Source organism: Trematomus bernacchii, unplaced genomic scaffold (assembly GCF_902827165.1).
Source record: "Trematomus bernacchii unplaced genomic scaffold, fTreBer1.1, whole genome shotgun sequence".
In the NCBI taxonomy this organism is placed as follows: Eukaryota; Metazoa; Chordata; class Actinopteri; order Perciformes; family Nototheniidae; genus Trematomus; species Trematomus bernacchii.
In genome coordinates, this window is record NW_022987613.1 from 408,292 (window position 1) to 480,380 (window position 72,089).

At 40.5% G+C, this 72,089-nt stretch overlaps 2 long non-coding RNA genes and 1 pseudogene across 2 annotated transcripts in view; all 3 read left to right on the forward strand.

Moving 5' to 3' along the window:
- Positions 1-2,278: 2,278 nt before the first annotated feature.
- LOC117483719 lies at positions 2,279-5,371 on the forward strand. Its single transcript, XR_004556009.1, has 4 exons — positions 2,279-2,366; positions 3,582-3,742; positions 4,875-5,032; positions 5,277-5,371. It is a non-coding gene; the product is annotated as an uncharacterized LOC117483719 (long non-coding RNA).
- Positions 5,372-26,054: 20,683 nt separating this feature from the next.
- Positions 26,055-47,379, forward strand: LOC117483701 (annotated as a pseudogene).
- Positions 47,380-70,583: 23,204 nt separating this feature from the next.
- The window catches only part of LOC117483723, a 6,984-nt gene continuing 5,478 nt past the window's right edge, over positions 70,584-72,089 (forward strand). Inside the window, exons 1-2 of the long non-coding RNA XR_004556012.1 lie at positions 70,584-70,673; positions 71,109-71,152. This is a non-coding gene — a long non-coding RNA (uncharacterized LOC117483723). The remainder of the gene's footprint in view (positions 70,674-71,108; positions 71,153-72,089) is intronic.

A 72,089-nucleotide genomic window follows, 5' to 3' on the forward strand; every position in this document is an offset into this window, starting at 1 on the left:
AACACGTTACTTTACCAGCCGAGAGAAAATGGATTATTAAATGATTAATGTGACTAATAAAGAGCAGTTTGATTATTAAGTATTATTCTGTTGATCGATGTCATTACATTTGTTGAAAAGCACATAATGACTTGTTTAAGACTCGTTTTGTCAAAGTTTAGGACTTGGACTTGACTTGAAATTTCCCATCCTGACTTGAGACTTGACTTGAGACTTGACTCGGACTTGAGCGCAAAGACTTGAGACTTGACTCGGACTTGAGCGCAAAGACTTGAGACTTGACTCTGACTTGCAAAACAATGACTTGGTCCCACCTCTGCCACACAGTAACTCAGACATGGCAATATGAGTGTATTATACAGAGCATAATGAGTTGTAGTCCAGAATGTGTCTTGCTTTCCCCAATATTGAGATAGTCTTAGCCAGTTTTGCTTTTACATGATTGATATGAGGTTTCCAGCTGATCTTGTGGTCTCAAACCACACCAAGGAACTTCATTTCATATACTCTTTCTATGTTTATGTTATCTAGTATTAATTGCACCTGAGGATTTGTTTTATGTTTTCCAAATAGCATAATATTTGTTTTGCTTAAATTTAATGTTAATTTGTTCTTAAATATTTTTTTTTTCTTTTGTATTTCATAAACAGGATATTTGATTTTTTTATAATAAATATTATTTTCTCAGCTCTGTGATAAAAAAACACATTTTTAAAATAAATATCCCACTTCTTGTACTTATATCCTGATTGATGAGTCAGCAGTAAAGCAGCCAGGCATTAACGGTCAGCTGGCATGTGTATCTGTTCATTGGCTCATATGTGTAGCATGTTTAATGGCAGTGTGTTGAAAATGGCTGACAGGTGAATATGTCAGATCTCTGTGTGTTACTCAGAGAACCGTGTGCAGTGTTTTAGAAAGTGCAGAGTTGAATTGCAGATTGTGTGCAGAGCTGAAAATGTGTTTAGAGTTCTGTTTGATTTGATCCAGCCAGTTCTGCCACAGCAAAGCATAAGGGCTCAGAGCTTGGACCTATTGTGTTCACATTATATACGCTTCCTTTAGGCAATAAGGAATCACTCGGGACATTTTCATTGTTATGAGGATGATACTCAATTATACACAATATAGACAAAAGTATTGGACCACCTACACATTAGAGAGATACCGCAGGTCCTTCCTTCCTGCAGCGGTCAGACTATATAACCACCACGACCCCTAGTAGACCCCCCTCACAACAACACAGACTATAACACCTATTATCATTTCTTTTTTTAATCTTTAATACTTTGTTGTATGCATGCTTTAGGTAACATGAAGCTGTCTCTGGCTCTTTCTGCTGTAACAATGTACATGTATCCTCTGTGGGACTAATAAAGGGATTCTGATTCTGATTAAATAAACTCAACATGTACACGTATACTGGTTGTTTTTTCAGTTTAGTTTTTATAGCGCATGGTGGAAAGGAGCAGGGAGAAGTACATCTTATTTTACCTGCCCCTTCTTAAAAAAGAAAAAAATTAAATAACCATAAAAAAGTAAAATAAAAGCATTATTATGTCACAGTTACAAATACTGAAACATAAACCATCACAAGTCCACTTCATACTGTCTAGTTACGCTTTCTTTATACATTTTCTTAATGTCATGCTGGATTTTCTTGTTCTCCCGTGCAGGTGAGGGCGGCCTGCAAAGCCTTCTGGGTAATATGAGCCACAACCAGCTGATGCAGCTCATCGGACCGACTGGACCTGGGCGGGATCGGTACGGAGGAGAAACTCACAGAGTGTATCTGTCGTGGCTTCCTTCCTTGTTTATCTATCAAGCCACTAGACGCTTTAAAACAGACATTTTATAACTTACATTACTTACAGTTGAAGAGACGAGAGATGTGGTTTGCTCAAAATAAAATAACAAACTTTTACACATGCAAGAAAGAAAAGAGGGCTTTACAATAGTCAAACAAAGAGGCAAATAAAATAACAAACAACTTAGGTATTCTTTCTGTCTTGATGAGGCTTATATAACTTCATAACTTAAAAGTTGAACGGTTAGAAACTGTTCCTCGACGCCGTCCTTCTGACAGGTTTCCCATCTCTGTCACTTTAAAGGAGGCGACGTGGGAATTGTAGTCTTTTATACTCTGGTTGACTACAGACGTCACGATTAGGTGGCCTTTCTTATAAAAACGAAATACTGGCTCTAACAATATGTCATGAATGTTATTTATGGTTAGTTTCTCTCAGATGATAACGTGATGTTTCGCCCTCAGGGGGCCTCGGGGCCCTCGCTGGCCCAGGATTGGCTAACCTGCTGGGCAGCAGCAGCTCCAGCAGTGTCCCTGCAGCCAGCAACTCCTCCACCAGGTCACTTTAATATTACATATTTTTATAACACTACATTTACTCCAAACAGCTGCTGACGGTGTGTGTGGACTACTTGGTGGCATATTTTTTTATTTTTTTTAACGTACACGGTTTTGATTTAATTATGAAAGTGTGACCTCAGCTCCTATCAAAAGTCCATAATAAGCGTTTAGCCGAATAAAATATGTTCCATTCGAGACCCATTTTTATAAAATCCATCCCTGTATAATAGACTTGCTTTATATCTTGTTATTGTTCATTTGTAAATTCAACATGTATTTTTTCTACTTTCTTGTATTTTAATTTGTATTGTACAATGCCATGTCTTTTTATGCCGCTGCAACACAAACATGTCCCAAATTGGGATCTATAAAGTACTTCAGGGCCCTGGCTTTAAAAATAAACTTGCGACTATTCTCCACCAGAGGGAGACATTTTCCCATATTACCTTATGGGGGAAAATACATGCTATGGTTTCCTGCACAAAATAATTAAATGCCAAATAAAATTAAGAAAAGTGTTCAGAAAATACAGAACATTTTTATAATTTGAGTTATTTTATTTAGTTGAAGTGTGTGGAAGTTAAAAATCCTAACAGATGTTTGTTAAACATTTTATTCAGTGGATATTATAGTGATAGTGATCGTGGTGGTCTAATGGATAGTGAGGTGGGCTGAAGATCGGAAGGTTGTGAGTTCAAATCCCACCAGGAACACCACCACTAGTGTGTCCTTGAGTAAGGCACTTAGCCCTTAGTTACTCCAGGGAGAATGTCCCTGTAATTGGTCATTGTAAGTTGCTTTGGATAAAAGCGTCAGCTAAATGAAGTGTAATGTAAAATATTATATATTTATTTATAATGTCATGGCAGTATTTGATGCAGATAATACACAGGAGAATAATAAAAGTAAATACATTTAAAACATATAAAAAATGTACCAGTGATGTTCAAGTAAAAACAGTTGCAAGAATCCTGACAAACATCAGATGAAGCCATACAAATTACAATAATAGAAATAATAATGATGGAACAAAATTATAATAATTAGTACAAATACAAAAATAATACATTGGTGAATAAAGAAAAAAAATACATTTAAAAAAATAATAATATGTAATAAATATAATAGAAATACAAGATTACATAGGTAAATAAATAAATAATATATATATATATATAAAATGACCCACTTTTGTTCCTCTCTCTCCTCTCAGCCCGTCCACAGCCGTCACCCCCACCTCCTCCTCAGCCTCCAGCCGCCTCGGCTCCGCCCAGGTTCCCACCACCCCCATCACTCCCGTCACCCCCACCAACACCTCCGTCACCTTTACTAAAGCACAGATCTGAGTACTTGTACCTTTGCTAAAGCACAGATGTGAGTACTTGTACCTTTACTAAAGCACAGATGTGAGTACTTGTACCTTTACTAAAGCACAGATCTGAGTACTTGTACCTTTGCTAAAGCACAGATCTGAGTACTTGTACCTTTGCTAAAGCACAGATGTGAGTACTTGTACCTTTACTAAAGCACATATCTGAGTACTTGTACCTTACTAAAGCACAGATCTGAGTACTTGTACCTTTACTAAAGCACAGATCTGAGTACTTGTACCTTTGCTAAAGCACAGATGTGAGTACTTGTACCTTTGCTAAAGCACAGATGTGAGTACTTGTACCTTTGCTAAAGCACAGATGTGAGTACTTGTACCTTTGCTAAAGCACAGATCTGAGTACTTGTACCTTTGCTAAAGCACAGATCTGAGTACTTGTACCTTTACTAAAGCACAGATCTGAGTACTTGTACCTTTACTAAAGCACAGATCTGAGTACTTGTACCTTTACTAAAGCACAGATCTGAGTACTTGTACCTTTACTAAAGCACAGATCTGAGTACTTGTACCTTTACTAAAGCACATATCTGAGTACTTGTACCTTTACTAAAGCACAGATCTGAGTACTTGTACCTTTACTAAAGCACAGATCTGAGTACTTGTACCTTTACTAAAGCACAGATCTGAGTACTTGTGCCTTTACTAAAGCACAGATGTGAGTGCTTGTACCTTTACTAAAGCACAGATGTGAGTACTTGTACCTTTACTAAAGCACAGATCTGAGTACTTGTACCTTTGCTAAAGCACAGATCTGAGTACTTGTACCTTTGCTAAAGCACAGATCTGAGTACTTGTACCTTTACTAAAGCACAGATCTGAGTACTTGTACCTTTGCTAAAGCACAGATTTGAGTACTTGTACCTTTGCTAAAGCACAGATCTGAGTACTTGTACCTTTGCTAAAGCACAGATGTGAGTACTTGTACCTTTACTAAAGCACAGATGTGAGTACTTGTACCTTTACTAAAGCACAGATGTGAGTTCTTGTACCTTTGCTAAAGCACCGATCTGAGTACTTGTACCTTTGCTAAAGCACAGATCTGAGTACTTGTACCTTTACTAAAGCACAGATCTGAGTACTTGTACCTTTGCTAAAGCACAGATGTGGTTTCTGCAGTGGATCTGTCCAGCGTGCTCACCCCGGAGGTCATGGCTCCCATCCTGTCTCACCCCGAGGTGCAGCAGCGTCTCTCTCCCTTCCTCCCCTCCGGAGAGTCTCTCCCTCAGAGCAGCGAGGAGCTGAACAACACTCTCAGCTCGCCTCAGTTCCAGCAGGTATCAATATCATCCTCAATACGTCTGATTGAGTTCAGTGCCAACATGTTGCTTCCTTATGTTCATTTAACACCGACATGTTTACGAGAGATACGGACGTTTGTATATAAAATACTTCTACCTTTTTACTGTGTGTGTGTGTGTGTGTGTGTGTGTGTGTGTGTGTGTGTGTGTGTGTGTGTGTGTGTGTGTGTGTGTGTGTGTGTGTGTGTGTGTGTGTGGGTGTGTGTGTGTGTGTGTGCAGGCGATGAGTATGTTCAGCAGTGTGCTGACCTTAGGTCTATGAGGTGTGATTTGTGCCAAAGAGCGAACTCACTGAGCAGACAATCGTGTCGGTCGTCGCCTACCATGCCGTGAACTATGCCGCGAGAGAAGTAACGTGACACTCTCGTCGCCACCCCTCTCGTCTGAGAAGCTACGTGACGTCTGCGTCTGAAGTTACTTTACTTTGGTAGTTATCACCAAATAACCCAGTAATGTTACAGCTACGTTGCTGTTCAAGCTAGACTCTATTTCAATATAGTTTTGGTATTAAAATAATGTTACACCTCTTGTATGCCCTGAATGCAAAAAACAACCACAGACAAAAATATATATTTTTAATTATCAAATGATAACAAAGGCTGAAAAAACAGGAGAAGCCTGTCTTCCCTTGGTCTCCAGGAGAAAACTGTATATCACCAAGTTTTCATAAAGTTTTCTGTGTGAAATAGATCGCTGCAGTGAACACGACTTTATGTATTTGTTTATGGTTTATTTGATTTGGAGGGATGCAGTATACATAGAAGTTCAGAGAAGAAGCAACCCCTATATATTGTTTATTTTATTTCATTTTGGCACCATGGCAGAGGCAAATATAGAGTTAATGTGCGGAGATTATAATGTCCCGTTTACTAAAATATGTATTGTTTTATGATGTTGAGTTGACAAAATAGTCACTGTGCTACATTTTGCTGCACTCAAGCATACGTCTGAAGACAAGAGTTGTGTCCCCCTTTGGCCACAAGGGGGAGTATATATATATTGTATATATATATATTTTGTATAGATGTTGCAACTATACAGAGCTTTGGCAATACTATATGTAACTGAGGTCATGCTAATAAAGCTATTGAATTGAATTGAGTATACCTTTAAGTGAGCTGTCAGGAGGAAACAAAGGTTCGCCAACACATTGCACTCTACTGCTGAGAAAGGCTGTACAAAGACGTGAAACGATGTGCTGCAATGTCTGTATATTTTTGAAGAATGCCAAGTAAAGGAAGAAAGTAATAACTCGCACTGAGTCTTAATACATTAGTTTATTTCTATTATATAACACTATCCAATGATTTATTATGTTTGTGTTACACACACCATTAACCTATACAACAATAGGGAGCCCTGGCTCAAGGACGGACAAAACAAGGACACCACACATGATTATTTTCCAATTACAGTATATTTATTTAAAGAGAGTAACTCAATTGTGATATCAGTTAATCAGTAATGTGTGTAGTGTACGGGTGTGTGATGTGTCAGCAGGGCCGGACTGGGACCATAGCAGGCCGGGAATCATACACCCAGCCAGGCCACTACCAGTTTTGTTTGGGGGCGTTTTGCTGGATGTATCGTCAATATTTACAACGTTGCTGCCCGTAGTGATAGCCCTACAGTTTGAACCTACTACTTAAATAGAAACATATGGACATAGGATATTGTTAAAAAAAAGGTGTGCATATGTATTTGGGAACCTTTCCATGTGAACATGTTTTATTTGGGGGTGGACCTCAAATGGATTAAACTCTGATCAATAACTATAGTAACTTATTGAGAGAACATGAACATAGCTTGCTTATACTGTTGTCATTACATTTCCTTTGGTTTGTTCAGTGTTTTCATAGACATAGCCTATTGAAACAGTTTCCTCTGTACCTGCCAGTTCTGTCCACTGAGCTCTGCATCTCTCCCTCAGGGTCATCACCATCAGCATCATCTGATAGTGGAACTGAATAAGGAGAACATGTAATCATTACATTAACAACTATTTATGAAATAACATTATTCAAGAACATACATTATGCAACACTTATTTTATCACTTAGTTGACCCTGTATTTGCATGGCGTAATACCATAATGAGTGTCTCCCCTTTAGACAACATAACCATCTCAAGTTATTCACTCACAGAGTGAGGGGTTTGTAGCCCCACAGTTAGCTGCAGTCTAACGGTTATATTACATATATTTGCCTTGAGTAACATTAAGGACATGTTTGGGTTTTGTGTAGCCTTATAGTCTCCAGTCACACAGGGCCTGCCACTAACTTAGCATTGGACTGAGAAACTGTTTTGTTGACAGTCGATGTGCACATCAGGCTACAATATAGAAAGAAATGTGGCTCATAATGTTCGCTCACTTACTTTCTGCTTCGTCATTCTATACCATAGGGGGTTCTGAATAAATCAGTGATTTTAGCACATTTCGCTGCCTTTTTTTGCAGGATGGGGGTCCATCCTTCCACAATAATTAACCTTGCCGTCAGTTTCAGTCGGTCCAGTCCACACTAATGTAAACAGCAGCGCGCTGGTCTCGTGAGAAACGGAGAGTGGAACAACCAATCACATCTTCATTATTCTCCTGAAATTTAAATGTGCCCATTCGCCAGTCTGACACATAGACTGTATATATAAAGGTCTGGTCTGACAGGTGCGTGGTTCTCACTGCGCTTCATACCGGTGCAACTTTGAACACCTTCAATATATGCCGCATTAATGGATTTGGCCTGCAGTCACCGCATCTGGGCTGAATTAAACACGTATTATTTTAGTCCTGTGTGTTTATTATGGCGCAGTTCCACTACAGCGCGGAGCTCGCTTTAAGCGTGCCGTGTCGTGCCGTGCCCGTTTTTGGTTGCGCTTCCACTAGGCCTAGTTCCGGCCCGGCCCGGCCCGGGGCCACTTTTTCACGTCTTTTCTGGCCCGAGAAAATTGTGGTTCTATCGGGGCCAACAAACAGGGCTGAGTCGGGCTGAGTATGCTAAACTAGAGAGAGGAGCGCTGGCAAGGCGGCTACAACTACAACAAGATGGACATATTTGACCGTGATTTAATTGTAATACACGTTTTCAAAATGATGCCGAAGTAACAACATACTGATACCGGTTAGTAAAAACCATGAATTAATGCTTTGTCAAGTCTGCAGACAGACGGCAGGAGAAACACCTTTTAAAATGCGTATTTTTCTAGATGGAGATTGGCTAAGCTAACGCAGTATATGCTCCGACCGTCCACACTCACAACAACGGCCTATACAGACATGAATAAACCAGCGACTGTATTCACCATGACACAGGCAGTCTGTGGTTTGTACTTGTTTAACTTTTGTCTAGTTTCTGAACAGATATGAGGAGCTGTGAGCTCTGAGTGCTAACAGCTAACGGCTGTGTTGTGTTTCTGGAGTTCTCATTGAAGATGACGTCACGGCTCCGCCTACACTGCATTACTATAGTAACTACCCCAGTTCCTAAACTGTAATGGAAGCGCAGCATGAAGTGAGTCGGCCCTGTTAAGGCCAAGCCGTACCGAGCCGTACCGAGTGTGGCCGAGGCCGACCGTGTAGTGGAAATGTGCCATTAGAGGCCATGTCAGCAGGCCACATCACATCATGCCAGCGTTGCGTTCACAAGACATACAAGCCACAAACTGGCAATCGAAACATGCTACAACCTGAGGGACAGTGAATGAGACACACAGACACACACCCTTGAGGGAGGGAGGGACAGCTAATCGCCGTGCAGCGATCAGCTGTTCCCGAGCAGAGAGAGAGAGAGCTGCTAGACACAACTCTTATTAATCCCCGTACCGGACAATTGTTTTTTGTTCCAAATCGGAACCGGATTTCGGTTCCCGATCCTCATCACATCCCCAGCCACAGCCGTGGTCTTAACCGGTCTTGACATAAAATCTCGAGTCCTATAGGTCCGATACAGAGACAATACGAAACCAAATGCAGTCGATTCCGAGACCAATACCGTTAAAAAGTGGTCTGGAGACCGGTCTTGAGTACAACACCAGCAAATATTCTCATACTAATGATTATTAATGATTATTCCCCTCTCTTCTGATACCAATACTGTGCCGATGAGAAAGTGTACCTGTAACACTCTCCAAACTACTGTAGGAGCGGAATCATTCGAAAAATATAATATAGGATAATGCTATACAATGCTAATGGAGGCGAGACGTACGTTATTCACGCGCTTATCCACACGTACGTTATCAACACGCATATCTAAGATAGCACTTTCTAAGCTACGCCGCCGCCACGTGAGCGCGTACTTTGAGCGCGTACTTTGAGCGCGTACTTTGAGCGCGTACTTTGAGCGCACCTATGATACGTCGCCGTGACGTCTGACGTCTGACAACGTCGTGACGTCGCCTGAATTGTACGTCAACCCATTCAAAATTGATGGAGGCGTTGGCGCACATTGACACGTCAGTTCTCCGCTCAGTGAGCTTAGTTATCTGTTCTTTGGCACAAATCACACCTCATATTGTTTGGGATTGGGCCATACACACGCACTTTTTTGGCCCCCCCACTTCTAAAATGAATCCGGCACGCCTGACTGCAATCCAAGACTTAATTAAATTCACCAAAAACCTGACATGACGACAACAAGTGTTTTTCAAAAACATAAATAGATGTGTGTCTCTGAGCCGCAGCGACACGGACTGATTCAGAGCGGGTCATTCTCCTTTTGGTTCTGGACTGGTGTTCTTGTGTTGGTGGATGAAGCAGACTGCTCCGTGTTTGGAGTCGCTGTGCCGCTGTCACTTCTGTTCCCTGATCTCTGCGTCACCGACCGATTTGATATTCGTGTGACAGAAAAAGAAAAAAAACGTTATTGTCCAGCCGCGGCCGGAAGATCAGGAAGCAACGTTACTATGCTATTAATGTTCTGTCCCTGCATCGATGCAGAATCGTTCACGTCCGCATAACGATGCATCATAGAAACGATTAATTTCAACACCCCTACTCTCTCTATCGGAGCCATGGATAGCCAGAAGCTTATATATACTGTATATAAACATCTACGGTTTTTCGTGCCCCACCACTATTGTACATATAGAAACGCCACGGGACATGTGTGTAGTAACGCGTGTTCTTTGCATTTGATTGTTCTCTTTTATCCTTTCACCTCTATCTACTTGTCTTTCATCCTTTCTTTATAACTAATGATGTTGATGTGTTGTGATTTGAAAAAGGTGTCCATTATCATCTGGCCGGGGACAACAGCTGGAAATTAGTAATGTTGGCTAAAGCTGCCCCATTTACTGTTTTTTGTGACAGTTGATCAATGGGGACTGTCCACGACACTATGAACAAATAAACTAAACTAAACATTAATCAAAATGTCTGTAAAGGTGCCAGAGTTAGCTATTTTTCATCTGTCAAGTCAACTTCATACGATAATACTTTAATGGTCAGATCAGGTCTGAAATGTGACTTGCATCACAGCAGCTCCATCTGTAACATCAACAGACAAATATCAAGACACAATACGTGAACAACAAACATGTAACATAACAGCAGGATCAGTGAGAGCTGCTCAAAGAGCCTTCAGCGTGCATCTGATCTGGAGCTCTGTGTTTACTGAGAGGACCGACTGGAGCACAAAGGATGCTTCAGGCTGACTTTATTGAATCTCCATCAGATGGTAGCAGTTCAGATTCTCTGCTCAGAGCATGCTGTGGGTCCCAGGTGATGCTGTTGGAGCCTCTCAGGTTATTATGGGATGCTGAGTCAGAAAGCCTCTGGCAGGGTGGACCAACAATCTTTGAGCAGATAAAATAAGACGGACCTTTATTAATCCCTGTGGGGAAATTCAGTATTACAGGACCGCACAGATTCACATAGATTAGAGATTAATAAACTTAAAGATAAAATCAAAGATACAAATACAATTATATACAGTTAAGTAACTTTAAAGATCTCCTATCATGCTATTTTTAGGCATATATTATGGGTCTCAGATATGCTCAAACTCTTTCTCTCTCTCTCTCAGGTTTACCACAAGGTGAGTTGTGCTAATGTCAACAAAGACCATATTACGTCCAAAACACGTTACTCCTTTTGTGCTGTCTTAAACCTCATTTTATGAATTGTAAGGTGTCCTTGAGTGCTTTGAAAGGCGCCTCTAAATAGAATGAATTAATATTATTATTATTATTATTATTATTACACATACGAGGAGTTTGCTTTGGTTTAAATGGTGGAGAAGTTTTTTTTATTTTCATTAAAACAGCAAGAAATAGTGCTTTTATATGTATTTATAACTTATTTAAACTATTTTAAGGATATGTTAAATAACATATTATGGTCTGTGAGACTGGACACAACTTCTCCATCACATCACAGTTTCAGTGATTACAGTTATTAAAGCACTGAGAGGACAGTTTTATCTTTCTGTTTTCTAAGTCTGATCCAAAGGGTTTTCTCTCCTGTGTTTATGAGATAAGAAGAGGTGAAAAGAAAGGGAATATGTGTCTTAGTTCTGTTTAAAAAAACTAAATCTGTACAAACATCACAGGGGAAAAGTTTACAGGTGAATGGAATAAATATAAATACATATTTCAGTTCCTAAATGAAAAATAATCCGTTAAAAACACATTTTATTATTTATTCAGCTCCCTATTTTATTTGTAATCTGTAAAAACATTGGCAGGGAAACAAAGATGCACGGTGACATTTTTAATTTATTATTTTCTAACCATTACTTCTAAGTTTGAGTGGTTTTCTGTGTGTTGTAGTTTTCATTTTGGCCACAAGAGGCTGACTTTAATTTCCCCAAGCATTGTTTCCCCTCTTGTGGCGAAAATGAGTATTACATCAACAAAAGCGATGAAGTAATACATACCATCGGTACTATTTGATACTTATCCTGGCTACATCTTTTTATATCACTATTTTAAAACCAGATGTATTCTCACCTACCTCAGGAACATTATAAACACAGTACACAGAATTTAAATAATGTTGGTTTTAGGCGTTATTGAGTCTTGTTTTCTTTGTCATTGTTTTTGACAACGGGAATCAGCTTTACGGATCAAATGATGACTTGAAAACACGTGTGAAAAATGAAGGAACTTTTACATTGTGTGACTGCATTGTACAAATGTTTAAGATTGTATAAATGTTTACTGTAAAAAAGCTTGTTTACCACAAACATGTTTACATTAGTATTGACTACATTCAAATACGCACTAAAATAAATATCTTCTCTAATTTTTTAAGGGTAAACTATTTCATGGACGCTGAAGATTTGGACAAACGTTGTTTAAATATGAGTCAATATGTTTTAGGGGTTATTTTCTGCTGCAGATCTTTGGTGCTTTTAAAGTTGGAAGATATTCATCATTATACTTTAAGTTCTCCAAAATGTTCATATCTATCAGAACAACATATCAAAAGTTCTGGTATTTTTTTTTTTTGTGTTTACTTTATATACAGTATTTATTCAACTGAGCACTGTTTTAGTTTGGTTATGGTGATTGTAAACTGTCACATTTGTGATATTAAAATATGAATTATTACCAGTGGTGTAAAGTAACTAAGTACATTTACTCAAGTACTGTGACTTAAGTACAATTTTTAGAACATAAACACTACTTTACTTGAGTATTTCCATTGTATACTACTTAGTACTTCTACCCCTCTACAGTTCTGAGGTAAATGGTGTACTTTTAGTCCACTACATGTATTTATAATGTTCTACTTTAGCTTGAGGAACATTTTGAATACAGGACTTTTACTGTAACTGAGTACTCCTACACTCTGGTACTTCTACTTTTACTCAAGTACAAGTTCTGAGTACTTCTACTTTTACCCAAGTACAATACAACGTCTGAGTACTCTCTGGTAATAATATTGTTTTATATTTTTGATTCATGTGTTTTCGTATCTGAAGTTAAAACTCAAATTCAAGCTCCTCAGTTATATAAGTGCAACTTTGTATCACTGTGTTTTTCCCTACAGAGCTCAGAGGCTGACAGAGACACACACACACACACACACACACACACACACACACACACACACACACACACACACACACACACACACACACACCCTTGGTGCTCAGAGGCTGACAGAGATTCACAGCGCACTTAATTTTCTCCGGAGAAACTTGTTATTACACGTTTAAAAATCTCACGAAAATTCCACCTCAGCAGCAGCAGCCAATCCCAACAGAGCTTCACACACACACACACACACACACACACACACACACACACACACACACACACACACACACACACACACACACACACACACACACAAAAGATACACAAGTACAAGATCTGAGTACTTGAGTAACATTTTGAATGCAGGACTTTTACTTGTGTGAGTTCTGCAAAACAGATTTCAGGCAAACATGAACCCAATTGATCAGATGCCATACTCCTGGAGTTTCTTTAAGGATCTGTTTGTGATCAAAGACAGAAATATAAAAAGCCTGTGCATAAAGTAATATATAATGAAAAAGCTAAATATTGCATTCATTTCTTCAAACACCTTTAGCAGTTTTTTCAAAAAGTCATACCTTCTTAAAACAGTTTGTGCTAATTCATGAAGTGGAAACATATCATTAAGGCATTCAGACCCCAAGTCAGTACAACTCAAATAAACATGAGACATTTATAAATAAAAAAACAAGTCTCTACTTTTGAAGAAGAGTAGTATTATTTCATGGAGCCTTTTCACATTGATTAGTTTGTGCAAGACTCATAAAACATGTCATCTGAATCTGTAAAGAAAGCAGATTTGTATTGTTGGGTTTCAGGTAAGATTTGCACACCTGGGTTTGGGGATGTTCTGATTCTACAGACCCTCTCTCCTTGCACTATTTTAACTATTTGAAGAGTTTATCGCCGGCCACTAGAGGGCAGCGTCTCACTGCTGTCGCACCGGATATGCTGCGCTCTGACCCGGTAGTACTGAGCGGCCATTTTAGTTCAAACATTGTTCATTCACTCCGCCTCGTGTCGAGACGTTCATCCACTCACACATGTAAGACTGTTCCCACTATTGTTGGTGTATATATATACGTGGTGTCGTAGCCAGGGGTTAAGTTGGGATTTGATATGTGGGGGGGCTCTGTATGGAGGTGCGAGAGGGGGGCGGAGGTCGAGGATCTCATTATTTGACCTTAAGGGATATACACTGTGGCCCTAAAGCAACTGCTCCATTATCTGTATCAAATACACACATTGATGCCACCAAATGTCACAATAAAAATAGAAAGTACTACAAATAAACTGGAATTAATTTACATCTTAAATTATTAATATATATACACAAAAAAAAGGTTTACAAATATCCAACCTTCAAATTCCTTTTTTAACTCAACACTGCTCTGCACACTTGCTAAAGAACATTTGTGTGGAAATCTCAATTCATTTGTAGGGCTGCGTGAGTATGGCCAAAAGTATGGGAGTAAATCTCACTGTAAACTATTTAATCATCACCAAATTCTGTGTTATTATGACCGATCATAACTCAGCTTTATGCAGACATACATTTAGCATGGTGTACAGGGCCGTTTTTTGGCATAGGCGACATAGGCGGTCGCCTAGGGCGCCAGATCTGGGGGGGAAAAAAAACCTTTTTGACTGTTTGCGCTCATCCTAATTTTCAGCCTTGATGTAACAACATTCATAATTAAGTAAAGGTAACACCCTTTTCACCCCGGTTACACTTTTCATTTGCCCTGTACGATGGGCGCTGTAAGTGATGAAGTGGGGGGTGTTGGCTTAGCAGGCGTCCGCAGCTCACAGCTAAAGTGGGCGTGGGAGCGAGCGAGAGAGATAAATGCAATTTATGTAAACAAATATTTCCAAGGCACTCCTTTATAATTATTTGGATAAACAGGTTTGAAATCATTTCAATGTATACTATAGGACAGTAAACCAAAAATATCGTTTAAAACTTGAGAGATATAAAAATATGCATAAATAAATGTTAACTAGGTAAAATAAGATATGAATGAACAACAAAAATAAAAGTTACATTTATTTGTTATTGGCTATGGGTTATTGGTTATGTTCACATATTTGGTTATTAAAATGTAAACCGATCTTTTTAATATGGGTGTTTAGAGTTGTACCCCCTAGATCTAGTCTCTAGTAATGTGTGCTTAAAGTGCACCAGATTGAAGCATTTTACTTTACATTTTCAAACATTTCTTCCCGGGGGAGCATACCCCCGGACCCCCCTACTGGATGTGACGTCCACACCCCAATTAAAACATGTTCATACAATACTGAATACATTTGAAGCCTTTTTGATGTATATTACCTATATGTCAATAAGTTTCAGTTTTTGTAGTGTATTGGTCTTTTGAAGAGATTTTTCATTTATTCTTTATATATTCTATTGTGTATTGCTGGGATACTTTTATCTTTTCTACTGAACGATTGAAGTAAATGTGGGAAGCGTTTAACAACAGCCATTTACTTCAAAGATTTTTCTCAATGTTATTCTTATTTGTGTTAATGCTGGAAGAATGCCAGAAAAAAAGACATTCTCTTCAAGAATAAAAAAAAACATGACATTAGTAATTGTGATAACAAATTAAACAAGTTCTGGGGGGGGGGGGCTGCGCTGGTAGCTCCGGGAGGGAAAAAAACCTTTTTGACTGTTTGCGCTCATCCTAATTTTCAGCCTTGATGTAACAACATTCATAATTAAGTAAAGGTAACACCCTTTTCACCCCGGTTACACTTTTCATTTGCCCTGTACGATGGGCGCTGTAAGTGATGAAGTGGGGGGTGTTGGCTTATCAGGCGCCCGCAGCTCACAGCTAAAGTGGGCGTGGGAGCGAGCGAGAGAGATAAATGCAATTTATGTAAACAAATATTTCCAAGGCACTCCTTTATAATTATTGGGATAAACAGGTTTGAAATCATTTCAATGTATACTATAGGACAGTAAACCAAAAATATCATTTAAAACTTGAGAGATATAAAAATATGCATAAATAAATGTTAACTGGTAAAATAAGATGTGAATGAACAACAAAAATAAAAGTTCCATGTATTTGTTATTGGCTATGGGTTATTGGTTATGTTCACATATTTGGTTATTAAAATGTAAACCGATCTTTTTAATATGGGTGTTTAGAGTTGTACCCCCTAGATCTAGTCTCTAGTAATGTGTGCTTAAAGTGCACCAGATTGAAGCATTTTACTTTACATTTTCAAACATTTGTTCACACACACACACACACACACACACACACACACACACACACACACACACACACACACACACACACTAGTGATGGGAATTCCGGCTCTTCTTGGTGAGCCGGATCATTTGGCTCGGCTCACCAAGAAGAGCCGGCTCTTTCGGCTCCCAAACGGCTCTTCAGTTTACCACATATTATACCTTTTATAATTCAATCAAATGTAGCCCTGTTTTGACTAATGATTTATATGTGTACACATATCACTTAAATTATTCAATACATCCTTTGTACTGAAGTATTCAAAAGTAAAAATTACATGTTTAATATCAATTATTTGCTGTGGCCAATTGTTTTCATTGCATTTACAGACCCTTGTGACTCTCTGATACCACCCAATGAATGCACAGACTTGCTTGTAGAACCACGCTACACAAAGCAGATAGCAACACCTATAAAAACTTAAGCATAGACATTTAAAAAAAGGGGCTACTGTATCGACATTTTAAAATTATATTTAAAGAAAAGGCCCTGACAAAACAGCAGGGCTCTATTTCAGTATTAACTATAGAAAAAAAGACAGCAACAGCTGACATCAAATCTTTGCTGAGCCCAAGGATAATCATAAATAAATAACATAGTGAAAATAAATATATTGCAATGCTCAGTAACATCCAACCGTCTCTAATCATAAAAAAACATAATAAAAATAAATGAATTGCAATGCTCAAAACAGCAGCATCCAACAGTCTCTAATCCTTGGATATGACATGCCACTGTATGCATGCACGGAGCAGCTGTAGCGCGGAGATCATCATATCATTCTGTCTTGTATTACTTAACAAAAAAAAACAAAAACAAAAAAACGGCTCGTTCGCGGGCGCGAGCCGGCTCCCGTCGTTCACTTAAAAGAGCTCGTTCGCGACCGACACATCACTAACACACACACACACACACACACCGCACAAGCTTCAGTTCGCGGAGAGGTGCGTCGACTTCGCCGGCTTCAGGGTGTCGGAATCTACCATCGAACCGCTCCCGAAATACTTGGACGCCATCCGGGACTTCCCCACCCCAGGCTCCACGATGGACATCAGGAGTTGGCCTCGTCAACCAGGTGGCTAACTACGCCCAGCTGCGTGACACGATGGCCCCATTTAAGCCGTTCCTCAGCCCGCGCTGTGTGTTCCTATGGTCCCCCGTTCTGGAGGAGGCCTTCCAGACGTCCAAGCAAGCCATAATGGAGGCCATCCGCGAGGGCGTGGAGATCTACGACATGCAGAAGCGTACCTGCCTCCGCCCTGACTGGTCCATGCGTGGCATTGGCTACTTCCTGCTCCAGCAACATTGTCACTGTGCCTCGGGCATACCGGACTGCTGTCCAGGAGGATGGAGGATCACCCTCGCGGGTTCGCGTTTCCTGTCCCCTGCGGAGCAGCGCTATGCGGCCGTCGAGGGAGAGGCCCTAGCTGTGGCCTGGGGTCTGGAACAGACGCGGTACTTCACGCAGGGGTCCGACAACCTCGTCGTGGTCACCGACCATAAGCCATTGGTGAAGATCTTTGGTGACCGTACGCTGGATGAGATAACAAACTCGCGTCTGTTTAGACTCAAGCAGCGCACCCTCCCATGGCGCTTCGACATTGTGCATCTGCCTGGCAAGAGCAACTATGCCGCTGATGCCACGTCAAGGCATCCTTCCCCCTCGGGCTCAGCGAACGGCCTCTCACTGGGGCTGCCGAGCGGGCCTGACGCCGTGGAGTCAGCACTCATGGCCTCCATCCGCGACGACGCACGGGAGCTCGGAGCCGTCTCTTGGCCCCTCCTCGCACGGGAGACAGCGGCTGACGGATGCCTCGGCCACCTCCTCCAACTCATCGAGCAGGAGGGTGGGATTGACGTTAACGACCCTGCCCTGGCGAGTCTGTCATCGGTCTGTGAGTCCGTCTACGCACAGGACGGCGTCCTGCTCTATCGGGACCGCGTCGTGGTCCCCCCATCCCTCCGTGGGAGAGTCCTTCGGCATCTCCATGCCGCTCACCAGGGGACCTCAGCGATGGGGCAGCATGCCCGAGCCATAGTTTACTGGCCCGGGATGTCCGGGGACATTCAGGCCACCAGGGACGGGTGTGCAGACTGCAACCGCAATGCTCCGTCACAGGCGGCTACACCCCCCCTGCCGTCACCACCCCCGTCCACGCCATTCGAGGCGGTGTTTGCTGACTTCTTCGACTATGGGGGCCGCCACTACCTAGTTGTCGGGGATCGGCTTTCGGGCTGGGTAGAGGTCCTGAGTTCTACGGCGGGTACTGCCCTGGCGGGCTCAGCTGGCCTGGTCCAACACCTCCGCTCGTTCTTCGCTACCTTCGGCGTACCGGAGGAGCTCTCGAGCGACGGTGGTCCGGAATTCAAGGCGAGCCACACTGAGGACTTCCTCCGCTTATGGCACGTCAAACACCGTGTGTCCTCCGTTGGCTTTCCGCAGTCGAATGGGAGGGCGGAAGTTGCGGTTAAGACTGCTAAGCGCCTCCTGATGTCCAACACCGGCCCGTCGGGCAGCCTTGATCAGGACCGCTTCCTGCGTGCTATGCTGCAGTTGCGGAACACGCCTGACCCCGACTGCAACCTCTCGCCGGCACAGATCATCTTCGGCTGCCCCCTTCGTGGCTCGCTCTCCTTCGTGAACCGCCTCGAGAAGTTCTCGAACCCGCATATCCGCCCGCTATGGCGCGAGGCATGGGCGGCGAAGGAGGACGCCCTTCGGACCCGTATGTCCCGTACCACCGAGTCTCTGGGGACTCACTCAAGACCGCTCCGCCCATTGGCGCTCGGCGAAAGGGTATTCCTCCAGAACCAGCAAGGCCCGAGCCCCCGCAAATGGGACAGGTCAGGGATCGTGGTGGAGTCGCTGGACCATGACCAGTATCGGATCAGGGTTGACGGTTCGGGACGTCTGACACTGCGCAACAGGCGGTTCCTCCGTGCCTACACGCCGGCCACACCCTGTGCCCATGAGCAGTCGGCCACGCCGTCGCCGCCGCCCGCAGCCCCCACCTATCCGCCCGGGCTGGGCGACGATGGTCCCCGCGACTCGGCTATGGGCGCTTACCCACCGGCGCTTGCTGATGAGGCGTCCTCTGACCTCGCCGTTCCTACGGGTGCCTTCCTGGGCGCACCGCTCCCGGTGCCACAGCCGCCGCCGGCGCTGCCCCAGCCCACTCGGCCGGGCCGCGTGAGGAAGCCGCCGGCACGCTACGAGCCCGAGTCCGGCAGCTGGATACGGGATTTAGACCGTTAATCTATTCCAGCCTATAGCTTTCCGGTCTGGGGGGGATGAAGAGTTTATCGCCGGCCACTAGAGGGCAGCGTCTCACTGCTGTCGCACCGGATATGCCGCGCTCTGCAATATGGTCTAGCTGCGGCCGCGGCCAGTACACGACACTACACGACACGCCCACTACACGACACGCCCACCTGACACGACACTACGGTGGCTGAGAGACATTACCGTACATGGCAGATTAAAAGCGAATTGACGACACTTATTATTATTGAGATCGTACATGGCAGATTAAAAACGAATTGCAAATGTTATTGTAGCATTTTAAGCAACTATTAGGCAAATAAATTAATAACCTAGTCTATCCGTTTGAGACACAACAGTATAACTTTCAACCCAAATCATTTTGTCAACAAACGGTGGTTTAGTAAACTTTTTTTTAATATATAAAATAGGTGTTAATGAGATAATCTATTGATTATGTTTGTCTAACTGCTACACATGTATTTTATACACAAATGTAGATATTTGTGAACATCTAAATATAGTTGTTAAAGGTTTTAAGATATACATAATCACATCATGGGGTCATTAAGGAACAAATTAGGAGGGCCAGTCAGGCCACTAATGAGCTCAATCATTCACATGTATTATTATTACTTTATAAATTAAAAGTACTAGGGGTCTATTACAAAACCTTTGAAGGAATCGCATCAATTAAAATAAATGTATGGCAAGTATGATCAAATTAACATAATGTCAAGATATAGCCAATAGACAATCAACATGCTTTGAATATAAAGGAAGAAGAACAATAAACAGATGAACATTTAGGTTTTATGTGTAAATTGTGAACAAACCATCTTAATACATCTGGCAGTCTAAGACAGCAAACTAAGCTTCTTTAACTGCTGCTAGAACACAGTTTTACCATGGGGTATTTCTAACAAGACCAAAAAGATAAACAAGGCTTCCAAAACAGAAGAAACCAACTCAATACAGTATTTTAATTTCCTTCAAAACGACAAAAGCACTAATAAAAACCAAATAACAATAACATAAAGGAAAAGTAATTGAAGTGGTTGCCTGTTGTAAATACCTTGGTATCTGGCTTGATGATTGTCTCTTCTCTTGCGTTCGGTCATACCCCCCTTCCCATACTATTATCGGTCAAAATTGGCCGGTGTGTTTTGCACAGTGATATTTCTGGAACCCCTTATCCCATTTTGATGGTTGACATCTCATTTGAACAGTCAAAGCCAGAATGACAGCAGGGGTGAATTTCATTTTATAATTTTGCAATAAGTCAAAGATGTTTACTGTATATTATAAAAATGCTTGTCATGTAGGCATACTGGAGATGGGAAGGCTTTAGTCAGTGTTGTAGCTGAGATTCTTACCGTTCCAATGATGTATTAATAATAACTTGGATTTATATAGCGCCTTTCATGAGACCCAAGGTCGCTTTAAAAAGAACAGGAGTAGAAACAAACATAACAAAAGACAGTCAGACGAACAGTTCGACAGACAAAACAAATAGATTTGGGGCCAAAGACCTTGGCAGACTTGAGGGCCCTTTTGAAGGCGTCAAGCGTGGGGATGTTGCAGATCTCCGCAGGGAGAGCGTTCCAGAGAGTGGGGGCTGCCATACTGAAGGCTCTGTCCCCGAAGGATCCCAGGTTGGTGCGGGGGGCCAGAGTCTGAAGACCGCAGGTTCCGGGGTACTTTCAACTACAGTATATGGTCCGGCAAGTTCAGCATTCACTGCATTCACTGTGATGAATATACAATAAGAAACTGATACCGTTTTCCTCAATGAACATTTATTGAACAGAACATCATGTGGAAAATCAGAGGGGCACTATTCAAGCTGGTCTGCTTAAAAAAAAAATAACCTTTTAAATTGATCCCAACAGTAAAATCAACATGATTTTAAATAAAAATGTAAGCAGCCAGGATTGACCTGCAGGAGGTTAAAGCCTATTTAAAAACTCCTCGGAATCCAAAGCTCCTCAGAATCTTTCACTGGAGTCCTTCAGCCTTTGGTGCGCTTCCTCACTCATGTTCTTGGTGAGGTAATGAGAACAAAGTTCCATCTCACTGATAAGACAAGATGGTATAAAGAAGTCATATATGTAATATTATAAATTCACATGCATCAGGGGTTGTACACTTTAAATGGAAATTGTATTAGCATTCTCCTCATGTTTCCAGCTTACCTCCAGTCATACTCGGGTCCACATTTATACGTTTCCTTGGCTCTTTCAAGGGAAACCGAGAGTACAGCTGCAAGGGCGTGGACTGTCGCCCAGGGGCGTCGCCTGGACCTGAAAACATTCGGGGCTTAGCCCACAGTGGCGGCGGCACGACAGTGGCATTTTTACTGCACTCCCCACACACACACACACAGTACACCCGCGACTGTTACAATGAATGCTCGATAATCAGCTCACGGCATATAGGCAGGGGTAAAGTGGTATTTTTTATGAGTGGGTACCTCACCTCCTCTAGGGGGGTCCGGGGGGATGATCCCCCGGGTAGATTTTTTTTTAAATATTTAAGTTAAAAGCATCAGTCTGGTGCACTTTGAGAGCAAAATGAAGAGATCTATGGATACCTCTCTCAACACCCATATGAAGCAGAACTGTAAACAGATGTACTTTTTCTTTATGGATATTTTACTAATCACTCCCATTTAAACTCTATTCTTGTTTTACTGCCATATAGTATTTCATAACTGTTTTTCCTTTATTCTCTTATTTTTTTTATAACTATAATGATCATATGAAGGTGTGCCGCGGAAATAATCTTTTGAATAATTTGTGACCAAACCGTTAGAGACCCACTGAGATAACTTAGACTAAAGTTATGTATCTAAACACTCAGAGAGTCCTTTAGCTCACCTGAGTCTCTCAGTCTGAGAGGAGAGGACTCTCCTCCAGCTTCTTGTGGAACAAACAGCTCCTTATGTCCGTTAGTGCAGCTAGCTAACCAGATGCTAACAACACGTCCATGCTGGCACCGGTCCCTCCCTCCCCCTCTCTCCCTCTCTCTCTCCCTCTCTCTCTATCACACTAAATGCGCTATTGCCACACACACACACAGAGCCGAGTTTGAATGACACAAGCACACGTTTATTTCCATGCAACTCTCTGATTGGTCTGGTGTCATGCCTCTGTTGCATTCACCGAACACGGGAAATTACAGTGCTGCCGTCCTCTCTTGTGTCATGATGAGGTTCACGTAAAGCACGGTTAATGTATTATATTATTGAGGGAGAATTGTCCGGGGCTACAGAAAAAACATTCGGGGCTAAAGCCCCGGATGCCCAGGCCAGGCGACGCCACTGCTGTCGCCTGTGTCATGAAGGGATTAAAGCCACACGTTTAACAGTTAGAGTAAAATGTAGACATCCAATAAAGGTTGTGCCATTCTGCAGGTGACAATTATGCCAGACCAATTGGCATCAACATTCTACTGGACATTGACCATGAGTTTAAGTGCAACATATGTAATTTTATATAATGTGTAGTCGACAAATAAAAAGTCAGTGAAATCTAACCTCTGGCAGAAGCACATCCATGACGAATGCCACCTCATCTGTGAACCTTCTCTCCGTCTGTGTCCGGACGGAAGGTGTCCGAGTCCAATTTGTTGAGCTCTGGGCGTGCTCCATCACGGAGTGTTGTGTTGTTTGTCTATAGGTGAATAAAATAGAATACAATTTCAGTGACTTTAATATTGGAAATAGTTAACTCCTTAAACAAGCAGCAATGGACTGGCCTGTATAATCCTATGGGACAAAGCTGGTCATACTTCCTCACTTTCAGAAGGTAACCCTTTAACTGCCAGCGCCACCATTTGGTAGAGCACATTTTGTGTCTTGATATCTTGTTGAAAAAAAAAAAAGTTTAACTCCATCTGATTCAGCCAGCTCTACCCTTCTGGTTGACATGTTATGCACAAAACAACCTCTAGATGTCAACCTCTATCATTTAACTTTAAACCACACTTAAAATAATAATATAATTATACATATGTGCATGTCAGTATAGCAGCTACTGTAATACATGTTTTTTTTTTTTAAACATTCAAATGTGAAAGACACCTTCAATGAATATTTAAAACTTACACAAAATCAGATTCTTGTAAAAATGCGAGTACATGCATTGTTCCATCTGTCAAGCTAAAATATATACATATATCTTAGCTCTTAGCTTGACATGCTAACTGAACGAGCATGTTCAGTTAGCATATATGCTAACTGAACGTTGAGCATGTCAAGCTAAGAGCTAATATATATATATATATATATATATGTATTCCATTCCTTTACATTTAATATTTAAAATACAAATTAGCAAAATAAACACAATTACACTGCGCTAAACAGCCACATCGACAAACAAACGAGAACCTAAATAGTATGTAATTATATCTAAAACCACAATACGTTAATTACCTGTACTCGGTGCGCCATATTGTTTGTCTGTTCTCTGTAAACCTCATGTCTCCTTAAATATCCTTGCGTCAGCGTCCGTGTCGTCAATTCGCTTTTAATCTGCCATGTACGGTAATGTCTCTCAGCCACCGTAGTGTCGTGTACTGGCCGCGGCCGCAGCTAGACCCTTCTCGCGCTCTGACCCGGTAGTACTGAGCGGCCATTTTAGTTCAAACATTGTTCATTCACTCCGCCTCGTGTCGAGACGTTCATCCACTCACACATGTAAGACTGTTCCCACTATTGTTGGTGTATACAGTATATACGTGGTGTCGTAGCATATATTTGTGTTGTGTTAATGATGACATGCATGTATGTAATACTTTGTCAGCTTACCTCGCTGTATTACTCTGTTTCAGGGTGTCGTCATCTTTGTCATTAAAACACTGAAACTGACATTGAGGAGTGTGTTTCTTCATTGCTGATATCATGTCTACCATATCCTCTTAAAATACTCTGTCCAACAATATCAGTCTCATGAAGAAAGGTGTTTTAACGATGATTCAAAATAGCAGAGAAACATGCATTCTTGTTCTCAAGAGGGGACATTGACAGAGGATTACTCAAAAAGTACACAGTAAGTACTTCATAGTACTTGTGGGAGTAGTTTCACTACTAGCCTACTGAGTCCAACAGGATTGATCTCACGAAGAACTAATGGCAGAAAAAAAGAGTTGACCGCAGTGCAGAATCGCTGTATAGTTTAAATCTCCTAACAATGTTGTCCATTTTAGACATAGGCCTATTATATTTACAGCCCTTAATAACATTAATTTTCTGGGCTCAATATGTGTCTTGGCTGTTTTCGTTGTGAAAACAAATGGACCGTAGATACACGGATTGACCGTCCTCATCTGCGCTCTTATTTTGAAAGACAACTTCCGGTAGCAGAATATGAAAAAACGGGGGGGTTTTTTTGTTTCTGTTTTCTAGTGATTTTATTTTTTGTTTTGAGAAGTAGAAAATGAAAATCATCCCGTTTTTTAAGTTTAGTAAATCCCTTTTTGACCGTGATAAAGAAAAACGCCTTGTATTTCAATTTTGGTTTTTCAATTTGAAAACGAAAATCAAATATCCAGTCGTTTTTTGTTTTTGAATTTCCATTTGTGAAAAGAAAATCCAATGACCAAAACATACACTGACCCTGTTTCCACAGCAAGGAAGACGCCTTCAAGGACTGTGGGAAATGGGGATTATTGTGGGGAATGTGTTGCCATTAATGTTTCATGCTTTCTTTTATAACAGAGTAGGCTATTCCTACACTCTGGTACTTCTACTTTTACTCAAGTACAAGATCTGAGTTCTTCTATTTTTACTACAATATCTGAGTACTTCTACTTTTACTCAAGTACAAGATCTGAGAATTTCTACTTTTACTCAATCTGTACTTCTCGCTCCTGTGTATTCCTCTTCAGGACAGAAAAGGCACATATGGATGTTTGTGATTAAATGCAGAAACTGATTTAACACCGACCTCTAGTGGTCAAGGTGATTACAAGTACATTTACTCAAGTACTGCAACTCAAAAACATTTAAATATAATGTATCTTTTAATCTATCTAGATCGGACAAGGTTTCTATACTGACTGCAAACAGTCTGAATTTGAACATGCAATGGCTCCCTGGTGCCAGTAACAAAAAACGCCATTCATATTCTGAGAAAAATACAGTAATATATGCAATGCATGCAGCAGGGTTATTAATGCAGAAACAAATATATATATATATATAATAGGGAACAATTTAATGTGACGTTAACACTAGAGTACTTAAATACCTACACACTTTAACTTAAGTGAGGTTTTGAAGACAGCATGTTTACTTGTACTGGTTTATTTTCACACTGTTTTAATATATTTATTTCAATAACTTTGTTGAGATTGTTTTTAGCTTTATTTGTATCTCACTGAACATATGTGAACTTGTTCAGCTGATAAGGCTGGTTATGAAACAGAGAAGGGGGGGGGGGGGGGCTGCAGACAGGGAGGGAGGGAAGTTGAAAGTGAAAGTATGAAGTCAGACTTGTCAGAGTGCCAAACGCCGTTTTACAGCTCGACGGAGCAGGAGGACAACAGGGTGAGTGTTAACACCAGGATCTGCTTTCTAACACATTATTTACTCTGTTTTACTGGATGTCAGAACATCAGCGTCCTAGAGTCCAATGAGACTTCTACAAGTGTTGTAAACTTGTTTTATTGCCTGTTTTCTGATTCATCAAAGCAACATAATATGTGACAGCCCAGCGCAGTCAAAATGGAGAGCGGCCTGTCTGACTGATTTTATGTATTTTAACCAAGTTTATTATTATGATGGTTTAGATCAGGGGTGTCAAACTCACAGCCCGCCACTTCATTTTATGTGGCCCACAAGAGCTTGCAAATAATATAATACGTTTATTATAAGCAGGGTTCTTACACCTTTTCCAAAGTCAAATTCAAGCACTTTTCAAGCATTTTCAAGGTGCATTTTCAAGCTTTTCAAGCATCTTACAGCTGTTGTAAATTACATATTTATATACACATACTTATACTCAAATGATTATTTCCCTACCTCACATTAAATCAGATGTTCTTTATGCTGTAAACAACCAAATGTGTGTTTCATAATAGCATTCTACATGAGGATGAAAAATTAAAAATGTTAGAAAAGAAAACTAAGTTTAATATTTCAAAATGAGTGACCCATCTGTACGTAGACTGGGCATCCCATATAACCTGGCTGAGCCAATATAAAACAATCAGCCAAATAACTTTTCAATATATTATTGATTACTATTTTTGAGGTACTTTTAGGTTGGCAGTAAACATAACCCTGCTGAAAAAACCAGCATAGACCAGTTTAAGATGGTTGCTGGTTTTAGCTGGTTTTAGCTGGTTTTAGCTGGTGTTAGGCTGGTGTTAGGCTGGTTTAGTTGGTTTACCAGGCTGGACAAGCTGGCCAGGCTGTTCTTGCTGGTTCAAGACCAGCCTGGTCAGCTAAACCAGCATAGCCCAGCATGGATGTCATGCTGGTCTATGCTGGTTTTAGCTGGTCTATGCTGGTGAAGCTGGTGAAGCTGGTCTATCAGCAGTCTTGCTAGCGAAACTGAAATAGACACAGACAGACAGAGAGGGCGGGACACGGGGGAACGGCGACACGGCAGTAGTTGAAACAAAGCGGTATGTTTTGACTGGCACTAACGGGTCGTCTCCACAGCAGCGTTAAAAAAATCTTGGAGGTGGGCGTATCTGAAGCTTGGGGATTTTTTGCGAACAACCAATCACATGAATCTCCCGCCCGCGACATACGAGGCAAAAAAGCCCGAAGTAAACTGGATATAAACTCCCCAAAACAGGCGAAAACATACCACTGTCTCTGCCACCTCCCTCCATGCCTGGCTCCTCCGGTTTATATCCCGGTAGGTCTGGTCATAAAGCACCGGGTGATTGATTCGCTACCGCTAATTTCTCCTCCATTTTTTTGGAATATGAGGAAATGACCTGCGGTATGTCTCTCCCAGCATACACGCCGTTTGATTGGCTAGAGCTTGAACGGTCAGATTTGCGTACACGGGATTTGATTGGCTGCCGCTTCCACCTCAGCTTCAAAAGTTGAACATTGTTCAACTTTGAATCCTCAAAATCCTGAAAATCTCCGCTCGCCTGCCCACAATGCATTTCGGCGAAAAGTGAGGGAAAGTGACGTCACCGCATTCAAAGTGAATGGGCAGAAGCGTTTCAAGATTTTTTAACGCTGCTGTGGAGACGGCCCGTAACTGCAGGTCATTTCCTCATATTCCAAAAAATGGAGGAGAAATTAGCGGTAGCGAATCAATCACCCGGTGCTTTATGACCAGACCTACCGGGATATAAACCGGAGGAGCCAGGCATGGAGGGAGGTGGCAGAGACAGTGGTATGTTTTCGCCTGTTTTGGGGAGTTTATATCCAGTTTACTTCGGGCTTTTTTGCTTCGTATGTCACGGGCGGGAGATTCATGAGATTGGTTGTTCGCAAAAAATCCCCAAGCTTCAGATACGCCCACCTCCAAGATTTTTTTAACGCTGCTGTGGAGACGGTCCGTAACGGTCGAGGATTGAAGATCAGTTGAACGTTTCTGTGACCCCGCCCAGCGGCTGCTCTTCTGAGAGGCACCGCTCTGACAGCTCTGTCTACTGGGAAACGCGCTAAAAGTCCTTCTGGAGGTAAGCAAGACTACACAATTTCACCAAGTCTGAGAGTAAAAGCTTTCTCGAAGGTTCGTTTTGCTTTCTTACAACGTTACGTTAATGTTAACTTAACCTTACGTTTGCTAGGAGGCTAGCTGTCTTAGCTAACAATAGTTAGCAGCTAACGTTTTCTGCAGTTTGTGTTTCCCCTGAAAAAGGTGATGCAGCTATAAGTTGTAAGTTAACTTAACGTTATCTTACAAGTTGAGAGGGTTACGTTTTATTTAAAATCGTCAATGTAATGCCATTAGAGGTGTTGTGTTGAACATGAAGTTAGCTAACTGTAGCTCTCCACCAAAGGTTAGCATGTTAAACTGTACTTTCTGTGGCAGCTAGCTTAATACAAAGAGGGTTTTTGTGCTTCATTGTAAACTTTTCTTACAAATGTGTGTTAATCTACCTGAAATTGTGGGGACAGTTTTTTTTCTACTCAATGATACAGACCATTGTTGAGGAGATGCAAAACATACATATACTTTGAGTAATGTTACTTTGCTGCTAAAAGATGAAACATTATCAGATAAGGACATCACCAAAGTGTGTGAGTCTGTGTGAGTCTGTCTGTTCTCTGCATGTCGTACAGGGCCTATGTACACACTGCTCTGGTATGAATTAAAAATATAATTGTAAAATGTAAATCTCGCTCTTGTCATCGTTCAGGCTTTGCATTTGAACCCCTATGACTGGTTGCGGACTTGAAGGGAACGCCTTCCTGACATCCAGGAAAAAGGTGAGATTCTAATCTAATCTAATCTAATCTATTTCAATGCCAAAAGCAAGTTATTGTTTTTAACTTTTTTTTAATATGATTTTTTGGGGAATTTCAGTTGTATTGGACAGTAGAGATCTAATGGAAACAGTGGAGAGGGAGGAGATGATATGCAGCAAAAGGCCGAGCCGGATGGTTGCTGCTCCGTGTGGAACGTGTTCTATCAGGTAAAGCACTTTGGTACCCAGTTATTTATGGTATTGAGTTTGAATTTAGCCTTTGGAAGGTATTTTCCAACAGTGCATTGTAAAGACTGAAAAAACAGGCTCAGGTTAAAGCTTGACTTGATTTGGTCTTTTACTTAAGAGGATGTTTGTCCTCCTGTCTTCTCTTATTTCCTTATCTTTCTTTCAGGTGTAACATCTACCAATGGTTGTACATGACACCACCTCTTTGCTGTCCTACTAGTCAACCCTCCTGATCAGAGCCTTTCCTAAATAGTGGTAAGTTGTTTAACAGTTCAGTGTACGTTCATTTAGCAACTTAATGCTTTACTGCTGTTGAATAAACCCTATATATATACATCCATCAGCAATCAATAAAACAAATCATCCAACACAAAATAGAAGAAATCTGGACCTATTCTATTTCTTTTTATACCACAGCATCTATTGGGACTGCTCATTGATGTCATCAAGAGCCATTGAGTCTACCTTTTGTAGTCGGCCTCTCAGAATGTTTATCATTTCTTTGTCTCTTAACATTCCTATAATCATTTGTTTTTTTATTGTTGATATTGTTTTGTTCTTTATTTTTGTTGTGAGAATCACTTTGCAATTGTGTAAGTGCTATAGTTATACTAATATAATTGTTGTTACCATCATTACTATTATTAAAAATGTCTTCTTTGTTTTCTTTATTTATCGCTGCAGAAAGGTTCAAAAAGTTCCCTGTACATGGAACCATGCCTGTCCTCTGTTCCACATGTCTTCAGTCAGTTCTGGACCCCATGACTCTGTTCCACATGTCTTCAGTCCGTTCTGGACCCTATGACTCTGTTCCACATGTCTTCAGTCAGTTCTGGACCCTATGACTCTGTTCCACATGTCTTCAGTCCGTTCTGGACCCTATGACTCTGTTCCACATGTCTTCAGTCCGTTCTGGACCCTATGACTCTGTTCCACATGTCTTCAGTCCGTTCTGGACCCTATGACTCTGTTCCACATGTCTTCAGTCAGTTCTGGACCCTATGACTCTGTTCCACATGTCTTCAGTCAGTTCTGGACCCTATGACTCTGTTCCACATGTCTTCAGTCAGTTCTGGACCCTATGACTCTGTTCCACATGTCTTCAGTCAGTTCTGGACCCTATGACTCTGTTCCACATGTCTTCAGTCAGTCCTGGACCCTATGACTCTGTTCCACATGTCTTCAGTCCGTTCTGGACCCTATGACTCTGTTCCACATGTCTTCAGTCCGTTCTGGACCCTATGACTCTGTTCCACATGTCTTCAGTCAGTTCTGGACCCTATGACTCTGTTCCACATGTCTTCAGTCAGTTCTGGACCCTATGACTCTGTTCCACATGTCTTCAGTCAGTCCTGGACCCTATGACTCTGTTCCACATGTCTTCAGTCCGTTCTGGACCCTATGACTCTGTTCCACATGTCTTCAGTCCGTTCTGGACCCTATGACTCTGTTCCACATGTCTTCAGTCAGTTCTGGACCCTATGACTCTGTTCCACATGTCTTCAGTCAGTTCTGGACCCTATGACTCTGTTCCACATGTCTTCAGTCAGTTCTGGACCCTATGACTCTGTTCCACATGTCTTCAGTCAGTTCTGGACCCTATGACTCTGTTCCACATGTCTTCAGTCAGTCCTGGACCCTATGACTCTGTTCCACATGTCTTCAGTCAGTTCTGGACCCTATGACTCTGTTCCACATGTCTTCAGTCCGTTCTGGACCCTATGACTCTGTTCCACATGTCTTCAGTCCGTTCTGGACCCTATGACTCTGTTCCACATGTCTTCAGTCAGTTCTGGACCCTATGACTCTGTTCCACATGTCTTCAGTCAGTTCTGGACCCTATGACTCTGTTCCACATGTCTTCAGTCAGTTCTGGACCCTATGACTCTGTTCCACATGTCTTCAGTCAGTCCTGGACCCTATGACTCTGTTCCACATGTCTTCAGTCCGTTCTGGACCCTATGACTCTGTTCCACATGTCTTCAGTCCGTTCTGGACCCTATGACTCTGTTCCACATGTCTTCAGTCCGTTCTGGACCCTATGACTCTGTTCCACATGTCTTCAGTCAGTTCTGGACCCTATGACTCTGTTCCACATGTCTTCAGTCAGTTCTGGACCCTATGACTCTGTTCCACATGTCTTCAGTCCGTTCTGGACCCTATGACTCTGTTCCACATGTCTTCAGTCAGTCCTGGACCCTATGACTCTGTTCCACATGTCTTCAGTCCGTTCTGGACCCTATGACTCTGTTCCACATGTCTTCAGTCCGTTCTGGACCCTATGACTCTGTTCCACATGTCTTCAGTCCGTTCTGGACCCTATGACTCTGTTCCACATGTCTTCAGTCCGTTCTGGACCCTATGACTCTGTTCCACATGTCTTCAGTCAGTTCTGGACCCTATGACTCTGTTCCACATGTCTTCAGTCCGTTCTGGACCCTATGACTCTGTTCCACATGTCTTCAGTCAGTCCTGGACCCTATGACTCTGTTCCACATGTCTTCAGTCAGTCCTGGACCCTATGACTCTGTTCCACATGTCTTCAGTCCGTTCTGGACCCTATGACTCTGTTCCACATGTCTTCAGTCAGTCCTGGACCCTATGACTCTGTTCCACATGTCTTCAGTCCGTTCTGGACCCTATGACTCTGTTCCACATGTCTTCAGTCCGTTCTGGACCCCATGACTCTGTTCCACATGTCTTCAGTCCGTTCTGGACCCCATGACTCGGACACTAGTTCTACCAAGGCTCATTAGAGGTAAGCAGTGGTAGGAGAGTGGAGTTATCTTTGTATTTAGGCTGCAAGTCGACAAGAATAGATTACAAATCGCTTAAAAAATTGTTCAGACAAGAGGCACCATGTGTTACGCAGGTGCACATCCACTGGAGGAAGATTCTGAAAGTAAAATATACACTTCTCACTAGAAATGTAATCATAAAGCATTATTATGGCCAAAGTATCCTACAATTCAGGATTTTCCACTGAAAAAAGTGTTGGATTCAAGATTCAAAGCTTTTATTCTCATATGCTCAGCAGCTACAGTGTAGAAATGTCAATGCAATTCTTCTGACCTGAGCTCCTCCAACAATGCAACATATACAATAAAATACAAAAATACAAAATAAAAAGTAGTGCAAAAAGTTTATATACATGTAATATAATAGAATATGATATTTACAAGAACAGAATATTAAATAAAAAATTAAATACGGTGTATTGCGTGGACAATAGACCCAATCACAGTGAATGTTCAAAACTAAACTTGATACATTTTTCTTTTTCATCTCACAGTGCACATATTTAAGTAATCATAACACAAAGCTAAAATGTAATCTGTTTTTCCTTTCTCTTTTCAAGAGTGCTTCAAAGGATGGCTGAATTCACAAAACGTGGAGAAGACCGAGAAGGAGAAGTTGGCCGGTTACTACATTTCACAAAAAATACAGGACCTTGTGAAAAGCGGAAAGAAACAGTTGAAGGAAATTGCTTAAAAATATGAAGTAATGGGTGTTTTGAAAATGTTTTCAAATGTGTGTTAATGTTCATTGTGTGTTATAAATTATTTTCCTGCTTCTAATCATTTGATGTATGAGTATTTATTTACAGACATTCTATACATTCTGGTACCTTTCTGGTAAGGTAGGTGCTCTGATCTGAAACGATAGATGTTCATTGAGCTACTGCAATTGGGTGAGAGTGTTTCATCATCATATATGACCAGCTTAACCATCAAGTAATCCCAGTTAAAGTTCTACTCAAGATCATACCAGTCGGACCAGCTAATGGTGACCAGCTAGACCACTGTGACCACCAGCTTTTACCAGCTATCCTGACCAGCTAATGGTGACCAGCTAGACCACTGTGACCACCAGCTTTTACCAGCTAAACCAGCTATCCCGACCAGCTAATGGTGACCAGCTACTAGACCACTGTGACCACCAGCTTTTACCAGCTAGACCAGCTATCCCGACCAGCTAATGGTGACCAGCTAGACCACTGTGACCAAACCAGCTATCCTGACCAGCTAGACCACTGTGACCACCAGCTTTTACCAGCTAAACCAGCTATCCCGACCAGCTAATGGTGACCAGCTAGACCACTGTGACCAAACCAGCTATCCTGACCAGCTAGACCACTGTGACCACCAGCTTTTACCAGCTAAACCAGCTATCCCGACCAGCTAATGGTGACCAGCTAGACCACTGTGACCAAACCAGCTATCCTGACCAGCTAAAGTGTCCAAAACCCCTCTCAACCAGCAAACTAATCCAGCCTAATATTGACTGGCTGGTCAGGCTGGTTTACCAGCCTGACCAGCCAGACCAGCCTTGTTGGTCTAAGCTGGTTTTTTCAGCAGGGAAGTCAGAGGTAAATGGTGTACTTCTACTCCACTACATGTATTTAATACCTTTAGTTACTTTACAGATGTGGATGAATGATGTGAAATATAATCAAGTGTTAAATCAGACTTTAGTTCCACCTGGAGTAAATTCACAAGCTACTCTGTAGTATACAAAGTCATTCAAACTAGCTGCAACTTTACCAGCTTTGATAACACTTTCATGATCAATCATTATAAAACATATCATATACAATTATTAGTGATGCTCCGATCGCCAATTGTGGAGCCGATCGCCGGAATCAGTATCGGCCGATACCGATATCGCTCTCTTTTCCTCTCTCCCCCTCTCTCTCTCCCTCTCTCCCCCCCTCTCTCTCTCCTGACAGCCCGTCAGTATCTCCTGCAGCCCACTGATCCAGTAATGAGCGACCCGACAGTGAAGAATAAATATATGTATAACTAGTTTAGCTTGTTCCAGAGGTAGATCAAATAGCTAAGTGTGTTAGGTCTAACTCTTAATGTGTGTTCTGCTCCGCTCACCGGTCCGTCACAGCGGGTGGAGCTGCAGGATTTCTGCTTCACACACACGTTGCATACCGCTATTTTATTGTCATTTTCGGACACTTAAAATACTGCCAGACTAGTGAAGCCATTTTGGCGAGCTTGTACAGAGAAAAGTGTCATGTATTTTACATGCAACGATAGCCTAATCTAAAATGCTCTACTATGGCGTACCTTTCGTGTGGTGTGTGGCTCGTCAGCGCAGACTCTCGCATCGTTATTGTTGCACACTTTGCAGGAGGCTACTCTTGGGCTTCGCTTGACCCTCGTCTTAGCCATGGCTTGTATTTGTCTTCTGCTAGCCAACGCTCGTTGAAACGGCAACCTCCTGGCATACTGTCATCTATCACTCTCATCAGAATGCCCAGGTCACACACGTAACAAAAACACTTGCCGGTCACGCGCATAGCGCGGGAAGGCCGGAGCGGAGCTGTTTTATGTAAAAGCGAAGCAATTAAGCGCGCTCAGACTTCTTTATTTTCTTTTAATCTAAAAAGCGAAGTAAAGCATTTACAATTTCAAGCACTTTATCCCAAATTCAAGCACCATTCCCAAAATCTAAGCACTTTTCAAACCTTGAAAACACCTCGTACAATTTCAAGCATTTTCAAGGATTTCCAGCACCCGTACGCACCCTGTATAAGGTTACGTGCTGCTTTACAGGAGCGCGTTGCCCATAAACTACATGTCCTACAATGCATCTCATTTTGTGAGATGCGCACTGAAGAGACTTGCAATTACTTGTAATTATGTGCCCTAGACTTCTGCTTTCAGACGTAGTTAATTATGAAGTTATTACCCTATCTGATAATAATCTAACAGGGTTGCCAACTCTCACGCATCTGGCGTGTGACACACGCTTTCACTCTCAACCTCACGCTCTCACGCTGCCCAAACTATTTTCACGCCAAAAACAAGAATACCGAAGACTAGAAACGGTTTTGAAAACTTTTGTCACGTAGTGATCGTCTTCTCAATAGAACATCTTTGATAATGTCTTCTGGCCAATCAGAATCACGATAACGGCGTGGTGTTGTTGCAGGAAGTCCCGACGGAGAATACTTTTGCGGTAGTACATCTCTATACATCGATACAACATTACGTGTTGATAGAAATCAACACGTAATGTGTAATGTGTGTGATGTGCGAGAAATGCTTTATAAGGCGTTCACAGATTGCATTTCAGCAGGAAACCTTTCGCCAACCATGAAACATGGCCTTATTACCTTAATTCCAAAACCAAATAAAAATAATCTTTTGTTGGATAATTGGAGACCTATTACCCTGTTATGTAATGATTACAAACTTTTAGCACATGTTTATGCTAACAGGTTAAACTCGGGTCTGAATCAACTAATAGATGAATGTCAATCAGCCTTTATAAAGGGCAGAAGTATTCATAACCATACCAGACTGATATTGGATATGCTTGATTACCAGGAGTTTATTGATACTGAAGGTCTCGTACTATTTCTGGATTTTTACAAGGCTTTTGATACTGTTGAACATTCCTTTTTAATGGAAACTCTGACATTTCTGGGTTTTTGGTGAACATTTCTGCAACATAATTAGGATGCTCTACTCGGACATTTATAGTTCTGTATCTTTGAACCCTGGAATGAGCCCTAGGTTTAAGGTTTTACGTGGTATTCGACAGGGTTGTCCTATTTCCCCCAAATTATTTATTCTGACCACCCAAGTATTAACAACGCTTATTATAAAGAATCACAAAATATTAGGCATTACCCTCTTTGACAAAGAGTTCAAAATTAGTCAATTTGCGGATGACACATCCATTTTCCTAAAGAATAAATCCATGGTAAAGGAAACTCTTAACACAATTTCAATTTTTTCAAAAGCATCAGGGTTATCTCTTAATCTTTCAAAATGTGAATTACTCCCTATCCATTCATGTGATGATTCCACTATTGACTCTATTAGAGTGGTACCTGAGGTGAAATATTTGGGAATAACATTATCTAAAAATTATATCAGGAGAGAAGATCTTAATATTTGTAACCGTATCACAGATATGAAGAAATCTCTCAGTCGTTGGTTAACTAGAGATCTTACTATTTTTGGCAGAGTTCTTCTTACTAAAGCAGAAGGTATATCTAAACTTATTTATCCATGCCACTCATGTTTTGTCTCTTCGGCTAATATAAAAAAAGCCAACTCAATTATTTTCCAATTCTTGTGGAGAAATAAAACTCACTACATTAAAAAGTCACAGCTTGTTAAAGAATATGATAAAGGCGGAATTAAAGCTTTAGACTTTGAATCGATGATTGGAACAATTAAAATAAAATGGTTGAAAGCCTTTTTGTCCCAGCCAGAATCCATGTGGTTCCATATTCCAAAGGCCATATTTAAACGTCTAGGAGGGTTTGATTTTCTTTTAAAATGTGATTTTGAGGTTAATAAGATTCCGACCAAATTGTCAAATTTTCATAAGCAGATACTTCATTATTGGAAGATGATATTTACCCACAATTTTTCTCCTCATGGATCTACGTTATGGAACAATAGAGTGATTATCATAAACAGAAAATCCTTGTTTAGGAGTGATTGGCATGAGAGGGGTATTTTGTTTGTTAGAGATTTACTAGATTGCAATGGTAAACTGCTAGATTTTTTGGCCTTTTCAACGAAATACAATATAACGTGTACTGCTAAAGATTATAACAAAATCTGTAAAGCAATTCCTGTACCACTTATTGGAATGATTCATAATACTTTACTGTACTCAAATGTTGTATCAGTTTTACCTAATTTGGAAATTATTGGCGATACTCTTAAGAATAACAAATCTATTAATGCTTCCCTGAAATCCCACATTTTTCACAATTTTAACAGAGGCTTATTTCCTCAAGTGACCGATTTAGACACTTTATCTGTAATGGAAAAAGCTCTATCTGATTTTATAAAATGGCCTATTTCCCCTAAAGCAAAAGAAACTCATTTTAAAATTGTTCATAAAATCTACCCGGTTTCTACTTTTTTAAATTCAAGATTTAAATTTGAAGTGGAACCATGTTCCTTTTGTAATTTATCTGATGAATCGTTGGAACATTTATTTTTTCTCTTGCCCCTTTTCTGAATTGTTTTGGTCGAATGTGAGAGATTGGTTGTTACTTAAATTAACAAATATTCCGGCCTTCAAAATATATCACATTTTATATTATATTGATAATTTGGACTCTCCCATTTCTGATTTGGTAAATATAATTATTATTTTGGGTAAATACCATTTACATTGTAGTAAATGGAGAGGAGGCAAGCCCTCCTTTCCCTGTTTCATAAATGAGTTCAAGTCCTTTTTTCTGTCCCTTAGAAAAATACAATCTTGTAACCTGTCTATAAAGATTTGCAATGACATTTCCAAATGGTTATTATTTTAAGTAAGCTTAATGCCTCTTAAATGTTTTTGTGCCTTTATGCTTTTTTCTTTCCCCCTGGCTCTTACTGGATGTATTAGTTATGTTTTTTTGTCTTATTGTGAATGAATGTCTTGAACTTATGTTGATAAGTTGATGATATCCTCACCGAGCTTTTGTATGTTTAAAAAAATGTTCAATAAAAAAAAAAAAAAAAAAAAAAAAAAAAAAAAAAAAAAAAAAGAAATCAACACGTAATGAAATAAGACCCCACGGTTTGATGATTGATAGGTGTGTGTCTTTCATTTTGACACACAGAACAATGGGGGCTATCCACCCTTATCCACAATGTAAAGTAATTCACACAGCCTCTTCCCTCTTCTCTCTGTGAGGAGCAGCAGCTTCAGCTTTCAGAACAAAGTAACACAAAACTAAAATGCCATTCATTTTTTTAAATATGTCGTGTAGTAATAGATTTATTTATTTTTCTTCTCAAGAGAGTACCAGAATGTGTATTTTATATTAGTATTTAAAAAAATCTCCTGGGGGAGAATCCCCCCAGACCCCCCCTGCAGGGGTTGGGTTTTCAGCATGTCAACTCTTTCACTTGTGGGGAAATTGCAGGATTGGCTCCAGGTCGCCCTTTTTATTTACTTCAAGACAAATGTGCCTTTTTATTTCATACAGTTCAATTTGGATTGAGACAGGGAAATCATCTAAACCTCACGCGTGGCGTTTCACTGTCGGGGGGAGCGTGTATGTAATTACATATATACTGACTTGAGCCCCACCACTGTATGGGTTAGCCCTCCCATAGATTACCCAACAAAAATACTCTGGAGCAGCAACTGCCGACACGTATTGCGCATGCGCAGATCTAAGATCCAGTAGAAATGATAAAAAAGTAAAAGTCTGCTGCTTATTGTTCTACTAGGCCAAAATAGAGTCAAAGAGTATATGAGAGTGAGAGTGTGTTAATTAATATATTTGGCAGTTTGGAGTAAGTCTGTAGATTTGTTTGTGTGTGTGTTTCATAGGCCTCTCACAATAATTAATTTAGTTGGATACATTTTCCATTATTTTATTATTATCCATTATTGTGTATTTGTATATATTGTATATATATCCTATATATATATGCTAAGATCCCGCTGCTGACACGATAGCAGTCATTTCGTGCGCATATGTGTAATTAAACCGAATTAAACCCATGATATCAAAATCTCACTCCAGCCAGGTACCCAAAGTTGGCAACCCTGATCTAATGCAGAGGAAATATTGTAAAATAATACATTATTTTATATATATTATATATATTTATCTATGTATATTTATATAGTCTTTAAGTTACCACCCTTTGAGTGCAACCATCATTCTAATGTGGCCCGCGATGAAATTGAGTTTGACACCCCTGGTGTGTGTGTGTTGTGTGTGTGTGTGTGTGTGTGTGTGTGTGTGTGTGTGTGTGTGTGTGTGTGTGTGTGTGTGTGTGTGTGTGTGTGTGTGTGTGTGTGTGTGTGTGTGTGTGTGTGTGTGTGTGTGTGTGTGTGTGTGTGTGTGTGTGTGTGTGTGTGTGTGTGTGTGTGTGTCATAATTACTGACATTATTAATACAAACGCTTTAATCTTAGAGCAGCTTTTTTACTCCTTAATATAAAGTTTGATAGTTTAGTCCAGAGGTTCTCAACCTAAGGGTCGGCCCCCTCCAAAGGTCACCAGGTAAATCTCAGGTGGAAAGAAGCAAATGTTTTCTAAAACATAAATCTGTTTTCCCTTTCTAGACATGTCTCCAACATTGTATTTGTAATGAAATAATGATCATTTGTTATTTAGATGAAACCATGTGTTCGATAAATGTAGTCAGTAATAAGTGCAATTTTTCCCTCTGAGATGTATTGGATTAAACAAAAACAACGTACAGTACTTGAGGAAATATACTTAGTTACAGTCGGCCACTGGTAATATTAAAGCATTTAATGAAGTGAAGCTTTAGAGAAATGTTCATTAACTGAGAACATATTGTGTGTATTTACCACGTGTTGTTCCTGTGTGTTTCCAGCAGGGGGAGACACCTCATAATGAACACGTGGTGATCAGAGATCTGACCCTAACATACCAGCAGGTAACAGACCGACATTACATTAAATTACATTACATTAAATATTATTATGATACACAGCATGTGTGTGTGTTGATCTGTGGCTAACAGGAGTAAACAAGTGTGTTGTTTTTGCACTTGTGATTTTGTGAGAGTGGCTTCAGCTAAAATGTCATTAAAATATTCATATAAAATCAGCACAAAAAAGGCGTGTCCTACTCATGGTTTTTAAATAAAACTGCTGAATTTTCTAAACAATCTTCATTATTGTTTCACTAAAAATGTTTGTTCTAGTTTTCCAGTGTAATACTATCTGCTCAATTGGCCTCATTAAAATATGTATATAAAATATATGAAGCTCTTAATTTCAGTAATACAAAGATTTGTGTGTGTGTGTGTGTGTGTGTGTGTGTGTGTGTGTGTGTGTGTGTGTGTGTGTGTGTGTGTGTGTGTGTGTGTGTGTGTGTGTGTGTGTGTGTGTGTGTGTGTGTGTGTTCGTCTTCAGTGTTACTGGTTTATCTCTCAGACTGGAGAAGATGAGTGGTTTTAAAGATGAGGAAGAGGACACATCTTCAGTCTCCAGCTGTCTGTCTCTGAAGAGTGACCAGTCTAAACATGAACCTCCACTCTTCAGTAATGAACCTGGACCCTCAGACACAAAGTAAGAGTTTCTGCTGTAACCTGACCTGAAGAGGATCCAGTTTTTATGTTATCTGATAATCTAACCTGTTCTTTAAAGATCGCAGTAAAGAAACTTAGTAACAGTACAGTAACAAAGTTTAAACTCTTGATCCCTGGCGTCATCAGCGATAGCAAATAATCTATATACAGACAGAAGTCAAAATGTGCTCTCTGAATGAACTAATGATGTTTAAAACATGTGTTGTTTCCACAGACAGAGAGCAGAGTCTCCAGTCCCCAGCTGTCTGTCTCTGAAGAGTGACCGGTCTAAAGAGTATCCTCTAAACTTCAGTAATGAACCTGGACCCTCAGACACAAAGTAAGAGTTTCTGCTGTAACCTGACCTGAAGAGGATCCAGTTCTTATATAATCTAATATATTAAACTGTTCTTTAATAATATCATGTGTGCAGTATAGTACAGAACAAAGGCAGCAGAGTTCAGCACGCTAACATTATTTGAGGATATTTCAATATGCATTTATAGCATCATTGTATCAGTGGCATCAAAAGGTTTTAAATGGCAAAGATATTGATAAATACTCACTAAAAACTAAATATATCGTCCAAAACATTATTTACTACTTGTGCATGTTTATGATATGTATTTTAAAGATGTTTATTAATGATAGTGATAACCTGGTGAGCTGGTTGTGTTTAGCATTAGCAGATATAACAGAGCTTTGTGTGATTACATGTAGAGTCAATGCAAAGACCCAGATCCGTGCCTGGAGACACCAAGAAAGTGAAGAGGTGAAATTCATGTCACCTGCGTATTCGTGCAGCGTGACACATTTCATCTTGAGAGAGACGTTTGTGACGCTCTGCCCATTGGTGAGAATCAGCTCCACTAATGTGACGTGCTGTAAAGGATGTGTTCATCTCCACAGAGGGAAGAGGAAGAGTGGTGTTCCTGTGGAGGAGCAGCTGTCCAGCTGTGCTCTGTGTCAGGACGTCCTGAAGGATCCAGTCTCTACCAGCTGTGGACACTGGTTCTGCAGACAGTGCATCACCTCATACTGGGAGCAGAGACCTCCATCAGGAGACCCCTCCTGTCCCCAGTGTGGAGAAAGATCCAGAACCAGAGCTGGACTGCAGACAGCCAGTCAGACCAGCTCTGTACGAGGTAAGAGGCCGAACACATGCAGCGTCTTATTCCTCTTCCTGGTTCATTTGTTTTTGAACAGGTATACTGTTGTAGAGCATAGACAGTAAGCTGTTTATAAAACATTTAAACTCAGTCTGTTTGTTGTTGTTTTATGTTATAATTAGATTCTCAGAGCATTTCCCTCATTCTCTCATGTTTCCTTCTCTTCCAGCAGATAGTGGTCTGCAGGAGGTTTTAGATGAACATAGGCTCAGTCTGAGGAGGAGATGTGAACGTGTGACTGAAGGAACTGATCAAAGTGAAACCCTCCTCAACAGGATCTTCACTGAGCTCTACATCACACAAGGCCAGAGTGAAGAGGTTAATACCCAACATGAGGTGAGGCAGCTGGAGACAGCTTCCAAGAAGAAGCCCCTCCATGACACTCCAATCAAGTGCCAGGACATCTTTAAAGCCTTACCTGACCAACAGACTCTCATCAGAGCGGTCCTGACCAACGGAGTCGCTGGAGTTGGAAAAACCTTCTCAGTGCAGAAGTTCACTCTGGACTGGGCCGAGGGTTTGGGAAACCAAGATGTCAGTCTGGTGATCCTGCTCTCCTTCAGGGAGCTGAACCTGATCAAAGGTGAGCAGTACAGTCTTCTCAGGCTGCTCCATGTTTTCCATCCAACCTTACAGAAGGTCACAGCAGAGCAGCTGGCTGTCTGCAAAGTGCTGCTCATCTTTGACGGCCTGGATGAAAGCAGACTTTCTCTGGACTTCAGAAACAATGAGGTTGTGTCTGATGTCTCTCAGCAGTCCTCAGTCAACGTGCTGCTGACAAACCTCATCAGGGGGAAGCTGCTTCCCTCGGCTCTCGTCTGGATAACTTCCAGACCTGCAGCGGCCAATCAGATCCCTCCTGAGTGTGTCGACAGGGTAACAGAAGTACGAGGCTTCACTGACGCCCAGAAGGAGGAGTACTTCAGGAGGAGATGGAGTGATGAAGACCTGTCCAGCAGAATCATCTCTCACATCAAGAGCTCCAGGAGCCTCCACATCATGTGTCTGATCCCAGTCTTCTGCTGGATCACTGCTGCAGTTCTGGACCACATGTTGACTACAGACCAGAGAGGAGAGTTGCCCCAGACCCTCACTGACATGTACTCACACTTCCTGCTGGTCCAGACCAAGAGGAAGAAGCAGAAGTATGAAGAGGGACATGAGACGAGTCCACAGCAGCTGACGGAGGCTGACAGGGAGGTTCTTCTGAAGCTGGGGAGGCTGGCGTTTGAACATCTGGAGAAAGGACACATCATGTTCTACCAAGAAGACCTGGAGCGCTGTGGTCTTGACGTCACCGAGGCCTTGGTGCACTCAGGAGTTTGTACACAGATCTTCAAAAGAGAGAGAGTGATCTTCAAGAAAACAGTCTACTGCTTTGTTCATCTGAGCATTCAGGAGTTTCTGGCTGCAGTCTACATGTTGCACTGTTACACCAACAGAGACACAGCGGTACTGAAGGACTTCCTGCAGGGAGACTATAACAACATCAGAGATCAGGATTACCCATCCCTGGATGTCTTCCTGAAGAGAGTCATGGAGAAATCCCTCCGAAGTGAAAATGGCCACCTGGACCTGTTTGTCCGCTTTCTCCACGGCCTCTCTCTGGAGTCCAACCAGAGACTCTTAGGAGGCCTGCTGGGTCGCACAGACAACAGACCAGAAACCATCCAGAGAGCCATCAGCAACCTGAAGGAGATGAGCAGTGATTCCTCTCCTGACAGGATGATCAACATCTTCCACTGTCTCACAGAGATGAAGGACCACTCAGTACATCAGGAGATCACAGAGTTCCTGAAGTCAGAGAACAGATCAGAGGAGAAACTCTCTGAGATCCACTGCTCTGCTCTGGCCTACATGCTGCAGATGTCAGAGGAGGTTCTGGATGAGTTGGACCTGGATCAGTACAACACATCATTTGAGGGACAACGGAGACTGATTCCAGCTGTGAGGAACTGCAGGAAGGCTGTGTAAGTCCAGATGTGATTAACTTTATAAACTAATGTGGATCAGGAGTTTAATTATTCAAATAAACACTATAACATTTCTGCTGTTTAAATACTGAGAGCAAAATAAACCAACACTGATCTTCTATTTATTTATAATAATAGTTAAACTGAAGCGTTCCTCTCTTCATATTGAGTGATGGAGGCGACATGTCAAACACATGAAGGACTTTAGAGGTTTCTCAGCATGTGATCACACCACACAGCAGGACTTACAGTTATCACAGAAACATGTTATTATTACTTTCTAGTAGTTTCTTTATCATTAAACATGTTTTTATCACAATGTGTTAGAGTTTAAAATCAGATCTATATCATTTACCACCAATAACAGAGTTAGGTCTTAATGCTGATATACTGGGAACATCTGATGCTATCAAGTTGAAAATATTGAAACTTTATTGGTTTGTTAATTGTGTTTGTGTGCGCAATAAATGTTCAGATGCTCAGAGAAACCAAAACATCCTTCATCCATCATTCACATCCACATATTAATTAACATTTAAATATGTACATCTCTAATTTGTCAAGTGATTAATTTAATTTCTGTTTCTTTTGGTAACAGTCAGTGACAGCAGGAGCACAGACATGTAATCAGATCACACTGACAACTCATTACACTCTATTATCATATATTATTATATATTATATTAAATGGACTAACAGCAAATGTCTATCAGAACATGCCAAATCTTTTTTCATCAAATGCTTGATGTTAATATAATGTTTCCTCTTTTTTAACACATGTTGTAATATATGTTTTATTATAGACTTACTGGCTATGGACCCTTAGAGACTGAATGTGAAGTCGTGGCCTCAGCTCTGAAGTCTGACCCCTCCCATCTGAGAGATCTGGACCTGAGTAAGAACATTCTGAAGGATTCAGATGTGGAGCTGCTGAGTTCTGGACTAAAGAGTCCAAACTGCAGACTGGAGGCTCTCAGGTCAGTTCACTGACTGCAGTTCATATTGATCTGTTTGTGTTCATGATTTTCTGAATTTGAACAAATACAATGTTATTTTTATTTGTTCCGTTTTTGCTAATGACTGAATATTGATCAGAGTAACAAAGAGAAGGTGAATGTGTGAGGGAGTGTTTGAGCTTCCACAGACTCACTCTGTGCTCCATGAGTCAGTGGAGATGCTGTCAGTACTGATGAGCTGTGAGGGAGATGAAGGAGTTGTTCAACATCTGATCAAAGTTAAAGTTCCAGATTATCAGTCGATTGTTTCTGCATCATCTCTGACATTAAAACCCTGTTTCACTCTGAACAGATTATTAAACCTGGAGTTATTTCAAACAGGAACATTGTTTTCTAAAGTTACATCATGTTTTCTTTATTCAGACTGTGGAGCTGCAGTTTGTCAGAGATCAGCTGTTCTGCTCTGATCTCAGCTCTGAAGTCCAACATCCATCTGAGAGAGCTGGACCTGAGTCTCAACGCTCTGCAGGATTCAGGAGTGGAGCTGAGAGATCTTCTGGAGAGTCCAGACTGCAGACTGGAGACTCTCAGGTCAGTTCACTGACTCTCTGTTACTGCTGGAGATCTCACATGTTCACTTTGTGATTTAACCTGATTTATATTCATTAATAACTTACATCCATAAAGTTGTAAATGTCCTTATATTCATATTTCATTTTTAAGAGTAAGAAGAAAGAACTGCAGACATACATGTTGAGTGTTTCTTAAAGTAACTGTAATAGATGTTAGTTGTAAAGAGTAAATGTATGTATTTAATATTTAGTAAACAATAACGTCTGAATAAAGGTCATCTGAAGTCATTTTAGTTTTATATTGTGGTGGGAATTTATTGATCAAATGTGGAGAGAGAATCAAAGGATTCAGCTGTCTTTGTCGTATTTTATTTCTTGAAGAAAGTTCAGTCAGTCACACAGAGAGCATACAGTCTGCAGAGAGGAAGAGGAAGAGTAGAGTTTGGGTTGCATATTTAAACACAGAGAGAGGAGAAAGGGAGGGGGAAGCTTGGTGATGAAGAAGGAGCATTCTGGGAGTTAGGGAGGCCGTATCAGGAGGTCCTCAGTTCACCTGAGGTGAAGGTCATACTGTTGGTGCACATAGAGAGTCACTAACAACACTGCAACACATCTTCTTCATAAGGACTTTCCCCAAGCTTAGCTAAGAAGAGTGAGAAGTAGTAAATATAGATAAACATTAGCAAATAAGAATCACACAATGATATTATTAAAGTAAGTAAGTGAGTATAATATATTTAAATGTTGAGTAACATCTGATTGGATTATAAACAGATTTTTATCCTCATCATGTTTTCTTTATTCAGACTGGAGGACTGCAGTTTGTCAGAGATCAGCTGTTCTGCTCTGATCTCTGCTCTGAAGTCCAACATCCATCTGAGAGAGCTGGACCTGAGAGGCAATGATCTGCAGGATTCAGGAGAAAAGCTGCTGAGAGATCTTGTGGAGAGTCCAGACTGCAGACTGGAGACCCTCAGGTCAGTAAGGGGTCTCTGCTGGTTCAGCAGTATTGTATGAAACACAGGGAGGTGTTTCTCTCACTGGGGAATCACAACAGATCAGTGATGTTACCCACTGACTGCAGGCTCTTTCATTCTTCCATCAACTATAGAAGGCCAGCTGAAAATGCAAAGCCACATTTAGTAAGTAATCAACTTTCCACCAGACATATGGGATTTGACAGAAGAGTGGAAAAGGTAGTCTGTTTTTGATGGGATGTTTTTAGCTCCTTGACTAATGACTGTTACTTCCTGTAATGCAGCTGAGAGCTGTGGCAGTCAGTCGTAGTGTTTGCAGAGAAGATATGATGGGATGTAAAGCATGAGATCAGTCAGGACTCTGAAGCTGACTCAAAGAACAAACACTTATTTTAAACTGGATCCATAACTGTTGGATTGTGTTCATCCCTACAGGATCAGAGAGGATGAGACGATCAGAGCCAAGATCCAGAAGAACTGTGAGTACTGAATATCCTCCATTCATCAAGATATGAAACTCTTTCATGGAGCATGTCCTCAGAGGAAAACAACACTCTTGTTTTTCTCTCTTCATCATTTTGGCTGTTTCTCTTCACAACAACTGTCTATCAAAACAGTGACGCGTTCACTGACACTCTGTAAAATGTAAATAAACTCTGTAGAATAAAACACATGAAAACATCAACATTATAACCTGTTAAAGTATTATCATCAAAATATACTTGAGTAAAAGTAGAAGTACTCAGATCTTGTACTTGAGTAAAAGTAGAAGTACAAGAGTGTAGGAGTAAAAGTACACCATGTACCTCTGAACTGTAGTGGAGTAGAAGTACAAAGTAGCATAAAATGGAAATACTCAGGAAAGGTACAAGTACCTCAACATTGTACTTAAGTGTGGAGGCGTGTGGCGCAGTGGATAGAGCGTTGGTGTTCGGATCAGGGGAGCACAGGTTCAAACCCCACTGCAGTCAGCATGTCGTTGTGTCCCTGAGACACTTCACCCCAAAGTGCTCCTGTGGGGATTGCCCACAGTATTGAGTATGTTAGTCGCTTTGGATAAAAGCGTCTAACAAATAACATGTAATGTAAAAGTACAGTGCTTGAGTAAATGTACTTAGTTCCTCTCCTGATCTGTAAAGCTCTCCCAACATATGCAGGTTAGCATCCGGCAGCTTCTATGTGCTGGGGACCCGTACTGTACATTTCTCTCATCACACTTTGGGCTCCTCAACATGTGTGGGTTCCCAGCAGGACTCTCTGAGCTGCAGACACATTCTTTCTGTGACTTTGTTCCAGATATTTGGAGCATAATAACTGAAGCTGTTTCTCCATGTTCAGGAACTCCCATCCCCCGAGTCCTGCGGCAGGAAGCGCTCCTTCTCTCCAAGAACTCCTGGACCCTGCAAGCTGGTCCAGAACCAGAGTCCCAGTGAGGAGTCCAGCCAGTCCACCTCTCAGAGTTAAACTAAACTACAACATTATTAAAGATCATGTTTAAAGTAAAAAAAGGATGCTTTCAGACTGAATCCAGAAGTTTCTCAAACTGCAGTCAAAGCAGGTCATTTGAGAAATATATAAAACAATTATAAAACTATAATAAGAATTACTCTGAATACTTTCTTTGGACATTTTATTTAAACGACATTTTAAACAAATATTTCAAATGTTTCTGACTTTCTATCTGAGTGCTTTTCTCATGAATTAACGACTTCATTTCATTTTTTTTTCATTTCCATCTTTATTTCGAACAGATTAAAAAAACAAATAAAAAATAACAAATGTGAAAAACAGAATACCGTATTGTTAGAATACAGTATTTATCAATATTCATATTAATAATAATAATAAATCATATGTGTCCGAAAGGGAGCGGGAGGAAGCAAATGCTTATTAATTCCCACCCCTTACTTACCGTTGATCAATGATTATCCTTTAAATCATTTCTGCAAGTTATTCCTACTTACATATTTACATTTATACATACATTTACAATCAGCTCTCATCTTCAATCACCTTAAATCATTCTCATAGTTTTCCAAGAAAGTGTTTCTGTACATCCTTTTAAAGTGAATTATATTTGTGCTTTGTTTGAACTCCTGCTCCAAACCGTTCCATCAAATCACCCCACAGATTGTTATACTCATACTTCTCACAGTTGTTCTGACCTTGAGTTGTTTCAAATGTAGATTTCCTCTCAAATTATACCCCCCCTCTCTGTCTATGAACAATGTTTGTAATTTCCTAGGAAGTAGATTATGTCTTGCTCTGTACATGATTTGTGCCGTTTTAAATGTAACCAGATCAGTAAACTTCAGTGTGTGTGACTTCAAGAATAATGAATGAGTGTGTTCAAGATATCCAACATTATTGATTATATAACCACCACGACCCTAGTAGACCCCCCACACAACTACACAGACTACTGTATAACACCCCTTGCTGTTAAATACCAACTATGTGCAATATGTGCAATATCATATATATATATGCCGTTAAAAACTGTGTATTTTGTAAAACGTGAACTTTAAAAAAATTATAATTTCTTTAAAAAAAATCTTTAATACTCTTTGTATGCATGCTTTAGGAAACATGAAGCTGTCTCTGGCTCTTTCTGCTGTAACAATGTACATGTATCCTCTGTGGGACTAATAAAGGGATTCTGATTCTGATCTGATTCTGATTCTGATTACACCTACAGGAGCAAAGAAAAGAATTATTTGTTTCTTCAGCAAGGCTTCAAAAATCTTGTTAAATAATTCTTTTCCAGCATCCGTTTGCAACTTTTTAGGAATCTGACTATCTTTTAGAATTGCATCAAATGCTATAGCCACTTCTAAGATACGTTTTTTTAAATGTTTTTCTCTCATCCTGCTATATTCCTTCCAGGGGAGGATCCCTGGGGATTGATCAGAGCAAAGAAAGGCTGTAAACACTGACACACTGACACACAAAACACTGAAACACTGACACACAAAACACTGAAACACTGAAACACTGAAACACAAAACACTGAAATACTGAGGCGTAGGCTCCACGAGGACGAAAACGGGTTGAATCCGCATATTTCTCATGCGTATAACCCTTTAAGCTCGAAGACGCCGTAACAGAAACGTAGAAACAGACCCCGCAAACGACAACGGGTCCAAAGGTGGATAGATCTGGGAACGGAGCGCTCTGGGGGGTCCAACGGGGCCGTGGGGTTGCCTATACGGTCATGCGTTTCATAGCCCCGCCTCTCCCCGCCTCTCCCCACCTCTGCTGCTCACCCCCGCAAAAGTACACTGCACACTGAATTCAGATTATTTATCTTTATCTCGATATGAACATAAACGCGAGTGAAGTCTAATCTGACAGGACGGAGACACGCAGCTTCTCCGGCTGTGAAGCAGCGGGAGCAAAACACACACTTAAAGTCAGATCACCACCCTTAGCTATTTTAATTACCTCTCAAACTACCTAAATTAGTTATAAATATGTTTATTTTTACTGTCGGGTTTACTTACTGGATCAGCTGCTGCATGAGGAAGCATGAAGATTTAAACTTTAACACACATTGACCGGCGAAAAACTCTGCGCGGTTCCCTCCGCCCCCACCCCGGAGAATAAACAGAAGTGCAGCCATGACAACCATTCTTCTTCGCTGCTTTTGTGGAGGAAGTTGCTGCTTTTGTGGAGGAAGTTACAGCGCCACGTACAGGTTCGGCATATGTACTGCAGCTTTTCCAGCGGTTGGATGTAAACGGAGCCGTCTCGTGGAGCTTGACACAATCCGGTGTATATTGCGTGTGGTCGGAAGGTTTTTTGCGGTTGCGTTTGCGTTACTCCGATGCGTTTTGCCGTATTTGTCCTCGTGGAGCCGGGGCCTGAAACACTGAAAACACTGACACACAAAAACACTGAAACACTGAAACACAAAACACTGAAATACTGAAATACTGAAACACTGAAAACACTGAAACACTGAAAAACAGAAACACTGAAACACTGAAACACTGACACACGAAAACACAAAACAGTGAAATACTGAAACACTGAAACACTGACACACTGACACACAAAACGCTGACACACTGAAACACTGACACACAAAACACTGAAACACTGAAACACTGACACGCAAAACACTGAAACACTGCAACACTGACACACTGACACACTGACACACAAACACTGAAACACTGAAATACTGAAACACTGAAAACACTGAAACACAGAAACACTGACACACTGAAACACTGACACACAAAACACTGAAACACTGAAACACTGACACACTGACACACAAAACACTGAAACACTGAAACACTAAAACACTGAAACACTGCAACACTGACACACTGACACACTGACACACAAACACTGAAACACTGAAATACTGAAACACTGAAAACACTGAAACACAGAAACACTGACACACTGAAACACTGACACACAAAACACTGAAACACTGAAACACTGACACACTGACACACAAAACACTGAAACACTGAAACACTAAAACACTGAAACACTGCAACACTGACACACTGACACACAAAAAACTGAAACACTGAAACACTGAAATACTGACACACTGACATACAAAACACTGAACACTGAAACACTGAAACACTGAAACACAGAAAACTATTAAACAGCCCTGCTATATACTATGACCATTCTTTACTTATTTATAATATGGTTCAAATTGAGTAATTTGAGTTGTCTGATGCACTTGATACAATTTTACTTTTTAAAAATACTGATGTGTTTATTCAAAACCATTTCAACACACAATGTCATGACTTTTTCAAGATCTTTTTGTCAAACTATACTATGACTTTCTCTAATTTTTTTTTTAGAGATCCTATACTGACATTGCAGACAAACTATATAATATAATTCTTAACTACATACTATACTTGGACTTTTTTCACGATACTTTTAACATACTATACTAGTACTTTTAAAAATAAATGTTCAGACATTCTATACTGTGACTCTTTTTTTAACATGATATGTAGGAAATACTATACTATGATTTGAAGACAACAGTTTTTTAAAATGTAAAAACACTTTTTATTATTTGCAGAATTTCATATTTACAATTTATTGTTTTCACCCCATAGGAAGCAGTAATACATTTATACTGATTGCAACATCCCCATGATCTTCTCCAGCACAGAATCCCCCAGATGAAGGGAAATATTATAATGGAGTTTTTGCACTTCGGCCAAAGTATTCATGTGTATGCTGTTTTTGACACAAAGATGCATTACATCTACAAACAGAGCATACAATGCGAGCACATGATACACTTTTGGTGTTTGTTTCATTTCTTCGGTAATGTTACAGAATGTTTCGGAAAATGAAGATTCCAGTACCACTTTAAAAGTTTCGTTTACAATCGTTTCCCAATGACCCGGAATAGTACTGCCAGAATGAACGATATCCAAAATGTCTTCTAGTTTACAAACTTCAACCGTTCTGTTTACACGGGGATCACTATTCATTCTGTTTTCAATCGTCATCAACAACACACTTATTAAACAGGTATTGACTGCATTCTGATAGATATATACAGATTGTTTTCCATAGTAGTTACCCATTTTTATTTTACTTTAAAGAAAAGTCAAAGTATCGGAAAAAAAATCCCGGCTTCAATCAACCGCTGGTTATTAGTCTTCTTCCTATCCATCCAGCTCGGCATGGATCTTTTCAAGTCTCTCCTTGAGGCGTCTGCAGTTTTTGAGATTGTACAGAAAAGCCTCCGAAGCGCCTTGGATCCTCCATTCAGCCGTGTAAATGTTTTTTTTTATCAATGAGACTCTGGTCATTCACTGTAATGAAGTCGGCGAGCCAAAGACTTTTCATTAACGCGTTGTAATTGTTTCTGAAGAAATATTCTGGAATGTCATTCAGACAATCGTGTTGCCTCTGGCCGGGGTGACTGACTCGGCATCCATTGCAGATTTTTTCTCTGTACCGATGCAGCACCCTCTCCAGAATATCAACCAACTCCGATTTCACTATGTTCATAAACAGAGACGTCTTGGCCCCAGGAGTAACATCAGCAGCAGTAGTACTGCAAGATGTGGGCGTCCACAATGGTGGTGATGATAGGAGACAGGAGTTTGTTCCTGGCTGCAACTCGCGGGGGGAGACTTGGTTTTTCTCAGATCCCTGGCTAGTTTTCAACGGTCGTCTTAGTGGGGTCCTTCGTTTTAGATGATTTGCTGAATGGGGGGTGGACTTATTGCATTGAGTGGGGGGATTCATCTGTAGAATTGAGAGTTTTTAGAAAGTTCTTTAAGCGTTGTAGCTTTTTCATCTATCATTTTCAAACAAGCAGCAAGAGGTCAAATTTAAGAATAAGTAATAGTTTGTCACGATTTTACGGAAAAAGTCAGAGCGCGATGTCGCATCTTAAAGACAGCTTGAACTGGATAGATGGTTAGTCTTTTTTCAAACATACCATACGTTCTGCATGTTAGTATATTAGGCCAATCGGGTTAGGCCCTACTGCCCCACTCCCTCAATAGGGAAGTCACGCTTTGGGAAGAGGTGTTTAATTTCACAGATCTGACTTGATTGTTGTTGTGATGGCTGAAGGAAGAGGGACGGGGGAGGAAAATTCAGAGGGTGAAGAAGCAGAAAGATAACTTGTTTGTAAAACGGACAGCACGTCAGTTTCAGGAATGATGACACCGGTTTTATGCATGACATGCCAAATATCCTGAAGCCCTACAGAAAAAGGTACAAGTATATTGTGTTGAAAATATGTGTAGTTTTTCAAAAATATAATGGAAAAAGGAGAGAAAAACAAATATCACAGTATGTTGAAAAATATGAAAAAAGTAATGTTGTGTTAAAATAACATGAAAGAAATCAAAGTAAAGCATCTAAAAACATATATTTTAAAAAAGTTATGTTAGTCAAGTCAAGTTATCAAAACCGCATTGTTTCATCGAAACAGTGTTAAAACCACAAACTCTCCATTTAGAGTTTGATTCTTTAAGAAACAAATTAATGAATATTTTACCAAGTTATAAAGTTTTGCACCCATTAAAGTGTAACTATAAGTATCTTTGTAGGAGAAAAAACAAAAATCATTTAAGTTATTTCCAGAAAACTGGATTGTCTTACTAGAACATGCCTTTAAGAGTCACAGTCTTAAAGAAAATCTGTTCAGAAAAAAGTACTACGTTCACTTTTTTTTTAACTCTTTCTCATAAAAAAAGTCCCCTTGATCTCTTCTCCATCATAATCTTTGAGTTTGTAAACAGATGGTTGACGAGGTATGCGTTCGGACGCCGTAAATAATTAGTCGGTATAACTCTGTTCATATTTTTTATCAAAGACCCCTCTCGCCTTGGAAATTCTTACAAGTTCCCCCTGCTCAAAGTTCATTTTCGTAGCACCTTTCCCCCACTGATGCTAGTGACCCCCCTTTGTATGCTAATTACACCTTTGTTCGAGGTGTTATCACATGTAGGTGTGTTCAGTTAAACACTGAGATTTTCAACATACTACTCTACAAAATGATTTTTTCATATTCTTTTGACAAACTATACTTGACTTTTTTACGGAAAATCATGACAAACTTTAATGTGACTTATTCTTAATTTTGCCATACTAAAGTAAGACTTGAAAATACTATATCGTTGTTTTTTAAATTATATTTCAACATATAAAACAGAACTTTTGTTTGTGTTAACATAACATTGACCTTGATCATTTCAACATGAAATGAGTTTTATTTTTTATTTTTTTTTAAATGATATTTTAATATAGCATATTGGCGGAGATAATATTTACGGGCCCTTTGAGTAGAATGTTAAAAAGTAAGCTAGTCCCAGACTGTAGGGCCCACTCCTTAGGTTGGCTCCACTTAGGTTAAATTACTTTAGTTAAAATGAGGACATTCTAAATATGGTTAAAGTGGAGTAATTTGAGTTGTCTGATGCACACAAGCCTGTTTTTTTGTTTTTTTGCACTGCTGTGTGCACTTAAATTGATGTTGATGGCTAAATTAGTTATTGGTTCAAATGTACTGAGTTCTGAACATGTCATCTAAATGTAGAAATGCCTTGGGCATATGGTTCTGGTTTAAAAAACAATGCAGCATTTTATTTATTTGTTTGTCCTGCTTTTACAACATACAGTATAAGCACTCCTATGTTGTTGTTGTAGTACTTTAGCGTATCTGTAGCTATTAACATGATTGCTCATATTTCAAGCCATATTATTCCTGACCCCTTATTTTGGATCAGTTTTCATCAACCAGCCACCATTCAAAACCGCATACATACATCTGTTTTTTCCCCCTCACAACACGCCTTTTCAGAATTTTAAAAACCCTAAATCTAATTTAGAGAGGACAGATCAAAGTAGTAGGTGACTTTTTTATAGATCAAGGCTAATTAGATTGACAACAAAGGGTCTGAGAGTCTCACAGTCTTGTCCTCACAACAGTGTAAAATAAATTTGATGCAGCAGTGAGCCAGAGTCATTGCAGTTCATTATGTGTTTGAATATATAAAAATGTTCTAAGAAATGTTTTAAAGCACCCAGGACTCTCATTTTTGCCAAGACATGACTTAATACACGATACAAGTTTTAAAGCTTTGCCTGGAAGTAGCAGATTAAGTGATTTAATGGTGGAGCAGGATTGTTAAGAAATCCAATTCCTTACAAAGTACTTTATATTCTACCAAGAAAACGAATTCCTTACAAAGTACTATTCTATCAGTTGTAAAGTGTTGCACACTTCAAAGTGTATCTAAAAGTATCTTAGTAACACAAACAAAAGCAAGGAAGAAAAAAACAAAAATCAGTAAAGTCATCTAACAAAACATATATTTAAAAAAGTAATGTTAGTCAAGTGAAGTTATCAAAACTGCATTGTGTCATCGAAACAGTGTTAAAATCACAAACTCTCCATTTAGAGTTGGATTCTTTAAGAATCTCAATTCATTACAAATTAATGAATATTTTACCAAGTTATAAAGTTTTGCATCCATTAAAGTGTAACTATAAGTATCTTTGTAGGAGAAAAAACAAAAATCATTTAAGTTATTTCCAGAAAACTGGATTGTCTTACTAAAATCCCAAAGTGCCTTTAAGAGTCACAGTCTTAAAGAAAATCTGTTCGTCTTAGTGGGGGTCCTTAGTTTTGGATGATTTGCTGATTGGGGTGGGACTTATTGCGTTGAGTGTCTGTATATTCAAAAATATAATGGAAAAAGGAGAGAAAAAACAAATATCACAGTATGTTGAAAAATATGAAAAAAGTAATGTTGTGTTAAAATAACATGAAAGAAATCAAAAGTAAAGCATCTAAAAACATATATTTAAAAAAAGTAATGTTAGTCAAGTAATTCATTACAAATGAATGCATATTTTACCAAGTTATAAAGTTTTCCATACATAAACGTGTATCTTACAGTTCCTTTGTGAGAGAATTACGCACAAATCTGTCATATCAAAATAGAATAGAATAGAATAGGGAGGGATGAAACCCTCTTTAATGGTCACACATGCAGAGCACACAGCACACACAGTGAAATTTGGCCTCTGCTTTTAACCCATCCTAGTACAAGGAGGCTAGTACTAGGAGCAGTGGGCAGCTATTGTACAGCGCCCGGGGAGCAATGGGAGTGGGGGGGGAAGGGGGGTGTCCGGTGCCTTGCTCAAGGGCACCACGGCAGGGCAGGAGGTGAACTGGGACCTCTCCAAGTAGAAGTCCACACTCCATATTTAGGTCTGGTTGGGGACTTGAACCAGCGACCCTACGGCTCCCAGTCCAAGCCCCTACTGACTGAGGGGAGGGAGGGGAGGCAGTCTCACACATCCAGACTCCATTTTTCATGAAGAACCTCAGACGGAGGGTCTGAACCGGGCACAGATAATGCATCCGTTTCTTGACTGGAGCTCCCGACGGATGGCGGTAAGTTGTCACAGGCGTCTCGCTGATTAAACCCATATCGATGCGTCTCTTTGCCATTTTCGTTTTTGAAAGTTTAGGTGACTTGGTGAGTGGAAATGACTGGCTTTTTATCAAGTTTGCACGGATTTCTTTTTTACCTAACTCCACCCCCACCGCTATCTTCTGACATCACAGCAAAAGGAAGGGGGGGTGACAGAAGAGGTGAGAGGGGGACGGGGTGGGAGGAGGACGGGGTGCGAGACAGTCTCACACAACTTCAAAGAGACTGTCTTAATACTAGTTACAAACACTGATCAAAGGACATACATCAAAGGGCTAATTAGATTGACTTCAAGGGCTAATTAGATTGACATCAAAGGCTTATAACACGCCGGTGCGATATCACACCGGCATGTTACAACACCTCACCCCTCACATCAAAGGATAGACATCAATGGGTAATTAGATTAGACAACAAAGGGGCAAACATCAACGGCTAATTAGATTAGACAACAAAGGATCTACTACAATGGGGAATATCACACCTACATGTTACAACACCTCACCCCTCACATCAAAGGATATCACACCTATCTGTGATATCACACCTACACGTGATAACACCTCAAACAAAGGGGCTCATTAGCATATCAAAGGGGCTCATTAGCATAATTAGTGGGGGATGTGACCTGTCACTTTTTATGCATACTAATGTGATGGAAGCGGGATCAGTACTACTACTGACACGCAACACTATTTATTTGAGATACTTTATTAAGTCGTTTTTTCTGATATTTTAGACATACTGTACTATGACTTTTTTCTTTTCTTTTCTTTTACACACAAAAATGTTCGACATACAATACTGAGACTATTTATTCGAGATACTATACTAAGTCGTTTTTGTCTGATATTTTCAACATACTATCGTTTGACTTTTTAGTTAACAACCTCTACAGTGATGTTTTTAAACAGACTTTAATATGGACTTGAAACACTATGATTTTTTTAAACGTTTTTTTCAGACTTTTTTCCGAAATGTCAAGGAATCTAAATAAATCTTCCTCCACAGCAAACATCAATCTAGGTTTTATTGACAGAGCCATGTATTTTGTAATTTAACACAATATTTTGTAAGATATACGATACGATAATAATGTAATGGTCAGATCAAGTCTGACATTTTACATCACAGCAGCTCCATTTGCAACATCAACAAGGACAGATATGAAGACATGATATTATTTAGATTCCTTGACATTTTGGGGAAAAAAGTCATAGTATTTCGAAAAAAGTCATAGTATAGTATGTCGGAAAAAAAAGTCACAGAAGATGATTGACTTTAGATGTATTTTTCAGACATACTATGTGTTTTTTTCTTGGAATTTTCATCATCATTTTTTTTTTAAATGTCAAGGAATCTAAATCATGTCTTCATATCTGTCCTTGTTGATGTTTCATAAACTACAGATTATAGTACGTCAAATATTTTAAAAAAACGACTGTTGAATATTTCATATAAACGACATAGTATAGTATTTAGAAAATAGGCAAAAAACGAAATAGTATAGTATGTTGAATATTTATAGCGTTTGCTAAACCAATATCCTAATCCAACCTAGAATTAGAGTAAACCTTTGTTGTGTATTTTGGGTTTGGGATACCTTAGAGCAGTGGTTCTCCAACTTTTTTCAATAATGTACCACCTTTGAAAAAAAAATTCAGCCAAGTACCCCCTGATCAGCGCAAAAACAATTTGTTAGGGAAAAAATGCCTAGCCTATATAAAGAGATACAGTACAGCACTGCACCATCAGTGTCTGACTTATTAAAACAACAACATTGTAACTGAGAAACACTTAAATGCTACATTTCCAATGTTTACAATCCATCACTAAATTCATGGCAAACCAATTTTAACATCATGCAATAACACTAAGGCGACATTGGTTGTAATGAACTGATATTTTTAATAAGTTGTACTTACAATTTAGTGAGAAACATGGGCTTGTGCTTCACTGAGGATCTTTGTCATTCTGACAGGGAGGCAACCTGCCGTTATTACACTTCACGTTTTGAAATATGTGTAGCCTAACTCTAAAAAAAAAACACACTACTCAAACTTCGTTACTTTTCCTAAAATTGGTATATTTATTTATTTTGCCAAGCAACGCTTATTGTTTAGGTCCTTTGATAAGCAGGCAGTCATATAATTAACTAGAACTAGCTAGATCTGATAGATTTGTACATAAACGCAACTGAAGTATAACTGGACACGAGAGAGAGATCAGAGATCAGATCAGACGGAGAACGCGCAGCTCTTCCGGATCACATCTCAGCCGCTGTGACGGACCGTTGAGTGGAGCAAAATACACAGTTAGACCTAACACACTTAGCTAGTTTATCTACTCTGGAACTAGCTAATTATGAATATATGTATTCTTTACTGTCGGGTCACTTATTACAGGTTCAGCGAGCTGCACGAGACTGACGGGCTGTCAGGGGAGAGGAAAAGAGAGCACCCCGTTTATTTTTCCCATTTTATTATCCAGAATTACTGTAAACTTTTGAATAAAGTAGTTAATCTACTATTAGTAGTTTGTTTAAATGCATTACTTATGTTTTTTTCCTTTCATAAACATAAAATAAATCTCACGTACCCCCTGCAGTACTCCAACGTACCCCTAGGGGTGCGCGTACCGCCATTTGAGAACCACTGCCTTAGAGATCTAGATTTAGACACTATAGATACTGAAGCCATCATTATCATTACAGATTGCCTACCACAGGGTAAGGCTACATAAAGGGTTACACTAGCAATGCTAATTAATGCTAACTGCTAGCTAGCTGGTGAATCTGCAATTAAAAATGTTGTTGAAGGCCTGATAACATTTAAATATTGTCCTCTTGCTGGAGCTTGACTCACTTTTTATTTGGATCATTCCAGAATTTGAGGACATTTAGTCATCAAAACATTGGATTAAATTAGCCCTTTTTTTTGCTTTCTGTGTATTCAGTATATTTGAGAAATATTATCAGAAAATGGATCAGTCCAGCTCAGGCATCAATGGTTCACTTTTTATCTGACGTTTCATTTTTTGCTTTTAACAGCGCTCAATGGTGGGTTGAAATCATTAGAAATCAATTAAAAAAAGGTCTATTACCACTTTATCATTCAATTGATCTAACTATAATTTAAAAACAGTTGTGTCTGGTGCCAATAACAACAAAGACCATTCATACAGTGGCGGAGCCAGGACATTTTCAGTGGGGTGGCCAGGATGGAACCAGTGATCATTTTGGGGTGGCATTGAAATCACTATCATATGAACATAAAAAGGGTGAAGTGGGGGGGGACACACAAAACAGGGGGTCCTCCGTAATGAAACATTTTCTCGATTAAATTCCATATCCTGCATTTCTACAAATATATTAGGGACTATGGTGTTAACAAATCCAAGAAAAATGTGCAGTACATATAATGAGTGTGCACACTTATCTAGTATCCTATCCATGTGAACCTGTTTTATTTGTGATTACCTCACATCCTCTGGGGGGTCCGGGGGCATGCACTCCCATGAAGATTATTTTCTTTAAAGTGAAGCTAAATGCATCAATCTGGTGCACTTTGAGGGCAACATTAAAGGTGGGGTAGGTAATTTTGGAGAGTGCGCTAGAATTTGAAAATACACAGCCGGAAAAAATCTGCCACTTCCTTACAGAGCCCCTCCTCCAACACACACGAACGCGCACATGACCAATGAGGGCACGAGATAAGTCTGTGCACAGATGGAAGGCTGACAGGCCGGTAGGCCATCCAGTTATTTTAGCCGGGCCGGCTCAGATGATTGGTCGTGCTTTTTACAGTACTACGGCTTCCACAGATGACATTTATTATGGATTTTTTGTCAAAGCACTTAAGATATTCATTGCTATCGGGATGTTAAGAGCATTCCATGGAATATCACAGAAAGTGTATCTCGAGCCGCAGTGGCGGCTGGTGGTCTTTTTTTTTGGTGGGGCTCTTGACATACCGTAAGTGACCTACCCGGGGGGTCCGGGGGGTTTCCCCCCGGAATTTTTTTTTCGAGAAATGACCCCTTAAATGATGACTTCTGGTGATGTTAGAGGGGGGGGGGGAAGGAGAAATCGAGGCTTAAAAATATGAGAAGACTGATCAATACCTCCATAATCTTCAGTGTGGAAAATATTATTTATCAACCTGAACATCTACTACTTTACCAGGAATTTGTGTTCTCAGAACTGGTCTGTTTTTTTCTTTCTTAAAACTGTTCATGTTTTATGAACCAACACCTTCACCAAGTAGCTTTACAGTGAACTGCATGTGAGATATAAAATTAATAGCATCTTTTCAGTAGCATTAATTATAAATATTTAAGTGGTTCAATACAAGTCACTACAGCATTTCAAACTGAACTGTGAATAAATGCAATTTAAAAAAAAAACCACAGCACAAAATGTCATAAATTGTGTTTTTTCTTTGTTTCTCTGAGGATTATTTACAAACAGGCTTATTTACATATAGCAATAACTCAGAAATGAAAAAGCTACATCGTCTAACACGAACAACCAGTTAGCATAATGATAATATATGTGTTATGTACAATGTAACTGGCAAGGCTAGAGCAAGAAAGAACATAAAGTTTGCAAAAGGTTTAAATAACTTCAAGTATCTGTCTTCAGATTACGTGGAGGTTTTAGTCCGATGGGAAGCAGATTTTAAGCGACACCGAAGATAAACCAAAAATGTGGTGGAGCTGCAAACCGTGTAGTGTTGCTGGGACAGAACAGGAGCTATAACCGTTGGAAAATACATCACAGACAATGCAACAAACGTGGAGACAGAACAATCACTTCTGTGATAAATGCCCACTTATTAATAAACTTCTAACAACCATGGGAAACCTCCTCTCTACATATAAAGTGATATCCAAGCATGGGAAACAAAAGACAGCATTTACCTGTTTGCATCCAGCTAGCCAAGCCTTTCTTGTGTACCAGCTACTTGTGAAGCCTTGTGTATAAATGTTGTCTTTTTCACGAGATTGCTGCGATATATTCAAATCGGGTTGGTCCGGTGCAAGGTCTTTAAGCAACAATTTATCTGCCAAACTTCTCCTTTCGAAAGGATTGGAGATTAGCTCTTGAACAGAATTAGCCGGGGACCGAGGTCCGGAGACTCCACCTGCACACGAAGCCATCCTCATCAACTACTGCGTCAACCGGATACGAGTCACTGTCCAAACTACTCACAGACTGCACTGGGCGCTGACATTGGCGCCCGGTGACCGTCATCTTTGACGACGCTGATTGGCTGAAATTATATTTTCGCGGCATAGTTTACACGTTACAGATAGCAACAGTCAGCTGCTGGTGGCTGCTGCTGCACTGGTTGAAGGCTCCTCTCTTAGCGCCCAGACGAGAGAAGGTGCATGGGCAAGGCCAGGCAGGAAACATGTGACTTATCAGTAACTTTAGACATCGTAACACAATTTTAAACGAGATTTTATTGTAGATTATACATTTTACTGATACCAATTATATAATATTTACCTTGTTCATTAAAAATAAAAATAAAAACATATATATCTTTTTAAACATATATTTTTTTTTTAATTTTAATTTTAATTATTATTTTTTTCAATATGGGAAGAGGTGGGGCGGCGCCCCTAGCGCCCCTATGGACCGGCCGCCACTGTCGAGCCGGTTTCTCAAACTTACCTACCCCACCTTTAAGAGATTTATGGATACAGTTTTCAACACTCATATGAAACAGAACTGTATATATTTCAACAATCAAAAAACCATTAGAATATGCTCACAACCAATAACACATATTTGATAAACTCCTCTCTCCTATCTTTATCTTACCTAGTCTGCATTCTTTCTTTTTATTTATGCATATTTTACTAATCACTCCCCTTACTGTGTGTTTTTTTTTTTACTGACCAATAGTACACATTGGAATGATTTCTATTAATATTTGTTTACATAGATGACCAAACCGTTTGAGACCCACTGAGATAACTTAGACTAAAGTTTACAATCGAATCACTCAGAGAGTCCTTTACATAACGTCACCTAAGAATTTGTACAATGCATAAAAACGTTAGCTCATACTTTGCTTAATATATAAATTTAAGGGTGGGATAATCAATGTTACAAAACCAGTCGGAAAGCAATCTCGCCTCTGATATTAATATTATAGCTTACCTGTGGTTAACTTGCCAGCCGAAAATGGCATGCGCGCCTCGAGAATGGCACTCGTGGTCGTGGAGCAGTAAGGTGCGCACACTGCGCAGGTCGGATATGACGCAGCGAAAGTGTTCCGGCAGTGCTCTGGTATATTACAGGAATGGTTCCGCACGTGGAAAACTAGTGACGCTACGGACGGCTGTGATGTGGTGTGGTGAGGGTGTTTGGGGTGGCCAATAGGGTGGCCAGGATTCACCCCCCACCTCCGCCACTGCATTCATATTATGGGTAAATACAGTAATATGCAATAAATGCAGCAGGGTTATTAATTCAGAAACAAATATATATATAGGGAACAATTTAATCCACCATTAACACTAGAGTATTTAAATACCTACACACTTTAACTTAAGTAAGGTTTTGAATGCAGGATGTTTACTTGGTGATTTTCACACTGTGGTATAATATGTTTATTTCAATAACTTTGTTGAGCTTGTTTTTAACTTAATTTCTATCTCACTGAACATAGTCCCTGTGTAAAGTGGTACCAAAATGTTGTTGAAGGCCTGATAACATTTAAATATTGTCCTCTTGCTGGAGCTTGACTCACTTTTTATTTGGATCATTCCAGAATTGGAGGACATTTAGACATCAAAACATTGGATTAAATTAAGCCTTTTTTTGTTTTTTTTGTGGATCAGTCCAGCTCAGGCATCAATGGTTCTCTTTTTATCTGATGTTTAATTTGTTGCTTTTTAACAGCGCTCAATGGTGGGTTGAAATCATTAGAAATCAATTTAAAAAAGGTCTATTAACCTCTTGATCTAACTATAATTTAAACACAGCTGTGTTCATCTTAAGTTAATTGTGAAGAGTAAATGTTAATGTGGTTGTAACCTCAACATGCAGAGGCACACATTCTGTATTCTGGGAACATACAGTATGCAATCAATGCAGCAGGGTTATTAATCCAGAAACAAATATATATATATATAATAGGGAACAATCTTATGCACCGTTAACACTAGAGTAGCCTACTTAAATACCTACACACTTTAAATTAAGTGAGGTTTTGCAGGATGTTTACTGGGTTATTTTCACACTGTGGTTTTAATATATTTATTTCAATAACTTTGTTGAGCTTGTGTTTAGCTCTATTTCTATCTCACTGAACATAGTCCCTGTGTGTGAACTGGTTCAGCTGATAAGGCTGGTTATGAAACAGAGAGAGGGGGGGGGGGGGCGCGCGCTGCAGACAGGGAGGGAGGGAAGTTGAAAGTGAAAGTATGAAGTCAGACTTGTCAGAGTGCCAGAAGCCATTTTACAGCTCGACGGAGCAGGAGGACAACAGGGTGAGTGTTAACACCAGGATCGGCTTTAGATCCACATTTACTCTGTTTTACTGGATGTCAGAACATCAGCGTCTTAGAGTCCAAAGAGACTTCTGCAAGTGGTGTAAACTCTTTTTATTTCCTGTTTTCGGACTCATCAAAGCAACATAACATGTGACAGCCCATGCAGCGCAGTCAAAATGGGGAGCGGCCTGTCTGAAGTCTGACTGATTTGATGTATTTTAACCAAGTGTTAAACTTTCCTGTCGGCTCCCAGACCGTAGTGGAGGAAACAGGGGTGACTCTGCAGTCTTCCAGGGCCGAAGCAACAAACTTCGGGTTCAATAACCCACTTTTCAATAAGGCGAGCTCTTCTTTGGGAGGCCGTTGCATTTATTAAGGTCTTTGTTACAGGTCTAACTTTGAAGACACACGACAGACCTTTGCTGCTGTTTCGTTCACTTCAAAAACACACACCACCGCTCACTCACTCTCTCTCGCTCTACCATGCGCACACACATGCACGCGCCACCCCCCCCCCCCCCTCTCTCTCTCTCTCTCTCTCTTAAAGGGACAGCTGCCTGACTCTGCATGACCCTAATATCATAACACAAGTTTATTATTATGATGGTTATGATTGAAACGTGTGTGTGTGTGTGTGTGTGTGTGTGTGTGTGTGTGTGTGTGTGTGTGTGTGTGTGTGTGTGTGGTGTGTGTGTGTGTGTGTGTGTGTGTGTGTGTGTGTGTGTGTGTGTGTGTGTGTGTGTGTGTGTGTGTGTGTGTGTGTGTGTGTGTGTGTGTGTGTGTGTGTGTGTGTGTGTGTGTGTGTGTGTGTGTGTGTGTGTGTTCGTCTTCAGTGTTACTGGTTTTTCTCTCAGACTGGAGAAGATGAGTGGTTTTAAAGATGAGGAAGAGGACACATCTTCAGTCTCCAGCTGTCTGTCTCTGAAGAGTGACCGGTCTAAAGACTTTCCTCCACACTTCAGTAATGAACCTGGACCCTCAGACACAAAGTAAGAGTTTCTGCTGTAACCTGACCTGAAGAGGATCCAGTTTGTATGTTATCTGATAATCTAACCTGTTCTTTAATGATCGCAGTAAACAAACTTAGTAACAGTACAGTAACAAAGTTTAAACTCTTGGTCCCTGGCGTCATCAGCGATAGTAAATAATCTACATACAGACAGAAGTCAAAATGTGCTCTCTGAATGAACTAATGATGTTTAAAACATGTGTTGTTTCCACAGACAGAGAGCAGAGTCTCCAGTCCCCAGCTGGCTGTCTCTGAAGAGTGACCGGTCTAAAGACTTTCCTCCACTCTTCAGTAATGAACCTGGACCCTCAGACACAAAGTAAGAGTTTCTGCTGTAACCTGACCTGAAGAGGATCCAGTTTTTATATAATCTAATATATTAAACTGTTCTTTAATAATATCATGTGTGCAGTATAGTACAGAACAAAGGCAGCAGAGTACAGCAAGCTAACATTATTTGAGGATATTTCAATATGCATTTATAGCATCATTGTATCAGTGGCATACAAAGGTTTTAACCTCTTAAGCACGGCGGTCCCCCCATTGGACCCCTCCCACCGTTTTTTTTTTCGAGATAATTTCTCAGGGCTTCTTAACATTTATGAAACTATTAATGTGTAGCACCAGATTAACGGGAAGAATCTCAGCTAACTGAAGATATGAACCATTTTTACCAAAACAAAACACAAGTCTCATAAGAAGGGTCTAAATGACCCCTGAGCGAAAAAATTCTAACGCACTGCGGCACACAATTCAAGATAAAGATACCCGTATTACTTATCGTAGCTGCACATACAATATAGCCGATTAAAGCTGAGACTCCACTGATTATTTAGGTATAGTATCATCACTGAGCGATCCGAACTTGCGACAGGGGAAGCAAACACAGACATCACAACACGTACCTTTACGGAGCTTTTACAGCAGATCGTCTCACCATAGCTGTCAATTAGGTCAAAAGACGTGTTCAATGGCATTAAAACGAAAAAAAAAAATGCTACAACTGTTGATCCATAGGTTGATAATGTACCTGTGCCTTTGAAGAAATTATTTATAATCCATAATTCCATTTTTATGTAAAAATCGGAGCGGAAAAGTTAGCTGCTAATGGTAGCCACCAGAGTATGCAGCTTCCGGTTTTGGTAACGCGTCACTCTCACTCCTTATTTGTTAACGTTTTGGTGTGTATATAACTTTCCCTCGAGTCCATTGGCTCTAGCGGTTATAAAGAGATTTCATTCATCAAAATCGATTAAGGGGGGCCAGAGATAGGTCAAATCCACCCAAATGACCCCAGAAGTGGGTTTTTTTGGCTAAATCTCTCTAAAAAGGTCAAATTTCACTTGTTTTGCATCAATCTTGATACAGGGTACTTATCATATGTTGTACTTTGGATTCCAAAAGCTTTTAGTCTACTAACCCATCATCCAAGGGTATTATTCACTATAAGTAAAAAAGAATTTTTGGACGGACACTATAATTTACAGTTTTTTACTATGTAAAATCTGAATTTTCTTTAAAATAAAAAACATCTATATTGATTCTGACTTTTCTACATCCAACTCACAGGTTTATCATTACTTTGAGAAAAAAGATTATTAATTTAACCATTTTAGAAGGGAAGATATGGTCATTTGTTCTGGGAATGTCATTTTCGAGCCTGAGACCTGAAAAACAGGCTCAGGGCTTAAGAGGTTAAGAGTGACGTTTGAGTGAACGAGAGCTGGTTGTGTTTAGCATTAGCAGATATAACAGAGCTTTGTGTGATTACATGTAGAGTCAATGCAAAGACCCAGATCCGTGCCTGGAGACACCAAGAAAGTGAAGAGGTGAAATTCATGTCACCTGCGTATTCGTGCAGCGTGACACATTTCATCTTGAGAGTGACGTTTGTGACGCTCTGCCCATTGGTGAGAATCAGCTCCACTAATGTGACGTGCTGTAAAGGATGTGTTCATCTCCACAGAGGGAAGAGGAAGAGTGGTGTTCCTGTGGAGGAGCAGCTGTCCAGCTGTGCTCTGTGTCAGGACGTCCTGAAGGATCCAGTCTCTACCAGCTGTGGACACTGGTTCTGCAGACAGTGCATCACCTCATACTGGGAGCAGAGACCTCCATCAGGAGACCCCTCCTGTCCCCAGTGTGGAGAAAGATCCAGAACCAGAGCTGGACTGCAGACAGCCAGTCAGACCAGCTCTGTACGAGGTAAGAGGCCGAACACATGCAGCGTCTTATTCCTCTTCCTGGTTCATTTGTTTTTGAACATGTATACTGTTGTAGAGCATAGACAGTAAGCTGTTTATAAAACATTTAAACTCAGTCTGGTTTTTTTGTTTTATGTTATAAATGTTATATGTTTTATGTTCCCTCATTCTCTCACGTTTCCTTCTCTTCCAGCAGATAGTGGTCTGCAGGAGGTTTTAGATGAACATAGGCTCAGTCTGAGGAGGAGATGTGAACATGTGACTGAAGGAACTGATCAAAGTGAAACCCTCCTCAACAGGATCTTCACTGAGCTCTACATCACACAAGGCCAGAGTGAAGAGGTTAATACCCAACATGAGGTGAGGCAGCTGGAGACAGCTTCCAAGAAGAAGCCCCTCCATGACACTCCAATCAAGTGCCAGGACATCTTTAAAGCCTTACCTGACCAACAGACTCTCATCAGAGCGGTCCTGACCAACGGAGTCGCTGGAGTTGGAAAAACCTTCTCAGTGCAGAAGTTCACTCTGGACTGGGCCGAGGGTTTGGAAAACCAAGATGTCAGTCTGGTGATCCCGCTCTCCTTCAGGGAGCTGAACCTGATCAAAGGTGAGCAGTACAGTCTTCTCAGGCTGCTCCATGTTTTCCATCCAACCTTACAGAAGGTCACAGCAGAGCAGCTGGCTGTCTGCAAAGTGCTGCTCATCTTTGACGGCCTGGATGAAAACAGACTTTCTCTGGACTTCAGAATCAATGAGGTTGTGTCTGATGTCTCTCAGCAGTCCTCAGTCAACGTGCTGCTGACAAACCTCATCAGGGGGAAGCTGCTTCCCTCGGCTCTCGTCTGGATAACTTCCAGACCTGCAGCGGCCAATCAGATCCCTGCTGAGTGTGTGGACAGGGTAACAGAAGTACGAGGCTTCACTGACGCCCAGAAGGAGGAGTACTTCAGGAAGAGATGGAGTGATGAAGACCTGTCCAGCAGAATCATCTCTCACATCAAGAGCTCCAGGAGCCTCCACATCATGTGTCTGATCCCAGTCTTCTGCTGGATCACTGCTGCAGTTCTGGACCACATGTTGACTACAGACCAGAGAGGAGAGCTGCCCCAGACCCTCACTGACATGTACTCACACTTCCTGCTGGTCCAGACCAAGAGGAAGAAGCAGAAGTATGAAGAGGGACATGAGACGAGTCCACAGCAGCTGACGGAGGCTGACAGGGAGCTTCTTCTGAAGCTGGGGAGGCTGGCATTTGAACATCTGGAGAAAGGAGACATCATGTTCTACCAAGAAGACCTGCAGCGCTGTGGTCTTGACGTCAACGAGGCCTTGGTGCACTCAGGAGTTTGTACAGAGATCTTCAAAAGAGAGAGAGTGATCTTCAAGAAAACAGTCTACTGCTTTGTTCATCTGAGCATTCAGGAGTTTCTGGCTGCAGTCTACATGTTGCACTGTTACACCAACAGAGACACAGAGGTACTGAAGGAATTCCTGCAGAGAGACTATAGCAACAGCAGTGATGATGATTACCCATCCCTGGATCCCATCCTGAAGGGAGTCATGGAGAAATCCCTCAGAAGTGAAAATGGCCACCTGGACCTGTTTGTCCGCTTTCTCCACGGCCTCTCTCTGGAGTCCAACCAGAGACTGTTAGGAGGCCTGCTGGGTCGCACAGACAACAGACCAGAAACCATCCAGAGAGCCATCAGCAACCTGAAGGGGATGATCAGTTATTCCTCTCCTGACAGGATGATCAACATCTTCCACTGTCTGACAGAGATGAAGGACCACTCAGTACATCAGGAGATCACAGAGTTCCTGAAGTCAGAGAACAGATCAGAGGAGAAACTCTCTGTGATCCACTGCTCTGCTCTGGCCTACATGCTGCAGATGTCAGAGGAGGTTTTGGATGAGTTGGACCTGGAGAAGTACAACACATCAGATGAGGGACGACGGAGACTGATTCCAGCTGTGAGGAACTGCAGGAAGTTCAAGTAAGTCCAGATGTGATTAACTTTATAAACTAATGTGGATCAGGAGTTTAATTATTCAAATAAACACTATAACATTTCTGCTGTTTAAATACTGAGAAAATAAAACCAACACTGATCTTCTATTTATTTATAATAATAGTTAAACTGAAGCGTTCCTCTCTTCATATTGAGTGATGGAGGCGACATGTCAAACACATGAAGGACTTGAGAGGTTTCTCAGCATGTGATCACACCACACAGCAGGACTTACAGTTATCACAGAAACATGTTATTATTACTTTCTAGTAGTTTCTTTATCATTAAACACGTTTTTATCACAATGTGTTAGAGTTTAAAATCAGATCTATATAATTTCCCACCAATAACAGAGTTATGTCTTAATGCTGATATACTGGGAACATCTGATGCTATCAAGTTGAACATATTGAAACTTTATTGGTTTGTTAATTGTGTTTGTGTGCGCAATAAATGTTCAGATGCTCAGAGAAGCCAAAACATCCTTCATCCATCATTCACATCCACATATTAACTAACATTTAAATATGTACATCTCTAATATTGTCAAGTGATTCATTTAATTTCTGTTTCTTTTGGTAACAGTCAGTGACAGCAGGAGCACAGACATGTGATCAGATCACACTGACAACTCATTACACTCTATTATCATATATTATTATATATTATATTAAATGGACTAACAGCAAAGGTCTATCAGAACATCATGCTTGATGTTAATATAATGTTTCCTCTTTTTTAACACATGTTGTAATATATGTTTTATTATAGACTTGCTGGCTGGGGACTCTCAAAGCCTCACTGTGAAGTAGTGGTCTCAGCTCTGAAGTCTGACCCCTCTCATCTGAGAGATCTGGACCTGAGTGAGAACGAGCTGCAGGATTCAGAAGTGGAGCTGCTGAGTTCTGGACTAAAGAGTCCAAACTGCAGACTGGAGGCTCTCAGGTCAGTTCACTGACTGCAGTTCATATTGATCTGTTTGTGTTTATGATTTTCTGAATTTGAACAAATACAATGTTATTTTCATTTTTTCCATTTTTGCTAATGTCTGAATATTGATCAGAGTAACAAAGAGAAGGTGAATGTGTGAGGGAGAGAGTTTGAGCTTCCACAGACTCACTCTGTGCTCCAGGAGTCAGTGGAGATGCTGTCAGTACTGATGAGCTGTGAGGGAGATGAAGGAGTTGTTCAACATCTGATCAAAGTTAAAGTTCCAGATTATCAGTGGATTGTTTCTGCATCATCTCTGACATTAAAACCCTGTTTCACTCTGAACAGATTATTAAACCTGGAGTTATTTCAAACAGGAACATTGTTTTCTAAAGTTACATCATGTTTTCTTTATTCAGACTGGAGTACTGCAGTTTGTCAGAGATCAGCTGTTCTGCTCTGATCTCAGCTCTGAAGTCCAACATCCATCTGAGACATCTGGACCTGAGTGGCAACGCTCTGCAGGATTCAGGAGTGGAGCTGCTGAGAGATCTTCTGGAGAGTCCAGACTGCAGACTGGAGACTCTCAGGTCAGTTCACTGACTCTCTGTTACTGCTGGAGATCTCACATGTTCACTTTGTAATTGAACCTCATTTATATTAATTAATAACTTACATCCATAAAGTTGTAAATGTCCTTATATTCATATTTCATTTTTTAAGAGTAAGAAGTAAGAACTGCAGACATACATGTTGACTGTTTCTTAAAGTAACTGTAATAGATGTTAGTTGTAAAAAGTAAATCTATGTATTTAATATTTAGTAAACGATAACGTCTGAATAAAGGTCATCTGAAGTCATTTTAGTTTTACATGATAAAGTTCACTTTCTGAAGTAGACATAATTTTCTGTTCAGATTCATTTAAATGTTGAGTAACATCTGATTGGATTATAAACTGATTTGTATCCTCATCATGTTTTCTTTATTCAGACTGAGGGGCTGCAGTTTGTCAGAGATCAGCTGTTCTGCTCTGGCCTCAGCTCTGAAGTCCAACATCCATCTGAGAGAGCTGGACCTGAGTTACAACACTCTGCAGGATTCAGGAGAGAAGCTGCTGAGAGATCTTCTGGAGAGTCCAGACTGCAGACTGGAGACCCTCAGGTCAGTAAGGGGTCTCTGCTGGTTCAGCAGTATTGTATGAAACACAGGGAGGTGTTTCTCTCACTGGGGAATCACAACAGATCAGTGATGTTACCCACTGACTGCAGGCTCTTTCATTCTTCCATCAACTATAGAAGGCCAGCTGAAAATGCAAAGCCACATTTAGTAAGTAATCAACTTTCCACCAGACATATGGGATTTGACAGAAGAGTGGAAAAGGTAGTCTGTTTTTGATGGGATGTTTTTAGCTCCTTGACTAATGACTGTTACTTCCTGTAATGCAGCTGAGAGCTGTGGCAGTCAGTCGTAGTGTTTGCAGAGAAGATATGATGGGATGTAAAGCATGAGATCAGTCAGGACTCTGAAGCTGACTCAAAGAACAAACACTTATTTTAAACTGGATCCATAACTGTTGGATTGTGTTCATCCCTACAGGATCAGATATGATGAGACGATCAGAGCCAAGATCCAGAAGAACTGTGAGTACTGAATATCCTCCATTCATCAAGATATGAAACTCTTTCATGGAGCATGTCCTCAGAGGAAAACAACACTCTTGTTTTTCTCTCTTCATCATTTTGGCTGTTTCTCTTCACAACAACTGTCTATCAAAACAGTGACGCGTGAGTAGAAGTACTTAGATCTGGTACTTCAGTAAAAGTAGAAGTACTCAGATCTGGTACTTCAGTAAAAGTAGAAGTACAAGAGTGTAGGAATACTCTGTTACAGTAAAAGGCCCGCATTCAAATGTTACTCAATACAAGTAGAAAAGTATTAGCATCAAAATATAGTTAAAGTACCAAAAGTAGTCAATAGCCGCATTCACACCAAGTACTTTGCCGTACTCAGTGCCGGCACTTATTACCCCAGGGCATTTAGTACAGATCGCGTTCACACCGGAATAAATTCCCTGAGGGAAGATTACGCTGCTGACGTCACTTCGTCTTCTTCTGCTTTGGGTTTACTGGCAGGCCGCAAACAACTTCACGGCGTATACTGCCACCCGGAGTCCCCGGCCGGAAGTCCCCGGAGTTGGGGACTGGCTTCAGTAGAAGCTGCTGGGAGTCCCAGCAGCTTCTACTGAAGCTTTCCGAGTAAATCGCCAGAACGCCAACACCTCCTCATCTCCACCGCTCCCATGTTTTATTTTGTGTTGCCATAAGTTAGTCTCTCTGTGTTTGTGCGCTGGGCTAATGCTAATGCTAATAATGGATATTGTGACTATACAAGGACAAGTACTCCAAGTGGTTAGCTGTTATAAATACCTTGGTATCTGGCTTGATGATTGTCTTACTTTTAAACTTCAGGTCACTAATCTGCTTAAAAAGCTGAGGGTTAGACTAGGTTTCTTTTTCAGAAACAAGTCCTGTTTCTCTTTTGAAGCCAAAAAAAGGCTAGTCACTGTGACCTTTTTAC